The sequence below is a fragment of the Arachis stenosperma genome, chromosome 6 (genome assembly GCF_014773155.1).
Source record: "Arachis stenosperma cultivar V10309 chromosome 6, arast.V10309.gnm1.PFL2, whole genome shotgun sequence".
NCBI classification, from domain to species: domain Eukaryota; kingdom Viridiplantae; phylum Streptophyta; class Magnoliopsida; order Fabales; family Fabaceae; genus Arachis; species Arachis stenosperma.
In genome coordinates this window covers 26,542,851-26,614,939 of record NC_080382.1, presented here as the reverse complement: position 1 = coordinate 26,614,939, position 72,089 = coordinate 26,542,851, and the positions used below count along the sequence as shown (strand labels likewise).

At 36.1% G+C, this 72,089-nt stretch overlaps 3 protein-coding genes and 1 non-coding gene across 5 annotated transcripts; 1 reads left to right on the top strand and 3 right to left on the bottom strand.

Moving 5' to 3' along the window:
- Nucleotides 1–17,978: 17,978 nt before the first annotated feature.
- LOC130935744 (beta-1,4-xylosyltransferase IRX9) lies at nt 17,979–20,751 on the bottom strand. Its single transcript, XM_057865628.1, has 3 exons — nt 19,929–20,751; nt 19,158–19,389; nt 17,979–18,369 (listed from the first exon to the last, which is right to left on the bottom strand). Exons 1-3 carry the CDS (start codon nt 20,567–20,569, stop codon nt 18,238–18,240), a joined length of 1,005 nt encoding a protein of 334 aa, XP_057721611.1. The 5' UTR covers nt 20,570–20,751; the 3' UTR covers nt 17,979–18,237.
- Nucleotides 20,752–23,798: 3,047 nt separating this feature from the next.
- LOC130936455 (DEAD-box ATP-dependent RNA helicase 57) lies at nt 23,799–29,505 on the bottom strand. Of its 2 annotated transcripts, XM_057866520.1 has the most exons (13): nt 29,154–29,505; nt 28,718–28,789; nt 27,540–27,834; nt 27,281–27,411; nt 27,100–27,191; nt 26,860–26,956; nt 26,616–26,696; nt 26,299–26,531; nt 25,386–25,580; nt 25,197–25,287; nt 24,691–24,813; nt 24,350–24,500; nt 23,799–24,228 (listed from the first exon to the last, which is right to left on the bottom strand). In XM_057866520.1, the coding sequence occupies exons 3-13, from the start codon at nt 27,754–27,756 to the stop codon at nt 24,029–24,031; spliced, it is 1,611 nt and encodes a 536-aa protein (XP_057722503.1). In that variant the 5' UTR covers nt 27,757–27,834; nt 28,718–28,789; nt 29,154–29,505; the 3' UTR covers nt 23,799–24,028. The 2 variants fall into 2 exon arrangements, with proteins under 2 accessions (XP_057722503.1, XP_057722504.1); XM_057866521.1 differs by lacking the exon at nt 28,718–28,789.
- Nucleotides 29,506–33,599: 4,094 nt separating this feature from the next.
- Nucleotides 33,600–36,089, bottom strand: LOC130932957 (glutathione S-transferase L3-like). The gene is made up of 9 exons (XM_057862426.1): nt 35,971–36,089; nt 35,739–35,871; nt 35,199–35,285; nt 34,899–34,997; nt 34,708–34,810; nt 34,535–34,611; nt 34,114–34,221; nt 33,922–34,005; nt 33,600–33,778 (listed from the first exon to the last, which is right to left on the bottom strand). The coding sequence occupies exons 1-9, from the start codon at nt 35,982–35,984 to the stop codon at nt 33,770–33,772; spliced, it is 714 nt and encodes a 237-aa protein (XP_057718409.1). The 5' UTR covers nt 35,985–36,089; the 3' UTR covers nt 33,600–33,769.
- Nucleotides 36,090–71,313: 35,224 nt separating this feature from the next.
- Nucleotides 71,314–71,421, top strand: LOC130938363 (small nucleolar RNA R71). The gene has a single exon (XR_009069532.1). It is a non-coding gene; the product is annotated as a small nucleolar RNA R71 (small nucleolar RNA).
- The last annotated feature ends 668 nt before the right edge of the window (nt 71,422–72,089 follow it).

Genomic DNA, 72,089 nt, shown 5'->3' with positions numbered 1-72,089 from the left:
CCAGAGAAACCTCAAAGGGAAGACAAAAAAAGCTTCCACCTCTGAGTCATGGGAGATGGAAAGACTAATATAAGCCGTCATAGCTCAGTGGTAGAACATGTGGCTGCAAATCAAGAGATTCCTGAGATACCTCAGGGAATAAGTTGTCCTCCACACAAATATTGGAAACAACTAAGGGGAGGAACACCAAAATTACTAGGAATCATTCAAAAGAAGCAAGGAAGAGACATAGAGGAGCTCAAAGAGCACCATTGGTTCTTCAAGAAGGCGCCACCCTCACTCAGGTGGATTCATTCCTCGTTCTTATTTCTTTCTGCTTTTCGGTTTTTAATGCTGTGTTTATCTATGTTTTGTGTCTTTATTTCATGATCATTAGTATGTAACCATGCCTTAAAGCTATGAATAAATTCCATTAATCCTTCACTTCTCTTAAAAGAAAATGTTTTAATTCAAAAGAACAAGAAGTACATAAATTTCGAAAATAGCTCTTGAATTTAGTTTAATTATATTGATGTGGTGACAATACTTTTTGTTTTCTGAATGAATGCTTGAACAGTGCATATGTCTTTTGATCTTGTTGTTTATGAATGTTAAAATTGTTGGTTCTTGAAAGAATGATGAACAAAGAGAAATGTTATTGAGGATCTGAAAAATCATGAAATTGATTCTTGAAGCAAGAAAAAGCAGTGAAAAAGAAGAAGCATTCGAAAAAAAAAAGAGTATATAGAAAAAGAAGGAGCAGTAGAAAAAGCCAATAGCCCTTAAAACCAAAAGGCAAGGGTAAAAAGGATCCAAGGCTTTGAGCATCAATGGATAGGAGGGCCCAAGGAAATAAAATCCAGGCCTAAGCGGCTAAATCAAGCTGTCCCTAACCATGTGCTTGTGTCATGAAGGTCCAAGTGAAAAGCTTGAGACTGAGTGGTTAAAGTTGTGATCCAAAGCAAAAAGAGTGTGCTTAAGAGCTCTGGACACCTCTAACTGGGGACTCTAGCAAAGCTAAGTCACAATCTGAAAAGGTTCACCCAGTTATGTGTCTGTGGCATTTATGTATCCGGTGGTAATACTGGAAAACAAAGTGCTTAGGGCCACGGCCAAGACTCATAAGTAGCTGTGTTCAAGAATCAACATACTTAACTAGGAGAATCAATAACACTATCCGAAATTCTAAGTTCCTAGAGAAGCCAATCATTCTAAACTTCAAAGGAAAAAGTGAGATGCCAAAACTGTTCAGAAGCAAAAAGCTACAAGTCCCGCTCATCTAATTATAATTAATATTCATGATATTCTGGAATTTATAGTATATTCTCTTTTTATCCTATTTGATTTTCAGTTGCTTGGGGACAAGCAACAATTTAAGTTTGGTGTTGTGATGAGCGGATAATTTATACGCTTTTTGGCATTGTTTTTAGGTAGTTTTTAGTAAGTTCAAGCTACTTTTAGGGATGTTTTCATTAGTTTTTATGCTAAATTCACATTTCTGGACTTTACTATGAGTTTGTGTGTTTTTCTGTGATTTCAGGTAAATTCTGACAGAAATTGAGGGATTTGAGCAAAACTCTGAAAAAGGCTGACAAAAGGACTGTTGATGCTGTTGGAATCTGACCTCCCTGCACTCGAAATGGATTTTCTGGAGCTACAGAACTCCAATTGGCGAGTTCTTAACGGCGTTGGAAAGTAGATATCCAGGGCTTTCCAGCAATATATAATAGTCTATACTTTATTCGGAAATTGACGACGTAACTTGGCGTTGAACGCCAAGTTCATGTTGCTGTCTGGAGTTAAACGCCAGAAAAACGTCATGATCCGGAGTTGAACGCCCAAAACACGTCATAACTCGGAGTTCAACTCCAAGAGAAGCCTCAGCTCGTGGATTGATCAAGCTCAGCCCAAGCATACACCAAGTGGGCCCCGGAAGTGGATTTATGCATCAATTACTTACTCATGTAAACCCTAGGAGCTAGTTTATTATAAATAGAACTTTTTACTATCACATTATCATCCTGGATTGTATTTTGAATCCTGTGATCACGTTTTGGGGGCTGGCCATTCGGCCATGCCTGAACCTTTCACTTATGTATTTTCAACGGTGGAGTTTCTGCACACCATAGATTAAGGGTGTGGAGCTCTGCTGTACCTCAAGTTTCAATACAATTACTATTACTTTCTATTCAATTCTCTTTTATTCTTATTCCAAGATATACGTTGCACTTCAACTTGATGAATGTGATGATCGATGACACTCATCATCATTCTCACCTATGAATGCGCGTGATTGACAACCACTTCCGTTCTACCTTAGACCGGGCGCATATCTCTTAGATTCTCCAACAGAATCTTCGTGGTATAAGTTAGATAGATGGCGGCATTCATGAGGATCCGGAAAGTCTAAACCTTATCTATGGTATTCCGAGTAGGATTCTGGGATTGAATGACTGTGACAAGCTTCAAACTCCTGAAGGCTGGGCGTGATGACAAGCGCAAAAGAATCAATGGATTCTATTCCAACCTGATTGAGAACCGACAGATGATTAGCCATGCGAGTGACAGCCGCAGAGGACCATTTTCACTGAGAGGATGGGATGTAGCCACTGACAACGGTGATGCCCTACATACAGCTTGCCATGGAAAGGAGTAAGAAGGATTGAGTTGAAGCAATAGGAGAGCAGGCGTCCTTGAGCCTTACAGTACCTCCATATGCTTATCTGAAATTCCCACCAATGAATCTGCATAAGTGTTCTATCCCTTTTATTATTTCTATTTCTTCTTTTTATTAATTTTCGAAACCATAAACAAATTTTAATCTGCCTAACTGAGATTTACAAGGTGACCATAGCTTGCTTCATACCAACAATCTCCGTGGGATCGACCCTTACTCACGTAAGGTATTACTTGGACGACCCAGTGCACTTGCTGGTTAGTTGAGCGAGACTGTGAAGTTAATTTTAGACCATGGTACTGTGCGCCAAGTTTTTGGAGCCATTACCTGGGATTGTTGAAGAGAAAAGAATGAATCACGATTTCGCCCACCAAGCTCCACTTAAAAAACTCTGAAATATTATTACTTCTTAATTTCTTTTCATCCTACTTTATTCATCTAGTTGCTTGGGGACAAGCAATAGTTTAAGTTTGGTGTTGTGATGAGCGGATATTTTATACGCTTTTTGGGGGTAATTTCATGTAGATTTTAGTATGTTTTAATTAGTTCTTAGTAGAATATTACTAGTTTTTAGGAAAAAATCATATTTCTGAACTTTACTATGAGTTTGTGTGTTTTTCTGTGATTTCAGGTATTTTCTGACTGAAATTGAGGGAGCTGAGCAAAAATCTGAGTTAGGCTGAAAAAGGACTGCTGATGTTGTTGGATTCTGACCTCCCTGCACTCGAAATGGATTTTCTGGAGCTAAAGGAGTCCAATTGGCGCGCTCTTAACGGCGTTGGAAAGTAGACATCTAGGGCTTTCCAGCAATATATAATAGTTCATACTTTGCGCGAAGATAGATGACGTAAACTGGCGTTCAACGCCAGTATCATGCTGCTGTCTGGCGTCCAGCGCCAGAAACAGGTTACAAGCTGGAGTTCAACGCCAGAAACAGGTTACAACCTGGCGTTGAACGCCCAAAACAGCCCCAGGCACGTGAGAAGCTTAAGTCTCAGCCCCAGCACACACCAAGTGGGCCCCAGAAGTGGATTTCTGCACTATCTATCATAGTTTACTCATTTTTTGTAAACCTAGGTTACTAGTTTACTATTTAAACAACTTTTAGAGATTTACTTTGCACCTCATGACATTTTAGATCTGAAATTTGTACCTTTTGGCAGCATGAGTCTCTAAACTCTATTGTTGGGGGTGAGGAGCTCTGCAGCGTCTCAATGAATTAATACAATTACTTTTGTTTTCCATTCAAACACGCTTGTTCCTATCTAAGATGTTCATTCGCGCTTAAACATGAAGAAGGTGATGATCTGTGACACTCATCACCTTCCTCAGATCCATGAACGTGTGCCTGACAACCACCTCCGTTCTACATCAGATTGAATGAGCTTCTCTTAGATTCCTTAATCAGAATCTTCGTGGTATAAGCTAGAATTGATGGCGGCCACTCTTGAGGATCCGAAAAGTCTAAACCTTGTCTGTGGTATTCCGAGTAGGATTCAAGGATTGAATGGCTGTGACGAGCTTCAAACTCGCAATTGCTGGGCGTGATGACAAACGCAAAAGGATCAATGGATCCTATTCCAACATGATCGAGAACCAACAGCTGATTAGCCGTGCTGTGACAGAGCATCTGGACCATTTTTACTGAGAGGATGGGAGGTAGCCACTGACAATGGTGACACCCTACATACAGCTTGCCATGAAAGGAGCCTTGCGTGTGGAAAAGGATTTCAAGGAAGAGTTGAAGTTCAGAGGACAAAGCATCTCCAAAACCCCAACATGTTCTTCATTAATAAAGTAACTATTATTTATTCCAAACACTTTTACTTCTTACAATTAAATCCAAATAACCTTATTGACATCCTGACTAAGATTAATAAAATAAGCATAGATTGCTTCAAACCAATAATCTCTGTGGGATCGACCCTTACTCACGTAAGATATTACTTGGACGACCCAGTGCACTTGCTGGTTAGTTATACGGATTGTAAATTCGTGCACCAGTACACAATAGAATGTGATTCTCACACTCAAATGTTATTCCATTATCACTATTTCTCATATGGCAATTCGAATACACACTTACAACCAAGAAACTACTACTACTAGATATTTTGGCTTATTTTCAGAAGGAATAGATAGCAAAGAAGTACTGAAATGTTTGTGGAGGATATAAAGGGTTGCAAATCCTTTTATATCTGTTGGAAGTTTGTTTTAACATATCTTGTTTACACTGTAAACGTTATAATTACCCACTTTTCTTGTTTACAATTTAAACGAAATAAGTTAACATGTATCTCATTTACAATGTAAATGAAATATACGCTGCATTTATTCTCAGGTATATTTCATTTACACTATAAACGAGATAAGTGATGTGATGCTTTTCGGTAAAAACGCGCGTAAATACATATTTCGATAATTAATATATTTATTTAAAAAATCCTTTTTTCTATCTTATAATTTTACAGATATGTTACATATACAAGTCTTTTTACCTTACAAGTCTTACAAGTTGGGCCAAACCTAACAGAAACTACGCTCACCCACAGAAGCGTGTTAACAGGCGCATCACATTTTCAAAGCGCTCATTCACCATTATGAACAACTCTTCTTCTTCTTCCTTGATGAAAACCACAACTATCATTTTTCTTCACGTTTCTCCTCCTCCTCCTCTTCTTCATTCTTTTTCTCCTTCTTCTTTGTATTTCTCCTCCTTTTTCTTCGTGTGTTTCATCTTCATCGTCATGTTTCTCCTCCTTCTTCTTTTGATTTTGCAACAATATATATTTTTTCCTTCTTTGTTTGATTTTTTCCTTCCAAAAATAATTATGAGAATATGAAATAAGAAGATGAAGAAAAAGAAGCAATAGAAGATGAGGAAGAGGAAGAGGATCGGAAGAGGAAGAGGATCAGAAGAGTTCTAAATTATACGGAACTTGTCAGAATAAAAATACACCCACAATTCCCTAAAATACACCCAAATATGTTCGTGTTACACCCAAATATCTTCGTTTTATACCCAAAATTATTGCAAATACAGAAATGAGTTATGCTACGTGTACACTAAAATCAGCCACCAAAGTCAGCCACTAGTGTAAAATACATACTGAAATACAAATATACATTGAAAATATATTAAACCACATATGTATTTATATACAAATACATTGGTGGATGATTTTAGTGGCTAATTTTAGTGTACAAATAGCATTTTTGTACAGAAAAATATTTTCTCTAATGCTGTATTTTTTTTCTTCTTCTTTTTCTTATTTCTTTCTTTCTTTTAGTTAAATGAATGTAAGTTCATCCTCTTCCAAGTAATTTTGTAGCATTATGTGTTTCTTCTTCTCCTTCGTTTGATTTTTTTGTTTTTATTCTTGTTAAGAGAGTAAAACAAGAAAAAACTTAGGAAGGTAAAACCAAAAAAAAAAATGAATAAGAAAAAAAGAAGAAGAAAATGGTGATGATGATGAAAAAAAGAAGTAGCAGAAGATGGGGAGGAGGAAGAGGAAGAGGAAGAGTTCTGAATTATGCATAATTTATCAGAACAAAAATACACCCAAAATTCCTTAAAATACAACCAAATATGTTCGTGTTACACCTAAATATCTTCATTTTACACCTGAAATTACTACAAATACAGAAATGAGTTATGCTACGTGTACACTAAAATCAGCCACCAAATTCAGCCACCAGTATAAAATACATACTGGAATACAAATATACATTGAAAATAAGTTAAACCACACATGTATTTATACACAAATACATTGGTAGATGATTTTAGAGGCTGATTTTAATGTACAAACAGCATTTTTGTACCGAAAAATGTTTCCTATAATGCTGCATTTTTTTCTTCTTCTTTTCCTTATTTCTTTTCCTTATTTCTTTCTTTCTTTTAGTTAAATGAATGTAAGTTCATCATCTTCTAAGTAATTTTGCAGCATTATGTGTTTCTTCTTCTTCTTTGTTTGATTTTTTTGTTTTTATTATTGTTAAGAGAGTAAAACAAGAAAAAACTTGAGAAGGTAAAACAAAAAGAAAAAGATGAATAAGAAAAAAAAGAAGAAGAAGATGGTGATGATGATGATGATGAAAAAAAGAAGTAGCAGAAGATGAGGAGGACGAGGAGGAATAGGAAGAGTTCTGAATTATGTAGAACTTATCAGAATAAAAATACACCCAAAATTCCTTAAAATACACCCAAATATCTTCGTGTTACACCCAAATATCTTCATTTTATACCCAAAATTGCTGCAAATACAGAAATGAGTTATGCTACGTATACAATAAAATTAACCACCAAAGTCAGCCATAGTATAAAATACATACTGGAGTACAAATATACATTGAAAATAAATTAAACCACACATGTATTTATATACAAATACATTGGTGGCTGATTTTAGTGGTTGATTTTAGTGTACAAATAACATTTTTGTACAGAAAAATATTTTCTCTAATGCTGCATTTTTTTCTTCTTCTTCTTTTCCTTATTTCTTTCTTTCTTTTAGTTAATTAAATGTAAGTTCATCATCTTCCAAGTAATTTTGGAGCATTATGTGTTTCTTCTTCATTTTTGTTTGTTTTTTTTTATTCTTGTTAAGAGAGTAAAACAAGAAGAAACTTGAGAAGATAAAATAAAAAGAAAAAGATGAATAAGACGAAAAAGAAGAAGATGGTGATGATGATGAAAAAAAAGAAGTAGCAGCAGAAGATGAGGAGGAGGAGGAGGAAGAGTTTTGAATTATGCAGAACTTATCATTAGAATAAAAATACACCCAAATATCTTCGTTTTATACCCAAATATCTTCGTATTACACCCAAATTTGTTGTAAATATAGAAAAATATTTCCTCTAATGCTACATTTTTTCTTCTGAATTGAAACACACCCCAGCCACTTGATTGGATTCAAAAATAATAATCAATTTTGTTCTGGTTCAATTGACAATCTGAACTTGAATTATTCATTATATGTAACAAAGATAACTGATGTTGGAGGAGAAAGAAAAAAGAAAGGAAGAGAAGAAAATCCAATGAAAAAAGGAGGAAGAGAATTAGGAGGAAGAGGTGGTGTTGATGACGACGATAACGAAGAAGAAGAAGAAGAAGAAGAAGAAGAAGAAGAAGAAGAAGAAGAAGAAGAAGAAGAAGAAGAAGAAGAAGAAGAAGAAGAAGAAGAAGAAGAACGTGTGCGCGTTAATTGAAAAATCTATTAAATTAGGAGGCGCGTGAAATCGACGTGATAGAAGAGGGGCATTTGGTGTGAAATAAAATATATGGACTTATATGACTTATATAAATAAAAAACTTGTATGTGGAGAATAATTCATAATTTTATATGTTCAATCTAAAATAATTATAGAAATAATTTAATGATTCTATATGTTCGATCTAAAATAATTATGGAAGTAATTTTATAAATATTCAAAGAACTTAACAGTATATCTAAATTTTAATAAAATGATTCTATATATCCAATCTAAAATAGTTATGAAAGTGATTTTATAAATATTTAAAGAACTTAATAATATATCTAAATTTTAATAAAATGACTAGTACTAAAATTAAGTATATTTTTGTCAAACAAAAGAACACCCTATTTCAACTTTGGCTTTACACGTGTATAAAAATTAGTTGTTTCATTTTATAATTGCAAAAGTAAACTCAAAATGGTGGCATAAGACAGAAGAAAACAAAATACACACACAAAGAAAATGTACATGCCATTGGATCTACCGATATGGTTTCATATTTCTATTTTTTTAGAGGTTTATAATGGCGGTTAGTTTTCACATAAATTCCTATCATTTCTAAAAATTTATGATAGTAGTCATATAAATCTTTATAATTTCTAGCGATTTATGTATAAATTTAAAAATTTTGAACTTTATAACAATTTATATAGAATAAGTATAGGAGCAAAATGTAACCATTTTTCAGCTATTGTAATTAGATAATTTTAAATTCTACTTTACTTAGATATGTAATTTACTCTAAAATAAGTGTTTCAAAGGTTACGTAAAACGGTGATATAGATCTGAACATGAAGTCCAGATTCTTTCTAGGATAATATTCAATTTGTGTTGGAGTCGAGGTGCCGTCATCTGAGTTTCTCATGAGAAGGTAGGGGTGATACCTGCAAAAGACTCGAATGCTTAAGTTAACAAGAATTTAAGCATGTTTTCAGTAGACTGAATTCTGAATATACTTGAGATTTTACTAGTGTATTTATAATAGAAAAGATAACCATTTTTAGAGTAGTTTCACCTTTAATGGTGGATGATCGTTTCTTTTATCTTAAAAATTTATTGAGATCTCTCTTCTAAATAAAATCACAAGATAAAAAGAGATATTTCCAAAAGTAATTACTTATACAAATAAGTACGGTAACCACCCTTATTGTACCCACCTTTTTAGATGGACTTTTATTTTTGTTGGACTAGACTTTATATTTTTGGACCAAGATATGAACAGTAAACTTGCTTGAATTTATATATACAAACTATATTTTATTTATTTATTTATTTTAATATATTACTAGTACCTTTTATGAAATTAGCTTTTGACACCGGCTAAAAACTATGAATCCCATTAGGGAGTCAATGAAAAATGTTGACAATGTGTACAATGGGTTGGTTATTTAGCCCAATAGAGATAAATAATAAATTCAAAAACTCTCATTCAATTATTTCACATCAAATTTTAAATTTCACATCCCCAATTTCAAATTTCAAATTTTAAAAAAATCCAGTTAGTTATTAAAAAAAATAACCATCTGAAATCCTAATTTACTAATGTATTTTACTCCAATACTCTCTTCTTTTTCAATTGACGGCTACCCCACCTCCATCAATAATTATCTCATTTCACCGTCGCTACTTGGCTTACCGCACGCCACTCACCCTTAGTAAAAATAACCATCTATTTAAGGATAACAATAATCATCTGCATACCTAATGAATTGAACATCTAACATATTTTAATTATATATAACTAAACTCAATCCAATCAAAATAATCATCTACATACAAATTAAAATAACCATCCGCATACTTACTAAAATGACCGTCCTAAATTGACCATTAAAATAGAAGTAAAACATGAATAAACAGAAGAATCAACTATGATCATCCAATAATTTAATTTTTATTAAAAAATACATAATTTGACACATGAATCTTATGATTTGATGTAACCATAAAACTAGAGAAACAAAAAATTAAAAAAAAAAGCTTGAACAGATGAGGAGACATAAATGAAAATAAAAAATAAACAATTGAGCGTTTGATTTGATATTGTCTTCGAGCATGCGTGGTGCTGTCGAAGCATGCGACGTTCCCCACACTGTTAGTAGGTACTCAGTGAAGCGTTTTCAGGAAGGCACAATGTCCGATCGTTGAGAGGCTCACTAACTCCCTCATGATGCATGGAAGAAACAACAGTAAGAAGTTTATGGCTGTTAGAATCATCAAACACACTATGGAAATCATTCACTTGTTTACTGACTAGAACCCTATCCAATTCATCGTTCATGCCATTATCAACAGGCAGTGATTGTTTGTCTGTAGATCTATGAATTTTTATTGCTATGAACAGCGGCGTCGTTGAGCTTTTGACGGCATATGCGAAAACCCGTGGCGGCATCGGCTGGAGTCTGCGGCAGCATCGGCGACACAGTTACGTGAGAGAAAAGAAAGGATTGTATTCGCGGTGGGCTCCGATGGCGAAAGAGGCGGCACGGTGCTGCTCCGGGAGGCAGGACATCGCTGACCAAGAAAGAGGGATGGTGCTGCTTCGGGAGGGGACGGCGGTGCTGAAGTTTGGGTTACCTGGTCGCCGAATGGTTGCTACCGACTATGAAGAGAGAGGGGACTATGAGGCACAAAATGGGTGTAAGTAGTAGATGAAGGGTGATGGCTCTGTTAGGTTTTGGGCGTAGAGACTATATGTAGTGTGAATGAATTTAACTACTAATCCTAATTTTTTAAATTTCAAAATCTGAATTTAAATAATTATTAATTAATTAATTAAAAATTTAATTTTTAATTTTTAAAATACCTTCTTTTTTAAGTCCATTATACACTTTATACACTAAAATCATTGTCTTCCAATATTTTCTCAAAAACTATAAACTATCATGCATTAACAATTTAACATTCGTTATACCTCTAACCCATTAATTATTGGAATTATCATTAATCACTAATCATGATATACTTTACTAGTTTGGATTCTTTAAATTTTGAATTTTTATTTAAGGATAAAGTGTGATCTTCTATCTTTGAATATATTTTTTATATTTTTTCTTAGTCTTACTTATAAAATAAATAATTAAAAGTTATACTTTACCCTCTAAAATAAAATCTAGAATTTAGAGAATCCAAATTTATATTTTACATGATTATTTTTATTTATTTATTTATTTATTTAAAATTATGTAAACAAATATGGCAAAGTGATATTAATAAGAAATAGATGATATTTACTGTATTTATCTGGATAAAATACTAAAATGTTACCCAAAATTTATGTCACAGACAAAATAATTTCAAAAAATATGAATGACAAATAAATTTTAAAAAATAAAAATAAAAAAATATTCTTTTTTCTATAAAATTAGTATTTTGAAAAATATTTATGTATTTAATTTAAAAATTTTTTGTGAAATATTTAGATAACAATCTAAAAAGTATATATAAAAATGAAGCAAATTTGATTCAGAAATCTTTTCTCATTTTTCAAAAATATTTTAGATCAATCACCAAAAATTCATTTGATATAAAATCACCAAATTTTAAAGATTAATATCTCTTATTTTTTATTATACTCATAAAAAATTACATTACAATTCGATCTCTATATTTTTTGGAGAATATATTTAATATTTGGATTTTTTCTTTTTTTTAATTTTTAAGAGTTTATTTATCATTGATATTTTTAAGATTATTTTTATCAAAAATATAGATTTTTAGATATATTTTGATAGTTTATTTTTTTCAAATGAACGACATAATTTGGACACATAAATAAGAAATATTATAGATATGGATGTAACTTAACATTTTAGACAAATAATATATATTTTATCTAAAAATAATATATATTATTTTGTCATTTTTGAGTATGCTTTTACAGTTTTTTTTTTTTTAAGTTATACTCTTTAGTTAAATTAGTATCTAAAATATTAATATATTATTATTTTTAAAAAATGACTTTAGATGAACATGAATAATTATACCTTTATAAAATGGAAGTTACCCTATATTTAAAGTGCTTATCACTTTAATGGTGATAACAAAATAATGAGAGAGCATCTGACTTGCTTCCTAATTTAGCTCGAACATAGATTACAGAGACCTATATTTTAGTTCGTCCGAACTATGTGAATCGTTATTGTTGAGTCGAGTTGTAGGGTAGGACCAAATATGAAGAATATGTATTGAATTCATATTTACTTTTAAGATTTCGTTGTTTTTCTATATATAATATTCAAAATTATATACGTTAATTAAATATATTGTATCAATTCAAATTAACACTATATATATATATATATATATATATATACACCCCCGTTGGGTCTATATATTATAGAATGACCCAATTTTATTTATTTATTTATTTTAAAAAATTAGATTTAAGTTTAACTAAATTCGTTTAAATTCACGCACATCTTTTAAAGTAACATTTTTTATTATTAGATAAATTTTTTAATTTAAAAATAAAAAAATAAAACAAAGAATATACTTGTTTCAGAGATGAAATTAGGATTACCTGATATAGTTTTAGTTATAGTTGTAGGAGTTGAATTTGTAGGATTAAGACATGACACTCAACAAACATCTTTCTTTTAAGTTGTCAGATTCACTATGGTAAAGATGTAATAGTATGAGACTTTGACATTCAAGCAAGCCGATAACAATACGAGAAATATAACTATTAAAGGTAAATAATAGGGCAATTTACATATTTAAATAAAACTATTGAATCGTTTATCGAAATATACAAAATACAAAATTGTTACGTGTATGTGCAATCTATAATATTAGGTAAATTGTGGGAGTCAACCACAGTTTTTAAAATATACATAAACCGTGGCTGGTAGGGACGGATTACATGTGGAAAGAGAATTACCATAAACCGTGGCAGGCTACCACGGTTTATTGAGGAAAGAATATATTCATAAAACCTTGCTACCAGCAACGGTTTATGAAGGAGTTAGAATGGCCATAAATCTTTGTAGCCTCCAACGGTTTATGAGGAGTGAAGTTCTATATATATGTGGGTGAGATTCAAACTGCATGAGAGAGATCATTGTCACAATGGCAAGTGAGGAAGAGAGTGTTCTTGTCCTAGTGCATTGCTCTAGAAAAATTCAAAAAAACAAAAGATATGGTGTGAAGTTCACTGACAGAGAACCAGTGAGTGTTTTCATCAGTTCATCAAGCAGTTTGTCAGATCTAAAGAACAGCATCTTGCAGAAGCTTGGGATTTTTGGTAGCAAGTGGGTGAAGAAGCTATTCTACAAGATTCCCATCGCAGTTGTCTCGACCGGGGTTAAGTATGATACCTTTGTGCTAGCGGCTGATGAAGACATTAGGGTTCTGTTCCATTGTGTCAAAAGTTTTCCGGAGGTCAGAATACACGAGTTATTCGTAAAGTTGGATGTTGGGGTGGATAGTTCTGGTGCATCAACTCTATTTCATAGCTCGACTGGCGTGGGAGGTGCTTCTTGTACGATGCCTGTGATAGCACCATCCGTTCCACTGGTTGCATCCTCATCATTCGCGGCTGATTTAGATCGAACGGAGGTTGTTTGTTCTGCACTTTTGGAGAATCCAGGGGTCCGTGAGCAGGCATATGAGGTGGGCACCGGTGGTGGCTTGATACCTGATGTGCAAGGGTTTGGGGAACTTGATCGAGTAGAGAATGCAATGTATGACGATGAGTCTGACCAGGAGCCTGTAGATATCATTGGGGACAGCGATGATGACACAGGTGCCAATCTACATACACAGCATGGGCCTTCAAGTTCTGGCACTCAACAGTACCCTCCACACTTCTCGACTTTAAACTTGGAGGCTCTGGGTCAACAGACGGACGGTGGTCCCACAGTTGGGGCTCTTCTACAGAATTTCAGATTAGGCAGTTATTCCAGAATAAAGATGAGGCTGTGCTGAGTGTGAAGGACTACAGCATCTGTCGAGGTGTTGAGTACAGAGTCATCGAATCAGATCATCTGAAGTATCATGAAAAATGCAAGGAGTTTGGCAAGGGTTGCACTTGGTTGATTCGCGTAGCGCTGCGTGCACGCAAAGGCACTTGGTAAACCTGCACCCTGGAGGGGGCCTGGGACGACCCTCTGTGAAGAGCCTCCTTAGTCAACACAATCGGCCTCGAATCCTGAAATGCAACATTTGGGGATAGGGATCTGTGGGCCACACGGCACCACCAGTCCAAGTACTCAGCTGATGGATCGGGGTCAACGACTCGATCGACCGGTATGACTGAATGAAGCCGGTTCTCCCAATGCTCATGCCACTCCTGAAAATATCTGGGGAACCATCAGTCCCCACCCCTGCCATCCTTGGCACGTAGCCAATCTATGTTCAGAGCTAGCTGAGGAAGATGCTGAACACCGCCAAACTGAGGAATCACCCTATCCACCTGATGCCACTCAATCGCAGCAAAATATATAAGGCTAGTGATGGCCGTCCATAGCCTACGGTGCTCGTCAACTAATATCTCTAGATGAATAATAGCAGCAACCTCGGCAGAGGAATAAGGCTCCCACAAAAACTGTATCGAAAAAACGACAGTTATGTCAGAACATAAAATATAATCTAAACTATTCCATGTAAGAGCAAAGACTAAATGACTCACATCGTGGACACGCAATCGATCCAACATAAGGCGTGCAGACACGACTCTTTGACCCACTGCATCGTTTCTAGGTAGATATGTAGCCCACCTACAATTTTAATTGAAATGATGTCCTAACAAAGAAGAACACATGTTGTTGAACAAGTTATGAAACCAAAAATATTAAACGGTACCTGGATGCTAGTGGAAAACCGAATCCATGAAACCCAGCAGGCCTCAAAGTGGGAAACCTCCAAAAAATTCAAGACTGTAGAAGCTGTAGTGGCCCGGCCAAGTTAACAACATTTCTGTTTGTCCCACGACAGAGACATCTATACAACCAGGCCAGTGCCGCCGAGCCCCAGCTATATCTCCCCAACTCGTCCAACGATGCCAAATAAGGCAACCAGCGAAGGTGGACCCGGTTCGCGTTCTTGTCCGCGAACAGCTGAGAGGACAATAGCATCAGAATATAAGCACGCGCGTATATACGCACAGTCTCCTCACTAGCATCTGCTGGGAGAACCCGGAACCTCTCATGGAACCATGTGTAGCACACTGTCATCTGTTTTACCTTATTATGCGGAGGTAACTCCCCAAACAACTCGCGAAACCAGACCCGGTCTACCGTGTTCCATCAGATTCTCAAAGTCAGTCAGGCACCCACTAACAGGCTGCCCATCGATTGGCAAACCAAGCTTATATGCCACATCTTGCAAAGTGATAGTGCACACCAAAGGGCATGTGGAAGGTGTGGGTCTCAGGACGCTACCGCTCAATAATTGCGCTAAGTAGAGGCTCGTCAACCCAAAACCAGTGACTGTTCAGCCTAGCCAAATGATACAACTCCGCGGTCTCCAGATACGGTATGATCCGCTCGTGTAAAGGCATATTCTGTTGTCTCCTCACGCCACTAATAACCCTAGTAGGCTGCAAAATGTTGGTAAAGAAACCCGTCAACATACGACCAATTCTAATAAAATCAAACAAAATTTACAAAAAAATAATTACATACATACATTGGTGTGCTATTTTCTTTTAAATGATAGTAAAAACTATCACGAAGGAAAAATAATAACAACAATACCAACAACAATAACTCTACTAAGAATAACAATATTTATAATACTAACACCTCCCGGTACTAATAAAAATAAAGGTAATACTGATAACTACGATTATCATAATGCTAACAAAAATAATAATATAAATAATAAAAATAAAAATAATAATAAAAATAATGCTAATAAAATAAACTGACTACATTAATAATTATAAAATACTAATAATTATATAAATAATAATAATTATATAAATAATGATAATAATATTAATAATAATAACTAACCTCATTATCGATAGATCCAGCCACATGAGCAACGCCATTTAGTCGGTACAAGCGAGCTTCATCCTCCATGACTCCACCACCCAAATCTCACCAACTCCTTCAACCCTCTCTCTCAAACTCTCTCAACTAAGAAGCTTGCAAAATTTTTGTTTCCTTCCAAATGATCCGTGATGAGCATTAACGGATTATGTATATATACTAATATAGACGTAAACCGTGGGAGGCAAAGGGGGTTTACGTTGACTCCTCTTCATAAACCGTGGTAAGCACCCACGGTTTATGCCTACCACTTTTTCTTCCTAATCCGTGGTAGGTGGCTACAGTTTAAAGCCATCGTTTTTCATGCATAAACCGTCTCTGCCAGTCACGGTTTATGTACATTTTAGAAACCGTGGTTGGCTCCCACAGTTTACCTAATAATATAATTTGCACATGCACGTAACAACTTTGTTTGTGTATTTGGGTAAAGAATTCAACAGATTTATTTATTTACGTAAATTGCCCTAAATAATATATTTAGACATATGTTAAAAATTTTTAGAGTAGTGTTAGGGATCAGTAAATTTTGTGATTTGTAATTATCAATTTGTTATTATTGATGTTTTTAATGTATGAAATTTCATCCAATAATATAAAATTATTCACTTTTTTTAAATAAAATACTGACTAAATTTTAATAGAAATGCTGGTACTTAGACTTTCTCAATTTGTTATTCATAGTGTTTGAAAAAAAAAATTTGCCTAGACCCAAATTACAACAAATATGTTCTAAGAGAGATGTTCTTACGCGGACCACTTCTTTTGACCCAAACTGGGAAATAGAGTCTAACAATGTTCACATTAAAAAAATAATAAAATATAATCTTAATTTAAGTTATATATTTTAAGTATTGCGAAATTTTATAATTACTATGTTCATTGTAATAGAGAGAGTATATCATATATTTGCTTTCTGTTCTTTAGTGCACTTTTGATAGATTAATAATATAGACATTGTAACCATATCCTTCCCTTTATATGATGAGCGTTTATTTAATGAGTGTCAGAACTAATAATATTTACTTAAGTCACAAGATACAATTTGATGACAATCTCAACTCATCAAAATTATACGTTTTTTTTTTTTTCTCTTTTTAGTTGCGTATTGGCAGGGCATCTCACGGGCTAGCTAGGTACCAATTGATTAACCTCTTGGGCCTTAATATCATTGACTACTAACTTCCCTTTGGGTCCAAGAGATGGCCCAATATTGATCCAGACATTTCCTTAACATATCACGGGCCAAGTTCCCAAAAAAAAAATGTTATGGGTAAACCACAACAAGACTTTGTTTGAATAGCTAAATATATTGTTTTTTAATATGCTACATTCAGATTTAATTTTGATGGTAATTAATTAATAGATAAAACCTTTAAATATATGTGCGAGTATGTGGTGTATGTGAGTGTGTGCTTCTTAGGACTGGAAGCTATTGAATCTATCGGACTAAAAACAAATTACGTGTAAACCAAGTAATTACTAGTTAGTTTATTTATCTTAGTTAGTTTATTTATTCGCTTAAATAAGTGTTGAGAATTTAAATTTTATTTTTGTATATAATAATTTATTGATTAACAACAAATTTTTAATTAAAATTTGAATTCACGTCAAATTAATCATTAAAGATACTGTGAAAGAGGGTTCATTATATGGTCCCTTAAAATAAAAGACCAGAAATTGAAAGTCCAATTTAGCCATGTAAACCATCCCATGATCATAGTTTGTCGTCAAGTGAATGACAAGTAAAAAGAATTATTAGTCATTGACGTTTTAGGAAAAAAAATCCCGATCAACAAAAAATTACTGGCAATGACAAAATAATGATTTTTTTAATAAATAAAAAATTTGTTATATATCATTTTTTGTGTAAAAATTCAAATTTTTGATGATCCTAAAAAAAGTTTTAAGTATTTATGTTTCCGTATAGTATTAAATAAAAGAGCTTATTTCACAGGCACACAAATCGAAATTAAATTTATTTCTTTAATTTTACGCACACAATATATATATCTCAGGAAATTAACAAAATACATAAATAAATAAATACAAGTACCAAGCATTTTGCTATAACCTTGGGAACTTTTTGAACTAATCATATATGCATAAATGGTTTTTGCTTCTTAGAAGATGACATTCTCACTTTTATAAGCTAACAAGAATTTGAAAAATAATAAGAATCAATAAAATTATAAACAATTTAACATGCCAAAAAAAATTTGTAAAAGTAAAGATAAAAAAATGAATGATTTCATTACTGGACAAATTTTGTTTTGCTTTAACGTTCATTATTATATATCTTGAGCTATCTGATATAATCGACAGAAATTAGTGATTTGAAATGGTGCGAGCACGAAAATTGAAACGCCATAGCATAATTTTGGAGCAGTCCTCTGGTGGAATTCCCTTTAGTTTTGTCTCATCTTCTAGAACCACTTGCTTCACAAACTTGATTGAATTCTAAATAAACCAAAAAGACAAGCTAATAAGTACAAACATGATATTCAGAAGTAAAAAAGAGACAAGAATTAAAAGCAACAAAATTCCATTGTAGAGATTCTTTTGCAAAAGTGATGATAATGTCTTGCTATTTTGGATTTAAAATATATTATTTTAATTTTCTTGTTGAGATAATATTGTTAGTATGTTGGGCTGTGTTTTCTAATTAAGATAATATTGACAATGGATTGTACCTGTATCTTGTAGCAAAAGGAAGAAGGATTGCCTTATAAGTAGAAAACACTACATACTAATAGTATTCTGATTAGTTGAACTAATAGTCAATTAAATTGTAATTACCTAATATCTTACTCTTCTTTTTCACCTTGATTTTTTCTTTCTAAAGTAGTTGGAGGTTGGTCAAACGTTAACTAAACCTAAGTAACAAATTTCAAGTTGTTAAGGCATAATCATGAAGATACCAAATTTTGTAAGTCCAACAAAATTATTAAATAGTTAAAACAACTTTTTGTTTTATGTTTTAGGGATAGCATTTGTATATTGGCGAGAAAAATCTACTCTTATGCATATTGAATATGACATCGACTCATATATTATTTATTATTAAATTAAATGTGTATCGGCTTAAATAAATTTATATTTAACTAATCAATTAATCTAATATTCTTATGTTATTTTTTATGTGCGTATGTTCTCTCATAATGATATTCAAAAATATTATATACACACAAAAATCAATCATCAAATCAATTATCAATACATATATAGTATGATTGGATAATATTTACCTGCGAGGTGTCTTGAACAGATGAGGTGCGGCCCCATCTTTCAGGATCCCAGAGAATGGAGCTGTTGAATGCAAAGCTTGAAATATGAATTGGAGGAGTGACTGTCTCGCTTTCATTGTTCATATTCCTAAGATGCCAACCAATGACTTGTCTTGAATCACACACAGGTCCTTCTATTATCACTCTCTTTCTGTTTGCAGCTAACAATGCCGTTGGCCATGTTCCAAACACCCTACAATATTAGCCATTAACACATAATAATTAACAATGGAAATCTTAACTTGATTGATATCACACCTAAGAGATGTGAAATATAATGCTTAATAATTGTTGTTACTATCCCCCAACTAGTTTGGTATACCTAAAGGACCAAAGAACTTCCAGTTGCTTCTTATTTTTCTAATGCTTCTACCCACTACATGGAAATATAGAATATAATAATTAATCTATATTCTATACACACTAATCCAAGTTCACGAGCTTCCCATAAATATATATATATGATTATATTAATTAAAAATTTAAAGTGTTTTATATTATGTGAATTAAAAATATTATGTATATAAAAAATCAATTATTAAATTAGTCACCATATATTTGTATATAAATATATATATATATATATTATTTTATATATTTTTAATATTTATTTTATATTTTAAGATATATCTAATACGGGTGACTGATTTAATACTAATTTTTTGTGTAAACAAAATATGATGGTACATGAATAAAAGAAGATTAGCAAATAGGAGGGAAAGAATGACATACTCAATGTCTCTAAGTTGTTGGAAGAATTGGAGATCATAAACATTGGAAAGCTCAGCAAAATGAACAATACCACTTAGCCTATGGTGTTCAATGTGCTTAAGAGCAAGGTTCCTCTGGTGATTCAATTCAGCTTCCAAGTCAGTGAAGTTCTCTTTGAAAACCACATGCCTATACATGATCCCAGTCTTCCTCAACATCCCTGGAAGTTCCATGGATTCGGTTTTTGCTTCAACGACGATCCAAAGCAATGGTTGTGGAACAAGCCTAATGGTATTTGCCAACCGCCGCAAAAACACTGCTTGGTAAGGAAGCTTTGAGCTTGTTGGTGTTACAATGATGATGAGCCTTCTAGGCTTCAATTGTGAATGTGACCTCACATTCAACATTGTTGTTTTTGAGATTCTTGGCTTCATAGGAACATTAACTGAAGAAATTGGAGAAATACTCCAACTTGTATTGACATTTATCGAAGAACCTGTTCTATTTGAAGAAGTAACAACTTTGGTTGAAGAGAACATAAAAGATTTACCGGTTGGAGCTAGGCCTGTGAAGAACCCCATAACAAAACAGAGAGAAAAATGGAGCATGGCCTTCTTCCATAGCTGGGTTTTCTTCTTTGATCTCTCAACTACTGAACCCATTATTATTTCAAAACTTTTAGAGTGGAACAATGGAATGAAAGAGTTGTTGTGAATGAAGAGGAATAATTAGGCCATGTAATGGAATATAAACATTGGTGCTTGAAGGGCACAACAACATGGTATTTTTGATTAAGGAAAACGTTGGTGCTAACTATTGAGGTTATGATTGGTACCGCCAAACTGAATGCTTAGCTTTTGTTTGGAGGTATTTCATTGCTTCACTTGGTTGTCACTTGAAGTAAAAGTAATAATATTATAAAAATAATTAATTAAAAAGGGATTTTTTTTTTTAAGAGCATGAGTTGCTATCTGCACCAAATAGCAGTTGGGGTGGTACCCATCTAACAATAGAATATGTACCATGTGAATTAACTAATATTAGTGATTAAGCCCTATATGGTTTGGGGTTTAATTTTTAATTTAGGGTTGACCAGGCCAATCCACCAAAATGATGCTAAATTTTACAAAAAAAAAATCAATTTAACAATGACATTGGAATCTTATGTCAAAATAATTATGATTTTTCCTTATGAATAAGACGGAATTATAGAACTAATTATTATCAGCATGATGAATATTTTTTCTTTCGCAGTTAGTTAGGTAGTGTTTATATATTTTTAGAGACTAGAATTGAGATTGAGAGACTAGAGAATTTAGGTAGCGTTTGTTTTGAGTGACTGAGATAAAGACTGAGAAACTGAGGCTCAGTATCGTGTTTGTTAGTTCAAAGACTGGTATTAAAATTTCTGTCTCTGTCTCTAAAATTTCAGTATTTCAGTACCTCCAAAAAGTAGGGACACAGGAGACTGCAATTTTTAGAGACGGAGACTGAAACTTTAATAACATTTTATACTTAAAATACTTTCACTTCAATTAATTAATTTCAATTTTACCTTTTGTACAAATTAAATTAGAGTTTCATTCTTGTTTTAATTTCTGTCTCCCACTTTGTACCAAATAGAATACTGAGATTTATTTCAATCCCTGTCTCTTAGTCTCTGTTTCTAGTCTCAGTCTTTTCGTCTCTTTCTCTCCACCAAACGCTACCTTAATATTGTATTTAGTGGGTAAAGACTAGAACTAAATCTCAAGACACAAGATTTTAGTCTTTTTATTAATTATAAAAAGTGAAAACGGAGGAGATTGATATTTTTGAAATTTGAGACTTAAACTTTAATAATATTTCTTCTAAAAATACTCTCATTTAATCTTTTAACTTCTAAATTTACCACTCAATATTCATATTTATCTTAAATCTTTAGACGTAACTCAATTTAGTACATTTTATACTAAATATAACACAAATACTTAATTTAGTTTCACTATCTCTATCTCTATCCCTCAATTTTTGTATCTCAGTCTTAGTCTTCCTTCCAAGTGCAGTTTGACAGAATTATAATAACAAAGTAAGTGAGAACTGAGAAGCCACCATTATGCTTTTTGTCCGTGGGTTTGGATTGTTTCAAGTTTTGGAATGATGATTAGGCTCAATAGAGCCTTTTAAACAATAATCAAAATTTCAAACAAAACTATCTACATTCACATGTTCCACCCTTTGTTTTGCTACATCCAGAATCAGGTTTCTTTTCACGACACAAAAAAAATAGTTATTTATTATTAATAAACTCTAAACCATGAAGGGTTTTAGAGACAAGAACATCTATTTGTGGTGGTATAGAAATAGCGGTTGAATAGAATTTTCAGTGATGATCACTGGAACCTTTTTAATGTGAGACTGATGATACTAAAATTACGCTTTGAATAGAGTTTGATGTTATTTTATTATGATTGCAATTACACTGAAAGAAAGAATTTAGATCCATTGTTGTTAAAACTGACTTAGTTTAGGTATCTCAAATAGTTAGTAATTACTTTTTCAAGAATACACAGGTAAATGAAATTGTTTCCTGAAAGTTTGGTTCTATTATTGCATTGTCCATGGGTGATTTCTTTGTCATATGTGCTTTCAATAACAAATATGGTGACCGACAAGTTAGAAAAACAAGTGCTTTATCGTGGTATATTTTTGGTGATCAAGAGCAGCTCCAATGGTCACAAAAGTAGAGTTTTCTTTTACTATTTATCAAAGAAATCAGCGTTCCAATCATTGGAGAAAAAAAAATATAAGTACTTTTTCTTGAATCGAAGAAAGGCAGTCTCTTCTCAGAGAAACTTTGAACATCCAATGAGACTTTGCCATGTAATAAGTTAACAACAAAAAAATATTAACAAAATTATATATTAGATACATGATTTGAGCACTTTATAATTTTGACATAGAAGAGAGAATGGTGTAAGACGGCGTTATAGAGTGCATAGATGCTTTACGTAAATATGACGTCAGAATTAAAGAACTCAGACTGTCTGATTTAAGGTTAAGTAATTAGACGGTTCGATTTAAGGAGTACAAATTGAATCGTCCAATTTGCATCCTCCCAGCCACGTGTCGCGCATGCCTCGTCGGTGCTTCTTATACTAACATACCCCCTTTCCTAAACCCACTCTCTTCCTCCGAAGTCGCTTTCTTTCTTACCCACCCAGTCACCAGTTACAATTGATCGTCCTAAATTTCATATTATCAATTATCTCTGATTTTGTAATGCTCCAAACCTACAATATGAAGGGTCCGATTTGTGTACCCTAATTTTTTTAATTTTTTAAATACAAATCAAACTCTTCAATTTGTGTACCAAAAAATCAGACAGTCCAATTTTTATATCTCTTATAAATTAAACAGTTTGATTTTAGCTTTTGACACCACAGATGCATAAAGCACCCATAAACTTTATAACTGCATTCTACACCATTCTCCCTTCCATTAAAAAGTGACAAAACGCAGGTTAAGTTGTATTTTGTTCTTCAAAGAAAAAAGTGGTCAAAACTGCAGATTTTACTGGACACGTTTCAACCGACTAGTGGCTTTTATTTCTGTTCACCTGACAAACCCAGGTTGCGTTTTGCAGGTGCGAATTTCTTTTTTTTTTTTAATTTCTTCTTCTACTGACAAACGCAGGTTGCGTTTTGTGGGTCTCAAGTACGGAGATCCACATTTCTGTATAACACACTAAGATACAGTATAAGTGGATTACACCATTTTTCAACCTAGTTTTAAATTAATTTCTTTTCAAAATTTTATGACAAAAAGAAGAGAAAAAATAGAAAAACATATCCAAGGGACCCAAAAAATATATCCAAGATCACAAGGCAAGGGACAGAAATCCAAATCCCCTTTCAGAAACATAACACATGGCTCCACTTGGATATGCAGGCAAAAATAGTAATGTTTACAAAGATCATGGTTTGAACTTCCATTAACAAAAATGTTTACGCCCCACCCTCTCACTTGTCTCGTTTTTAAATTTCTCTATTTTTTGAGGCGAGGAATGACTCCTAAGATTCCTGTAAATTCCTCTACTGTTAAATATCCGTCATTTTTTTGTTTAAAAAAAGGTAATCTGATTATATATCTGGTTTGGTTGAGATTGAATCTCTTTTTGGCCGGTGCTTTCTCCACTTCTTTTTTTGTAAGTCCATGAGCCATGATGGAACCTCACAACCTGATGCTGCCATTAAATTAGCTACGTTCCGCAAGAATGGAATGTCTTCCTCCGTGTACAAAGTAATTGCTTCTCCTGCCCTCCCTGCTCTGCCAGATCGACCTATTGAAAAATTAACAATTTCTATTTAACAAGGCCCCAGGAGAAAATGAATGAATAATCCAAACTATAGTTACCCTAAATGTTTCTTCAAGATTTAAACAGGTATAGTAACTACACGTACCAATCCTGTGGATATATGCGGCAGCAGAATCTGGGAAATCATAATTGATCACACAGTTCACACCTTTGAAATCCATGCCTCGAGCAACTACATCAGTGGCAATCAAAACCCATGTTTTGCCAGCTCTGAAGTTATCAACAGCATTTTCCCTCTGAATACATTTCAAAAAATTAAAACAATGAAAAACTACTAAATTACCATGTATTCTGTAGTAGTGTAGTACATACTAAAATCAGAATTGAACATCAAAAACAGATTTCGCTGGAACTATGCTAATGATGAGTAGAAGAGCTATCAGAAGAATACAAGAACAACATAATTTGACTATATTCATGTGAAACCTGTTCTTGAGACAGATCAGAATGGATGACATCCACTCTAATATTGTCAAATGCAAGTTCACCATACAGCTCCTTGGCTCGCTCCTTGCTTTGCACAAAGAGCAATACTGGAGGATTTAGACTCTACAAGACATTGCAGTGGGAAAAAAGTTCGTTATGAAAGTCAAATAAAAGGGAAATACTGCAAGGAATGAGCTAATAGGCAATGCTGCAATATTACACCTTGGATGAATTCCAAAGGTAACTGTTACAGCACTGCGATAAACATTTTAGTCAAAAGGAATGTTCAATTAAATATATGAAAGCACATGGTGAGAAAAAAAAAACATCAAATGATCAAAAAGATAGGTTAACAATTGGAAAATACAGATCAATTATAAACTGCATTAGCCAGTGCTTTCTGATTTCTTTTTAAATTAACATATTACAATAACTAACTGTAATCGTGAGACACAAATCTCTTTATGCATTGGAAAATCAAAATGAAACGTAAAGCATTCCTGTACCTCTGCAAAGCTTTGACGAATTGCTAGAAGTTTTCCTTCTTCACTTCCAGTAAAAATCAACTTTTGCTTAATTGTTTCAGAAGCCATATTCCTGATTTACATAAAGGCATTAGGTATCAACTATAAACAAGAATGTCAAGGCAAGTTAGAATAATATAATGCCCTGTAAAACTTTTGCAACGAACTTACTTTCTGCCAATAATTACCCGAACAGCATCATGCATGAGTTCTCGAGCTCGATCCTCAACAAAATCAGGTAAAGTGGCACTGAATAGTGAGCGTATTATTGAGGGATTTGAACATGCTTTAATAATAGAATCAATCTGCTTAAACAGTTCAGGCTCAAACAGCTTATCGGACTCATCCAATACAAGAAACTCAACTCTGCAACATCCAGAATAGTTGGAAACAAAACCAACACATTATAAGCAATTCAGTAGATGACATTGAAACATTGAATGTCTACCAGTTCATTGAAACAGAAAAACCCTTAAATATTTATATAAACAACTAGTCAGGTTTAGAATTCAATTCTTGATATCTGTTTTGCCAGTTAACTGAGTAATTGACTGATCAACTGGTCATGTGTCTAATTCACTGGTGTAAAGGGAAAAAAGAAATCAGATAAACAATGGTAAAAGTCCACCTAACTACCAGTTGTGCCCACTAGTTTAGGATTTGAAACCAGTAGTAATAAAATGTTGGACTACAAATAATCTCCACAAACAAAAACAAGGTATGTAGCTTATTGATATCAGAAACTCTATTATAACTGTGACTGCATCCTAGTTAATTTCACCACCAAGCTAGCGCTTTAATTTTTGAGTTACCACACTTCCATTAAAAGCAACAAAGTGCTCCTCAAGGTTAACATACATACCATCCCAGGAAAATATTTCCAAATCGATTTTGACAGGAATGTTCCTCCTAAAATGCTCAAAACAAGGTTCTAACAGATTTAAAACTCACTACATAAACAATTCAGTTAAAACGACAGGACAAGCGTCTAGGCTATATCTATCAACCAAAAATGCATGTCATCATTAGCAATCCTAGGACTTCAAATTTTAGTCAACAAGAATAGAATACTCTCATCACACACCTGCTGAGATCAACCTTCTTCCTCCGGATAGCCAAGCGTAACCGAAGTGGCGTGGATATAAGTATATCACATGGAAATTTTGAAAAATCAGCATTTCTAGAAAGATGTTTAGTCATTAACTTGATACGAAACTTTTTTCCCTTGGCAAGCTTTTTGCACTCTCGGTATGTTTGAGCAGATAATTCACGCGTATGACAAAGTATAACAGCGCGAATGGCACCTGTTTCTGGCCCCTGTAAAAATACAGTTAGTTTATAGGAACCATGGACATGAGGAAGTTGGAAAATACAAATACAGTTGAACAATAAAAGGAACACCTTGAGTTTCATAAGCATAGGACACACAAATGCGAAGGTTTTTCCAGAGCCAGTTGGAGCACAAGCAAAGCATTCCCGATCCTAACCCAAATCATTGAAGGAATATTCAATTCAACATAGCAGTAAAAGAACATCACTAACACCTAAGTTGGGCAGTAGCAAGACGAAACAAATCTTGATCGAACCACAGTAATAATCTCTAAGGAACAAAAGACTTGAAAGCAACTCAATGCAGAATCCAGACCTGCAAAAGTACTGGAATAGCCTGCCTCTGGATTGGAGTTGGTTCTTTGAATCCAAGTTCTGTGATATTGCGCAATAAATATCTTGGACATTTGTATCTGCAACCAATTTTATTTCAGATTCTGAATCATGTTGATCGTGTAAACATGATAAGCAGAACAAACATCAAATGAAATATAGACAGTTCTAGAAGATGAAATATTTGTTATAACACGGAACATTAAAAGGCTAAATAACAAACCTAGTTTTCAATTCATCAAAACTTTGAAGCGGGGATGGCACGTTATACCCAGCCACATGGATGTTATTCTTCTTCCTGAATATAGCATCTCGCTGAAACAAACATGGCGAATATATATAAGCTAAAATCAAATTATAAGTTCAATCAAAATTATTAAGTTGCAGAAGAGACATAAAAGAACCTCAAGTTGCCTATTGTGTTCCTTCTTCAGCTGAATGGCCTCATCATCAGCTCTCACTGCATCATTCGATTTATCCACAGGATCCGCCGCAGAAGCAGAATTTCTAAATACACTGAATCCTTCAACCGCATCTTTTATTTATCAAGTAATTGATTAATCAAGAACAGAAACGAAGTTAAAGTGTAAGATACAGAGTTCAATAGAATAAATCGCGTGCTAAAGAGGCAGAATAAGCAAAAGAAGAAAAGTGAGAGAGTACCGGAAGAGGTTCCCTTGCGCTTCCGCTTCTTCGAAGAAGGTGGTCTCTGTTGGAATTGTTCCCCCATTGTTTTCTCGGTTTTGAGTTCAACAGGGTCTGTAATCTTGAGGGCGGTATCGTCATCAGTGGGTTTGTTCTTCCCGAACCTGGCAATGTCGTTTCCGAACTTCTTTCTGTCGAAACGAATGCCGGAAAACAAAAACGAGTCGTTGGCCATAGCGATTGAAAATCTCTTTCCCCCACTAGCTACTCCCCTCTACACCTTCTTAAAGATAACTATTTCCTGCTGAACAATCTACATGACCAACAAAATTTATCATTTTTAGCAACACTTGCCAACAAAGGTATCTTTATACTAAATTCCAAGATTTTGAAAACCAAACCGGTCATCGAACCGCTCTAGCTACTGGTTCATTGGTTCACTAGTTTCACCGGCTCAACTGAAATAACCGTTTTATAATAAAATATAAATAAGCATACGAAAACATAATTACAGTGAACTCAATATTTGTATGGAAATCTTAATTTTGCTGTTTGACTTGATAAATCTGAAAGAAAGCTTATGTAAAAAGATGGATTCAATGAAAATAAGTAATCCCCACTTAAAGTGAGAACAATGTCAAATATTTTTTAACCAAATGTTTATATTATTCAGCTTTCAGCACCAAAAAATTCTGTGCTAATTCTGCACATAGTTAGGGTTATTTTAAATGGACCTCTCACTCAGGTAAAGTGGCCGTCTTGAGATATTTACATCATAGAGTTTGATCATAGCTTCAGCAGAATTGAAGCTAAAGCATGCCAGTTAATAGCTCATTACTCATTCAGCCCTCACTCTCATGAATCAGTAAACATCCCTTTTCTTAATCGTTAAAATTTGTGACACAAGAAAATTGATCTAGCTTAGTGTGGTGAAATAATAAATTTAATGAAGAAACTTTTTGACAACAAGACAAATGATAAATCATACTCTTAACTACTTCATTCAAAATAAGGGCAACAAAGTTCACCAGATGCACATATTCTTTGCTGCTACCAAACTTCATCGTAAGATGCAACAATGCGGAAGTTACATTACAAAAGTCATTAGCATGATAAGAAAGACAAAGCTTCAGAAATACATACATGATAAATCATTAAATTCATAAATAAAGAAACAGGATCCACCTATTAGTTACCTATTAGAAACTCTACAACTTCATCTAGGACAAGGTTAAGCAACTGATCATAACCCTTTAGAGTTCCTGTCACTGTAATTCAACAAAGTAAAATGTAATGAAAGTATGTACAAGAGTCTGCAGCCATTTTAATTCAAGAAAGATGCACAAAATCTCAACTTAGTATTGATTAGCAAATGTTCATAACTTGCAGTTGAACACTATTCATTTGAACTCAAAACGAACAGCAGTGATTTAAAACCCGAAAAAAATGCCAAACTGACGATTTCATGTTCAGAAAAACAGGAACTACATTAACGTTCAAGAGTAAGCATAACAGAATCAATAACATCATTAACAATCCTAAACCAAATTAATAATAACAATAATTGAAGAAGAAAAAAATCACAGATTAACAATCCTATACCAATTAAAACAACAATAACAGTAAAAATACCTTCTAGAGCACAGAGGTAAGGGAGCAGACGGAAGACTGGACGCGGTAGAACTGGAGAAGAGGTCGTCCGGACCGCTACGGAACTGGAGCCGAGGAGGGTGGTGCACGGCGGAACTGGAGCAGAGGAGGGTGGTGCGCGGCGGAACTGGAGCAGAGGAGGGTGGGGCGTGGGGGAACTGGTGCAGAGAAGGGCTGGAATGAGGTGGAACAGAGCCGGCGCGGCGGAACAGCGGCTGCGCGACGGAGGAACGACGCGAGACGACTTGCAGTGGGGACGGCGGCTTCGAGCACTGTCGGAGACGATCGTACTGGGAATAGCAGCCTCGAGCAGTTGCGACTTGCGACGTCGGCGGTGACACCGGGGGGGGGGGGGGGGGGGGGGGGGCTGCTAGACGGAGCAAGTGATGGGAGTGATGGGACGACTTCTGAGGGAGATGCTGAGTAGTGAGTCTCACTGCTGACCGCTGAATTAGGGTTATCCTTTTTTTCATGAACGAAACGGCGTCGTTTTCCTCAGAATGTGAAAACCGGCCGGTTCGACAGTCGGAAAACAGTTTTTTAAAACCGGCAGTTATGTCTATTAGTCAAATCACTTTCTTTGTCCGTTCTCAGTTCGACCGGTCCGATCCACCGGTTCAAACTGATTTTTAAAACTTTGTAAATAAATAAATAAATACAAAAAATATAAGAGGCTTGCTACACATACAAGTCTTTTTGACTTACAAGTTTTACAAGTTGCTACACATTAGAGTCTTTTAATGCGTTATTTAATTTCCAAAGCGTACACTCACCGTGAATTATGAAGATCCTCTCCTCTCCTCTTCCTCTTCTCTTCTTCTTCTTCACTCACCGTGAATTATGAACAACTCATCTTCATCTTCCTTTTCCTCTTCTCTCTTCTTCTTCTTCTTCTTCTTTACTCACGTGGATTATGAACAACTCATCTTCCTCTTCCTCTTCCTCTTCCTCTTCTTCTCCTCTTCTTCTCCTCCTCCATGTATTTCTTCGTTATTCTCTTTGCCTTTTCATTAGTTGTTTTATTTGCGTTATTACTGGTATTCTTGCTTCTTTTTTTTTCGATTTTCATGGTTTCTGAAATCAAGCTTTGAAATCGTTTTGAAGATAATGAAACTTCAGAAATACACCCAAACGATTATAGAAAATACACCCAAACGATTATAGAAAATACACCCAAACGATATTTCTTCGTTATTCTCTTTGCCTTTTCATTAGTTGTTTTACTTGCATTTATTACTGGTATTCTTGCTTCTTTTTTTCGATTTTCATGGTTTCTGAAATCAAACTTTGAAATCGTTTTGAAAATAATAGAACTTCAGAAATACACCCAAACGATTATAGAAAATACACCCAAACGATTATAGAAAATACACCCAAACGATATTTCTTCGTTATTCTCTTTGCCTTTTCATTAGTTGTTTTACTCGTTTATTACTGGTATTCTTACTTCTTTTTTTTCGATTTTCATGGTTTCTGAAATCAAGCTTTGAAATCGTTTTGAAAATAATGAAACTTCAGAAATACACCCAAACGATTACAGAAAATACACCCAAACGATTATAGAAAATACACCCAAAGGACACTTTATGCATAATTCAGAACTCTTTCTCTTTCTCCTCCTCATATTCTGCTGCTTCTTCTTCAAAAATGATTTCAGAGCTTGATATCAAAAAATAATGGAAATCAAGAATAACGAAAAAAGAAAACAAAGAGAAAAGCACGTAAATGAAGAAGGAGAAAGAGAAGGCAAAAAACGAAAGAAAAGAAGAAGAAGAAGAGGAGGAAGAGGAAGAAGAATGTGCAGCAAGAAGAAGAAGACGATGCAGTGAAATTGTGCAGTAACGGTTGAAGAAGGAGAAAGAGAAAGTAAGAAACGAAAGAAAAAAAGAAGAAGAGGAAGAGGAAGAAGAACGTGCAGTAACGTTCAAGAGCGTTAATATAATAACTTGTAAAGACTTGTATAAAAAAATGCTTGTATATGGAGAATTTCTCAAAATATAATTATATTCTACATCATAAGAAATTTTAAATTATTTTTTAATCTTTTCACCTTTTTTGTCAAGTATTTTTCTATTATATTAATTCCTCTTCCTCCAAAATTATGAACAAACATTAATTTTCTAATTTTCTATTTATTATTTTGTAAAACAACATATCTCTAAGTCAAATATGTTTTTCACGGAATATTAGATTCAATTTGGGTAAATAATTTAAATAAGTTCTTTTGGAAAAGGAGCTTAAAACATAAGAACTTTCATTAAAAGCAGCTTATAAATAAGTTATTTTGTATTTGAATTTTTAGTTATAAAAGTACTTATTTTAAAGTTGTTACGTTTGGATAAATAACTCAAAAAATAAATTTTTTTTATAAAAGAGAATGAATATTAAAATAACCATGATAACAAATACTTTCCAATATTGAATGTTGATTTTACATAACCTAATCACTAATATTGTGTATGATATGATAGGTGAAAATAAAAAATAAATATAAAATACGTGTCAATGTATATTTTATTGTTGTTTTTTATTTTTTATTTTTACTCCTATTAGAACTCTCTTCTCCTTTATTGAGGTCAAAAACTTGTTATAATTAACAATGAAAATAATAATAAGCTATAAAATTACATATGAAAAAAATAAAATTAAAACCGAAAACTTCATACACACTTGAATACAAATTTAATAATAAAAAATAGTGATAAAATGATAAAAAAAAAATTAGAAGGAATATATGCAGTAAGTTGTTCAGATGTAATATTGTCTGAGAATGTGGAGTATCAATATTTCCATCAGATGTTACGTAAAAATGGTGAGACTTGAAACATTGCGTGAGAATGATGGTGGAAGGCCAGTGCTTCTAGCAGACCTGTGTGAAAATGATGATAAAGGGTCAGTATTTTTCATAGAGTCAAGAAGGAAAGTAGATTTTTTTTGTTTTAAAATTAATTTTTTTTAAGTAAGTGGTAGAATAACTTTTTCGAGAAGCAAGAAGTCATATATTTCTACTTATTCAAAAAGCTGCAAATTAACTTTTCAAAAAGTTAAAAGCTTTTTTTAAAATAGTACCAAACACATAGATTATGACTTTTCATAATCCAAAAGTTAAAAAAAAGTAGCTTCGGTTACTTTCTAAACGAACTCTAAAAAAGATTTGCAATTGACTATCAGTAAACAAGAAGATTATCAGCCAAATTAATTATCCCCAAACGCATTTGTTATGCATTGTTATCGCTAAATGCTTCGTGAATCGTGATTAATATTTGATACAATCTTTCCTATTTAAAATATATATATATATATATATATATATATATATATATAAGCTAATTCTAGCAAGCAGCAACAAAAAATATAGTAAGAACTATTGAATTAATTAAGTCATTAACACAGTAATAAGTTAATAACATTACAACAAAAAATAAAAATAAAAATAAAACCCAGCAAGTCAGCAACCACAAAAGGAAGCCAAGACCTCAAGAACACAAGTCAGCAATAGAGTAACAAACCAGTAGCAAGAACAACATAACAACCCTCAACAGAAAAACAGAACAAGGATCAAAGAGCTATATTAGAGAAAGTGGTTTTTTTAGACAAGTGGCATGGTTTATGATTTTATCTTTGACATATGTGAGAACGTCACCTTCAAATTTGAACATATTTAAAAGTAGGTGCTTTCATTGAATGTAAATATAAACTCCATAATTAATTGGTTCCAAGATCACTATCTTACATAAATAACGCTTATCCTATTTATCATGTCTCAAGCTTATAGAGATTTTTGGAGTAGCTTTCACGGCAAGAAACAAATGCTGCAGAATTTGTATGAAGAATAAAAAGTTAGAACAAAAAATTATAAAAAGAACTAGTATTACATTCATTCAGAAAAAAAGAGATAATAACCAATTTGAGTTGGTCGAGTAGCCAACTTATTCATTCGCTTAAGCAAGTGTGATATTTGAATCGTGCCTTGTGTATTCAACAATTTATTAGTCAGTACTAAACCTTTAAATATAATTCAGATTTAAACGGATTAATTTTTTATATACTGAAAAATACCATGAAAACTAAAACAAATAAATAAATAACTACTACACTGTGTATGATCCCTCCCACTTCGTCAATCATTTTTCATTTTCCCCTCTCATTTCCATCATTCCCACCAACATATTACTTGGGTAGAAAAAGAAAGAGATTAATTATCAAAATATTTCTGACAAATACAAGCTCAATCTTATCTTATAAAAATACGGTAATAGTTAAAACAAAAAACTCGCCCCAAAAATTTCTGATAAAAGAAGCTCCTTGCTGTTGGAATATTCGTTCTTGAATTGCTGATTATCAATATCAATGTATATAATTAATAATGCATTTTTGTTTTTTATAATATGAATATGAAACTAGAAACCATGCATGAAACATTGAAACTGAGGAGAAACATTAAATTCTTATATAGCATATGATTCGATCGATATATTGTTTAGTGTTTGATACACTGTTACAGAAACATTATTACACATTCAGATAGTGCACAAACATTATTACTCATATTGCATGCCCCTCTCAGTTCTCAAACACCTGTTGCCATCTCATGTTTTCTACTGCCCCTGCATTACAGCAATATTTACAGTTAACTTAGAAGAAAACAAGGAAACCAAACCATCAAAACTTAAAAGAAATTTGATTATATATAAACATATCCATGTATAACTATTTTTTAGTTTATATTATATATATACATATACAGTACCAAGAAACGCTTCTTGACAAAGTCAACGAACTCTTGTGGATTTTCAGGTTTTGTCTGCTTATATGCATTTTTCTTGTTTACCTCCTGCAAAAAGAAAAAGAGGAAAAAAAAGTTTGACCTGTTAGCTAAAAAAAAAAAAAAATAAATAATAATAATAATTTCTAACCGGATTAAAATGGCAGTTGGATTTACCTCAATCCATGTAGCTAGTTTAGGCCTTCCAGCAGTGATGTCATGCTTGTAAATCTCTGATGACACAAGTTGGAACCTCTCAACAAATGTGATATAGGCAATGTCCACCTGATGATTCATTATTAACATCATTCATCAAATATTTCAAAGCTTATCAAATTAATTTGTACATAAAAATAATAATAAATTTTGGTGAAGTATAGAATTAGATAAAGAGTGGAGTTTTACCAAATTTATAAAAAATGTGTACATAATAAATTTTTTTATGGCTTTTTTTTTTATTAAAAAAAACTTTACTTTTCACTAAGACTTCACTCTTTAGTGTAGCATTACCCAAAAATAATGCTGCTAGATAAAAAGGAACAATAATTGTAGTATTTGATTTGATTTGATTTTTTTTTTCAAGTTTGATTCAATTTACCAAGCTAAATTCACCAAGGAAAAATGGGCCATCTTCATATTTACCAAGAGCATTCTCCAGGTAGTCATATGTAGCACCTAATTCAAATGAAAAATAATATAAAAATGTGTATCATAATGTTTGTCATCATTCTTATTCTAGTAATTCAGAAACACATATTGTTCTTATATTACTTGTTTGCGTTACAGGGTCGCCTTTGAATGATCCAAACATCTCTTTGGTAAAAATATCGACATACTTAATTAGCTCCTCACCGAATTCCCTCTTGGTAGGATCCTGAAATAATATATAATGTCTTATATTATTAGTATATTTTCCAACTTAAGAAAAAAGGTCATAGAATAGAAGGGATTTGATTTCTTACATTAGGATATAGAGATGGTCCTTCGAAATTGACATCTATGTATTTGATCAAGTCAATACTCTCTACCAAAATCTTGCCGTCATGTTCAAGAGATGGCACCTATACAATATAATTAGGAGCATCAACCAGATTAATCAGATAGTTTGGTCAATTTTACGTTATTGTTAGAATATATTTTTATGTAAAGTAGATCTTAATGTTGATACGTATTAAAATGATCTTTTGGTTTTTCGTTTTCATATTTACAGAGAGACGTTTTAATATGAGTAGTTATCGTATTGTAAATTGTTTCCCACGTACCTTGCCTTCTGGGTGGACCTTCTCTTTATACCAAGCAGGCTTGTTCTGAAGGTCAATAGGAACTAATTTGATCTTTTCTTGTAATCCCTGACGAAGTTTAAATAAGAAAGAGTAAAATAAATACTCAAATTTCAAATTACATATTTAAATTTTGTTTAAGGATCTACTACTGAACAATGAGTTATAAGTAGAATTTTAACTTTTTGACATTTATTTAAAAAGATAAGTAAACTGACTACATAACCAACTCAATTTTTTTTTTTTACTAAAAATAAGAAATTTAAATTTGCAACCTTTTAATTGAATATGAAAAACTATAATATTTGAACTACTCATTGGCCATGACCAACTCAAGTTGACTTAAATTACTTTTAGAATTTAATTTTAGTGTCATACAAATATATTTAATTAGGTATTGCCTCCTTCAAAAATGGACCAAATTTTCTTTTAAAATATTTTACGCTATCAAGGAATACATCAAAATGATAGTCATAAAAAGAGGTTAGCATGAAGAAATCATGAACAGAAAGCAAAGTAAACCTTGTAGTTCCTAGTGATCCATACGCGCTGCGCAAAAGGGCATGAATAACTGATGTACAACCTGGTAGTTCCATCAAAGATAGGTGGTGGGTCTGAGGTTGCAGACAGAGTGGGAGGTCGAATTTCTTGCACACTTGTACAGAAAAAAGAACAATTCAATCTATCAGGATGAACAGGCACAGAAGTAACAAATTAAAGAGTACATGAAAAGGATTAAAGAGAATGAAATTACGCTACTGTTGCCATTGGATCTACTGATTTTATGAGATGGTTATGATGATGGAGTGGGTGGAACGGAATAGGTTCTTATATCACTTTTTTTAGAGTCGTCTTGTATGCGCCAGCAATGACGACGACTTGTTAAAAATATTAATTAATGGCTTAATGCTATCTATTATTATTATTATTATTATTATTATTATTATTATTATTATTATTATTATTATTAGGGAAATTTATACTTTAACCTGCTGAATGAAATAAATATCTAACACCTGTGATATAGAGTCCAAATCGCAATTGTTCATAAAAATATAAGCTTAGTTTTACAGTGATTTTTGAATACGGATTTAATTTGTACAGAACGAAAAAAATTATATACAAACACTTCTAGATGATTATACTTTTTATTCCACTTATACATAAAATAAGTATTATCTGTTATGAGTTATGACAGCTAGTCAGTCAGCCATATACCTTGGCAGGACTGCCTTGTTTCCACTTTAACAGGCATTTGGCACCCGAGGAAATGTTATGCTTTTAAATATACTCTTTGTTATTAAGTAATGAATGAAGGTTTAATTATTCTACAAATTTTTATAGTTTTATTAAATTTTTAATTAAATTTTTATATATTTTTTTTAGTTGGGTCTTTGTACGTAATTTTTTTAGTTGAATCCCTACTATAAGAATAACATTTAAATTAAGAGAATATTTTTGGTAAAAAACAAATATTTTTGTTATTTGGTTAGAATAGCTAGTTGAAGAAACATTAATTTTTTCAAAATACCAAAACCACCCCTTGCATTTTATCCCAAAAAGAGAAAAAAAAATCTAAGTTGCTCTCTAAGAATCGTGTTTATTGCCGTCTCCTGCATCGGCCTGTCGTCATCATCTGTCTCTGGCGTCATCTGCCTCCTTCTCTACGCTAGTCTGCTCTTCTTTGTTTTGTTCGGAGGTCTTCTGTGCCGTTTGTCCGTCCAAGCCGTCGCTGTCCCTTGCGGTGCTTCGCCTCGCCTGACATTGCTGCGCCGCATGGAGCCGAGCCTCGTAGCGCTTGGCCTCCCATCCTTGCGTTGTGCTTCTGCTCGATCTCCCTATACTCAAACTGTCTGTAAACAGATGATAAAAAAAACCTCTTTTTTCAGTTTTAAAACTTGATGTTTATGCTAATTTTATTTTTTAAAAAAATATGGCATTGGTTGCGTATCTATTTGTTGAATTGATTTTTGGATTGTTTTGATATAATGCTTTATTTAGAGTTTACAATATGGATATTTATGTACAGAAATTTTGTTAATTGGTGAATTGATATATAAATTTGTTCATACCCTGACCCAACACTAAGGCCCAGGACCAAATAAGACAAAGAGGCCCAATCCATAGATTGGCCTCCCCTCGCAAACCGACTTCCACCAAGAGATTGGACTCAACGCAAACCCCACTTAAAGGAAGTCGGGAGTCGGATTAGCTGGCAGATAACATTTATTCAAATAAGTAACCGCCCCTAAAATCTCTCAACCCACTTCCAGGAGTCAAAACTCAACCTCCCTAAGATAAGGGGATGGTTATCCTCCTTAAAAGGAGGAACCACTCCAACGGTGGTTATGGGTTCACCACTATAAGTACACTGACAACTCTCAGGTATTTCGAAGCCCATACTCTAAAAACTTGCTTAGACCCTTGCTGACTTAAGCATCGGAGTGTCTTTGCAGGTACCACCTCCCATTCTCTCTCATACGTAAGTCGGAAGGAGGCTCCCAGGAACGAACCCGCTTGAAGGCTTCTTCCACTAGACGATTGGGCCAACTTAACAAGTCCAGCCCATAAATCTCCGGTTACCCATCGTAACATTGGCGCCGTTGCCGGGGACCCAAGAAATTAACCCTCGATGGCGGACAATTCACCTGATGGCCACGCCACGACTGATTCAGAACAGAAAAATCTGAACACTGGAAATAATGACGCGGACATGACCCTCCACCAAGAGGCAGATGGCCAGCACAGAGAAGGTACCTCTGGGTTAAAAAACCCAAAGGTAAATTCTTCGGAGGGATGCGAATCAGGAAAAGAAGGACCACCCCATGCAGCCGAGTTGATGGGATTGGTCCACGGCCACCAAGGACGTCTAAAGCAACTGGAACAGGAGTTAGAGCGACAGCGAGAGGCGAAGAGGAACTTGAGGAATGAAATAGAACGACGAAAAGAGTTAGAAGAAAAGCTCTTAAAGTTAGAATCTTCCGTCAAAAGTCGGAGCTCTTGCAATGACTGAGAAGATTCGCCCCTGGGAGGAGAGGATCCATTCAGTGAGGATATAATGAGAGCGAAGGTTCCGAAGAATTTTAAAAGTCCTGACATGGACCTCTACGACGGGACTACAGATCCGAAACACCATTTGAGCAACTTTAAAAGTCAGATGTATTTGGCTGACGCTTCTGACGCTACTCGCTGCAAAGCTTTCCCGACTACTTTGACGAAAGCAGCGAGGAAATGGTTCGACGATCTTCCCCCAAGGTCCTTGACTAGTGATGAGCGGATAATTTATACGCTTTTTGGCATTGTTTTTAGGTAGTTTTTAGTAAGTTTAAGCTACTTTTAGGGATGTTTTCATTAGTTTTTATGTTAAATTTACATTTCTAGACTTTACTATGAGTTTGTGTGTTTTTCTGTGATTTCAGATAATTTCTGGCTGAAATTGAGGGACTTGAGCAAAACTCTGAAAAAGGCTGACAAAAAGGACTGCTGATGCTGTTGGAATCTGACCTCCCTGCACTCAAAATGGATTTTCTGGAGCTACAGAACTTCAAATGGCGCGCTCTTAACGGCGTTGGAAAGTAGACATTCAGAGCTTTCCAGCAATATATAATAGTCCATACTTTATTCGGAATTTGACGACGTAACTTGGCGTTGAACGCCAAGTACATGCTGCTATCTGGAGTTAAACGCCAGAAAAACGTCATGATCCGGAATTGAACGCCCAAAACATGTCATAACTTGGAGTTCAACTCCAATAAAAGCCTCAGCTCGTGGATAGATCAAGCTCAGCCCAAACATACACCAAGTGGGCCCCGGAAGTGGATTTATGCATCAATTACTTACTCATGTAAACCCTAGGAGCTAGTTTATTATAAATAGAACTTTTTACTATCATAATCGCATCCTGGATTGTATTTTGAATCCTGTGATCACATTTTGGGGGCTGGCCATTCGGCCATGCCTGAACCTTTCACTTATGTATTTTCAACGGTGGAGTTTCTGCACACCATAGATTAAGGGTGTGGAGCTCTGCTGTACCTCAAGTTTCAATACAATTACTATTACTTTCTATTCAATTCTCTTTTATTCTTATTCCAAGATATACGTTGCACTTCAACTTGATGAATGTGATGATCCGTGACACTCATCATCATTCTTACCTATGAACGCGCGTGATTGACAACCACTTCCGTTCTACCTTAGGCCGGGCGCATATCTCTTAGATTCCCCAACAGAATCTTCGTGGTATAAGCTAGATAGATGGCGACATTCATGAGGATCCGGAAAGTCTAAACCTTGTCTGTGGTATTCCGAGTAGGATTCTGGGATTGAATGACTTTGACGAGCTTCAAACTCGCGATTGCTAGGCGTGATGACAAGCGCAAAAGGATCAATGGATCCTATTCCAACATGATCGAGAACCAACAGCTGATTAGCCGTGCTGTGACAGAGCATAGGAACGTTTTCACTGAGAGGATGGGATGTAGCCACTGACAACGGTGATGCCCTACATACAGCTTGCCATGGAAAGGAGTAAGAAGGATTGGATGAATGTAATAGGAAAGTAGAGATTCAAGAGGAGCACAGCATCTCCATACACTTATCTGAAATTCCCACTATTAATTTACATAAGTATCTCTATCCTATTTTATTTTCTGTTTATTTTATTAATCATATTTGATTTTCTAAATTCCATAATTTTATCCTCCTGACTGGGACTTACAAGATGACCATAGCTTGCTTCATACCAACAATCTCTGTGGGATCGACCCTTACTCACGTAAGGTATTACTTGGACGACCCAGTACACTTGCTGGTTAGTTGAACGGAGTTGTGTCCACACATAAGTGCCATAATAATGATTCCATACAACAACAAAGAATACTACATTGATGTGATCACAATTTCGTCCACCAAGTTTTTGGCGCCGTTGCCGGGGATTGTTCGAGTATGGACAACTGACGGTTCATCTTGTTGCTCAGATTAGGTAATTTTCTTTTCAAAAAGTTTTCTAAAATCTTTCAAAAATATTTTTTTATTATTTTCGTTTTTTTTAATATAATTTTCGAAAAAAATAATAAAAATACAAAAAAATCATAAAATCATAAAAAATAAAAAAATTATTTTGTGTTTCTTGTTTGAGTCTTGAGTCAATTTTTAAGTTTGGTGTCAATTGCATGCTTTAAAAATTTTTCTTGCATTTTTTCGAAAATCCCATGCATTCATGGTGTTCTTCATGATCTTCAAGTTGTTCTTGACAAGTCTTCTTGTTTGATCTTGATGTTTTCTTGCTTTGTGTTGTTTGTTGTTTTTCATATGCATTTTTCGTTTGTTAGAGTCCATGCATTAAAGATTTCTAAGTTTGGTGTCTTGCATGTTTTCTTTGCATTAAAAATTTTTCAAAAATATGTTCTTGATGTTCATCATGATCTTCAAAGTGTTCTTGGTGTTCATCTTGACATTCATAGTGTTCTTGCATGCATCATGTGTTTTGATCCAAAATTTTCATGTTTTGGGTCATTTTTATGTTTTTCTCTCTCATCATTAAAAATTCAAAAAAATTCAAAAAAATATCTTTTCCTTAATTTTCTCCAAATTTTCGAAATTTTGGGTTGACTTGGTCAAAAAATTTTAAAAATTAGTTGTTTCTTACAAGTCAAGTCAAATTTTCAATTTTAAAAATCTTATCTTTTCAAAATCTTTTTTCAAAAATCACATCTTTTTCATTTTTTTTTATAATTTTCGAAATTTTTTTTTTAAAAATATTTTTCAAAATCTTTTTCTTATCTTTTACATCATATTTTCGAAAATATAATCAATAATTAATGTTTTGATTCAAAAATTTGAAGTTTGTTACTTTCTTGCTAAGAAAGGTTCAATCTTTAAGTTCTAGAATCTTATCTTGTAGTTTCTTGTTAGTGAAGTAAATAATTTCAAATTTTTAAATTAAATCTTTTTTATCTCTTATCTTATCTTTTTCAAAAAAAAAATATATAACTTTATCTTTTTATCTTATCTTTTTTTGATTTCAAAATATCTTATCTAAACTTCTTATCTTCTTATCTTTTCAAATTTGATTTCAAATCTTTTTCAATCAACTAACTAACTTGTTGTTTGTTTCTTATCTTTTTCAAAACCACCTAACTACTTTTCCCTCTCTAATTTTCGAAAATATCTCACCTCTTTTTCAAAAATTCTTTTTGTTTTAAATTTTAATTTTAATCTTATCTTATCTTTAATTTTCAAAAATTACTAACCCCTTTTTCAAAATTATTTTCGAAAATTCTCCCTCTCTTTTCTTATTTTATTTAATTAATTATTTACTAACACTTCTCTTCACTTCTCTTCATCTAAAAATCCGAACCATTCTCCTTTCCTTATCCCCTTTCTTTTTCTACTAAAATAAAGGAATCTCTATACTGTAACATAGAAGATTCCTCTTTCTTTTTTTCTTTTTCTCTTCTCTGTCACATGAGCAGGAATAAGGATAGGAACACCAAAATTACTAGGAATCATTCAACAGAAGCAAGGAAGAGACATAAAGGAGCTCAAAAAGCACCATTGGACCTTCAAGAAGGCGCCACCTTCACTCAGGTGGATTCATTCCTTGTTCTTATTTCTTTCTGCTTTTCAGTTTTTATGTTGTGTTTATCTATGTTTTGAGTCTCTACTTCATGATCATTAGTATGTAGTAACTATGTCTTAAAGCTATGAATAAATTCCATTAACCCTTCACCTCTCTTAAAAGAAAAATGTTTTAATTCAAAAGAACAAGAAGTACATAAATTTCGAATTTATCCTTGAATTTAATTTAATTATATTGATGTGGTGACAATACTTTTTGTTTTCTGAATGAATGCTTGAACAGTGCATATTTTTGATCTTGTTGTTTATGAATGTTAAAATTGTTGGCTCTTGAAAGAATGATGAACAAAGAGAAATGTTATTGATGATCTGAAAAATCATAAAATTGATTCTTGAAGCAAGAAAAAGCAGTGAAAAACAAAAGCTTGCAAAAAAAAATATAATGGCGAAAAAAAATAGAAAGAAAAAGAAAAAGCAAGCAGAAAAAGCCAATAGCCCTTAAAACCAAAAGGCAAGGGTAAAAAGGATCCAAGGCTTTGAGCATCAATGGATAGGAGGGCCCAAGAAAATTAAATCCAGGCCTAAGCGGCTAAATCAAGCTGTCCCTAACCATGTGCTTGTGTCATGAAGGTCCAAAGTGAAAAGCTTGAGACTGAGTGGTTAAAGTCGTGATCCAAAGCAAAAGAGTGTGCTTAAGAGCTCTGGACACCACTAACTGGGGACTTTAGCAAAGCTAAGTCACAATCTGAAAAGGTTCACCCAGTTATGTGTCTGTGGCATTTATGTATCCGGTGGTAATACTGGAAAACAAAGTGCTTAGGGCCACGGCCAAGACTCATAAGTAGCTGTGTTCAAGAATCAACATACTTAACTAGGAGAATCAATAACACTATTCGAAATTCTAAGTTCCTAGAGAAGCCAATCATTCTAAACTTCAAAGGAAAAAGTGAGATGCCAAAACTGTTCAGAAGCAAAAAGCTACAAGTCCCGCTCATCTAATTATAATTAATATTCATTGATATTCTGGAATTTATATATTCTCTTCTTTTTATCCTATTTGATTTTCAGTTGCTTGGGGACAAGCAACAATTTAAGTTTGGTGTTGTGATGAGCGGATAATTTATACGCTTTTTGGCATTGTTTTTAGGTAGTTTTTAGTAAGTTTAAGCTACTTTTAGGGATGTTTTCATTAGTTTTTATGTTAAATTCACATTTCTAGACTTTACTATGAGTTTGTGTGTTTTTCTGTGATTTCAGGTAATTTCTGGCTGAAATTGAGGGACTTGAGCAAAACTCTGAAAAAGGCTGACAAAAAGGACTGCTGATGCTGTTGGAATCTGACCTCCCTGCACTCAAAATGGATTTTCTGGAGCTACAGAACTCCAAATGGCGCGCTCTTAACGGCGTTGGAAAGTAGACATTCAGAGCTTTCCAGCAATATATAATAGTCCATACTTTATTCGGAATTTGACGACGTAACTTGGCGTTGAACGCCAAGTACATGCTGCTATCTGGAGTTAAACGCCAGAAAAACGTCATGATCCGGAGTTGAACGCCCAAAACACGTCATAACTTGGAGTTCAACTCCAATAAAAGCCTCAGCTCGTGGATAGATCAAGCTCAGCCCAAACATACACCAAGTGGGCCCCGGAAGTGGATTTATGCATCAATTACTTACTCATGTAAACCCTAGGAGCTAGTTTATTATAAATAGAACTTTTTACTATCATAATCGCATCCTGGATTGTATTTTGAATCCTGTGATCACATTTTGGGGGCTGGCCATTCGGCCATGCCTGAACCTTTCACTTATGTATTTTCAACGGTGGAGTTTCTGCACACCATAGATTAAGGGTGTGGAGCTCTGCTGTACCTCAAGTTTCAATACAATTACTATTACTTTCTATTCAATTCTCTTTTATTCTTATTCCAAGATATACGTTGCACTTCAACTTGATGAATGTGATGATCCGTGACACTCATCATCATTCTTACCTATGAACGCGCGTGATTGACAACCACTTCCGTTCTACCTTAGGCCGGGCGCATATCTCTTAGATTCCCCAACAGAATCTTCGTGGTATAAGCTAGATAGATGGCGACATTCATGAGGATCCGGAAAGTCTAAACCTTGTCTGTGGTATTCCGAGTAGGATTCTGGGATTGAATGACTTTGACGAGCTTCAAACTCGCGATTGCTAGGCGTGATGACAAGCGCAAAAGGATCAATGGATCCTATTCCAACATGATCGAGAACCAACAGCTGATTAGCCGTGCTGTGACAGAGCATAGGAACGTTTTCACTGAGAGGATGGGATGTAGCCACTGACAACGGTGATGCCCTACATACAGCTTGCCATGGAAAGGAGTAAGAAGGATTGGATGAATGTAATAGGAAAGTAGAGATTCAAGAGGAGCACAGCATCTCCATACACTTATCTGAAATTCCCACTATTAATTTACATAAGTATCTCTATCCTATTTTATTTTCTGTTTATTTTTATTAATCATATTTGATTTTCTAAATTCCATAATTTTATCCTCCTGACTGGGACTTACAAGATGACCATAGCTTGCTTCATACCAACAATCTCTGTGGGATCGACCCTTACTCACGTAAGGTATTACTTGGACGACCCAGTACACTTGCTGGTTAGTTGAACGGAGTTGTGTCCACACATAAGTGCCATAATAATGATTCCATACAACAACAAAGAATACTACATTGATGTGATCACAATTTCGTCCACCAACTAGCTTCGACGACCTCTCGCACAAATTTCTGATGCAGTTCTCCATCCAGAAGGATAAAGTAAAGCACGCACCAAGCCTCCTGGGCGTAAAGCAGGAAGTAGGAGAACCTTTAAGAGACTACATGGAAATGTTCAATAAAGCATGCCTAGAGATCCAGGACCTACCCACAGAAGTAGTAATAATGGGCCTAGTAAATGGACTCAGAGAAGGCTCTTTCTTCCAGTCCATCTCAAAAAGGCACCCGACCTCCTTGAGGGACGTACAAGAAAGAGCTGAGAAGTACATCAACATGGAGGAAAATGCTAAACTGCGAGAGCCGCACTGGCGACCTGGGCATTCTAACTCGTCGAAAGAGAAAGAAAAAGAGCCCAAGAAAAAAGAGGAGGTCGGCCTTGAAAGGCCGAGGAGATATCACTCTTACACTCTTCTAAGAGCTTCCCTCGTTGATGTATACCGGGAAATCTGCCATACTGAAAGACTACCACCCCCCAGGCCCATCAAAAAAATAAAAGAGGGGGATCACGGCGATTACTGCGAGTACCATAAGATGTATGGTCATTCAACAAATGATTGTTACAGCCTTAAAAATGTGATAGAAAAGCTGGCCAGAAAAGGTCGGCTTGACAGATATCTCATGGAAAGGTCGGACAATCTTGGAAAGGGAAAGCGAGGTGACAGTGACCGAAGAGACCCACCACCACAGACCCCGGAGAGACATTTACATATGATCTCGGGGGGATTCGGGGGAGGGGAACTCACCAAATCATCTCGCAAAAGACACCTGAAGCGAATTTACCAGGTCGGGAGTGAGTCTCCCGACCTTCCAACTATCTCATTCACCAAAGAGGATGCACAAGGGATCATCCCGGGACATGATGATCCCGTAGTAATAACTATGATCCTAGTCAACGCCCATCTTCATAGAACTCTGGTAGATCAGGGAAGCTCGGCCGACATCCTCTTCAAACCAGCATTCGATAAGCTAGGCTTGGAGGAGAAGGAGTTGAGAGCATACCCTGACACTCTATATAGGCTAGGCAACACGCCAATAAAACCACTAGGATACATTTCCCTCTACACGACTTTTGGAAAAGGGGAAAAATCCAAGACTCTGAGCATCGACTTCATCGTCGTCGACGTAGGGTCAACATATAATGCCTTAATAGGTAGAGCAACCCTAAATCGGCTCGGAACAGTAGTGTCTACCCCTCATCTTTGCATGAAATTCCCGACACCCGAGGGAATAGCAACCATCAGGGGAGACCAGAAATTGGCAAGAAAATGCTACAATGAAAGCCTGAACCTGAGAGGGAAGGGCAAGAAAGTACAAACCATCGAGCTCGGTGGGGTCAGAGCTAAAGAAGAACTGCAGCCACAACCAGGGGGAAAAACTAAGGAAGTACAGGTCGAAGAAGAGGAAGGAAAAAATATCAACATAGGGGCTAGCCTAGAAGGAGACCTGAAGCAGAGGCTGATAAAGCTCCTACAAGAAAATTCCGACCTCTTTGCCTGGAAAGCTTCTGACATGCTAGGGATAGACCCTGAGCTCATGTCCCACAAGCTTTCAGAACACCCCGGAGCACAACCTGTACAACATCACAGAAGAAAGCTCAGATCGAAACGAGCTCAAGCGGTGGAAGAACAAGTACAAGCCCTCTTGGAAGCCGGGTTCATCAGAGAGGTCAAGTATCCGGCATGGCTGGCCAATGTAGTGCTGGTCAAAAAACAAAACGGCAAGTGGAGGATGTGCGTTGACTACACCGATCTGAATAAGGCATGTCCTAAAGACCCATACCCACTTCCCAGTATTGATACCCTAGTAGATTCTAGCTCAGGGTACCAATACTTGTCGTTTGTGGATGCCTACTCGGGATACAATCAAATCCCAATGCACAAGCCGGATGAAGAAAAAATATCCTTCATCACGCCTAGGGCAAACTACTGCTACGTGGTCATGCCTTTTGGACTAAAAAATGCTGGAGCCACATACCAAAGGCTGATGAATAAGGTGTTCGCTCCTTATCTTGGGAATTTAATGGAAGTCTACGTAGATGACATGTTGGTAAAGACCAAGGAGGAGACCGACCTCTTGAGGGATCTCTCCCAAGTCTTTAATACCATAAGGTTGCATGGGATGAGGCTTAACCCCGCAAAATGCACCTTCGAGGTAGAGGCTGGAAAATTTCTGGGATTCATGTTGACACAAAGAGGGATCGAAGCAAACCCCGACAAGTGCAAAGCCATTCTAGAAATGAAAAGCCCAACTTGCCTAAGAGAGGTCTAACAATTAAACAGCCGACTTGCCGCCCTCTCTTGATTCTTGGCGGGATTAGTATTGAGATCTCTTCCACTGTTCTCTCTACTAAGGAAAGGATGCCAGTTCGAATAGACTTCAGAGTGCGAAGAAGCATTCCAGGAGTTCAAAAAGTTCTTAAGCCAACCTCCAATTCTGACCCAACCAATAGTTGGGGAAGAGCTCGTCCTGTATTTGTCCGTAGCGAACAAAGCCGTAGCATCAATTCTAATACGGAAAGATGAGGTCGGGCAGCATCCTATATATTTCACCAGCAAAGTCCTACAAGGTCCTGAGCTAAGGTACCAAAAACTGGAGAAATTTGCGTAATCCTTAGTAGTAGCCTCACGCAGGCTATGACCTTACTTTCAAGCTCACACCATAAAGGTTCGAACGAACCAACCCATGAAGCAAATCATTCAAAAGACAGATATTGCGGGTAGAATGGTTCAATGGGCAATAGAGCTCTCTAAGTTCGACCTAAAGTACGAAACTCGGATGGCTATAAAGGCCCAATGCCTCACTGAATTCATAGCAGAATATGCAGGAGACCCAAAGAATATGCCACTACATGGGAGCTATATGTAGATGGATCCTCAAACAAGATAGGAAGCGGTGCAGGCATAATACTGGTCAACAAAGGAGGAACTCAAATAGAAGTCTCCCTCAAATTTGAATTTCCAGCCTCCGACAATCAGGCAGAATATAAAGCCTTGATTGTAGGACTAAAGCTGGCAGAAGAAGTCGGTGCGACAAAAGCAGTGATATTCAGTAACTCTCAAGTGGTGACCTCCCAAATAAATGGGGAGTATCAGGCCAAAGACCCCAATATGAAAATGTACTTAGACAAAACCTTGGAGCATTTTAGGCACTTTGAAGAAACCGAGATTAAGCATATAACTCGAGACCTCAACAGCAGGGCAGACGCCCTCTCCAAGCTTGCAAGTACCAAACCAGGAGGGAACAACAGAAGCCTGATTCAAGAAACTGTTCCAGAACCTTCTGTGGCCAAAACAGAGGTCGCTCAAGATGCCCTTGAAGTCACCGGACCAGACCTCGGATTGATGAAGCCCCTAGTCGAATATCTAAATTTCGACGTCCTCCCTAAAGAGGAAAAAGAGGCCAAGAAGATCCGGAAGGAAGCACAAAACTATACTTTGGTGAAAAATATCCTCTATAAAAGGGGAATATCAACACCACTGCTAAAGTGCGTTCCGACCTCAAGGACAACCGAAGTATTAGAGGAGGTTCACAATGGAATCTGCGGAAACCATCTTGGAGCCAGATCGTTAGCCAGAAAGGTAATCCGAGCTGGGTGCTACTGGCCGACCTTGCAAAAGTACGCCACATAATTTGTGAAGAGGTGCCAGCCATGCCAAATACATGCAAACTTTCACGTAGCTCTTCTCGAGGAGCTCATTAGTATAACTTCTCTGTGGCCTTCCGCAAAATGGGGATTAGACTTGCTGGGACCATTCCCCCAAGCGCCGGGACAAGTAAAATACCTAATAATGGGAGTGGATTACTTCACAAAGTGGATAGAGGCAGAACCATTAGCCACCATCACCGCTCAAAAAAGTCGGAAGTTTCTCTACAAAAATATTATCACCAGGTATGGAGTACCTCACTCCATCACCACTGATAATGGCACTCAGTTCACCGACTCAACCTTCAAAAATCTAGTGGCCAGTATGAAAATAAAACATCAGTTTACATCGGTGGAACATCCACAAGCGAATGGACAAGTCGAGGCAGCAAATAAGGTCATACTGGCAGGGCTGAAAAAAAGGTTGCAGGATGCAAAGGGAGCCTGGGCCGAGGAGCTCCCACAAGTGCTTTGGGCTTATCGGACTACACATCAATCTGCCACAGGGGAAACACCCTTCCGACTTGCTTACGGCGTGGAAGCCATGATACCAGTAGAAATCAACAAGAAAAGTCCAAGGGTGAGCTTCTACGATGAGGTCAGGAATGTACAAGGGCACAAAGAAGAACTTGAGTTACTCCCTGAAGTCCGAGAACAAGCCCAGATAAGAGAGGCAGCGTTGAAACAAAAGATGACAAACAGATATAACAAAAAGGTCATTCAAAAAAGCTTCACCCCAGAGGACCTGATCTTGATCAGAAACGACATAGGAGTCAACAAATCTGGGGATGGCAAGCTCGCTGCTAATTGAAAAGGACCATACAAAATTAGAGAGGTCTTAGGAAAAGGCTACTATAAAGTGGCTGATAAACCCCATTTTTAGGGTTTATCTTGTATTGAATTTAGAGTATTTTGATGACCTTTTCTCGCATTTAGCCTATGAATTAGCATGGTTTTGTAATCTCTCCTATATTTGTGCTTAAGTGTAAAAACATGCTTTTTAAGCCTTATTTTGATAAATTCTAATTCCTCTTTGATTCCACAAGATGCCTTGATGTGTTTGCTAGTAATTCCAGGATTGAAATAGACTAGGCATGGATCAAAGGGAGCAAGGAAGGAAGCATACAAGTGGAGAGAAGCATAAAAAGTCAAAAAAGTGAAATCAGCCAAGCACGCACACGCGCACAAGGCGCTCACGCGCACATTGCAGAATCGGCCAGGGAGACCGTGCGCGCACGCGTCGAAGTCCGCACATTAATTCATTAAAGCAGCACGTGCCTGGCGATTTGGAAGGGTTTCTTAACCCATTTTGGCGCCAATTGCTGATAGAAAGGAATAAAAGGATCAAGGATTGAGAGGGGATCCATCAATCAATCATATAGCATCATTAGTTTTAGTTTAGAAGTAGTTTTAGAGAGAGAAGCTCTCACTTCTCTCTAGAATTAGGATTAGGTTTAGGTTAATCTCTCTTCTTAGATCTAAGTTTAATTCATGCTTTAATTCACTTCTCTTTTATCAAGACTTAATCTTCTCCTCTTCCTCTTTCTAGTTATGTGCTTTAATAATTGTAATTCTTCATTTTGTTTTGGATAGATTGTTGTTCCTTTGTTTTCTTTCAATAATGCAATTTGAGGTAATTCATGATAATTGTGATTTAATTGATTGTTGTTGTTAATTCATTTCAATAATTGTTGTTAGATTCTATTCTTGTTATCAATTTACTATGCTTTCCTTTTATGTCTTCCAAGTGTTTGATGAAATGCTTGGTTAGATTTTAGTGTAGGTTTTGTTCCTCTTGGCCTAGGTAGAGTAATTAGTGACTCTTGAGTTATCTAATTCCCTTGTTGATTGACGATTAGAAGTTGCTAATTGATTTGAATGCCTCTAAAGCTAGTCTTTCCTTTAGGAGTTGATTAGGACTTGAGGAATCAAATTGATTCATCCACTTGACTTTCCTCCATGGTTAGAGGTTAACTAAGTGGGAGTAATGGACAATTTGTTATCACAATTGAGGAGGATAACTAGGATAGGACTTCTAGTTCTCATATCTTGCTAAGAGCTTTGTTAGTTGTTAGTTTATTTTCTTTGCCATTTATATTTCTTGTCCAAAATCTTAAAAACCCCAAATATAACTCACAACCAATGATAAGACACTTCATTACAATTCATAGGGAGAACGACCCGAGGTCCAATACTTCGGTTTATAAATTTTAGGGGTTTGTACTAGTGACAAACAACTTTTTGTATGAAAGGATTATTGTTTGGTTTAGAAACTATACTTTACAACGAGATTTCATTAGTGAAATTCTAAACCGTCAAAAATTCATTCATCAAAATGGCGCCGTTGCCGGGGAATTGCAATGGTGTTGTGTTATTGGTTATTGTATATATGTGAATATTGTGAATATGTTTACTTTTTTGCCTCTTTGTTAGTTTTTAGTTTGTTCTCTTTATTTGTTACTATTTTTTTTTGCCCTGTCTTTTCACCATGAATTCTCATTTTGGCTATGAGTGTGATTACAACTATGTTGTAGGTGATGAGAGCTACAATGAAGAGATGCATCAAGGATGGGACAACCAAAGGTGGGAGGAGCTATATGTATATGATCAATCCTCATGGCAACAACCTCCACCAATGCACTATGAAGAAGAGCCATTCTATGATGCATATCAATCCAATGGCTATGGTGAATCTCCTTGTGATTTTCAAGAACCACCACCATATGCCTATGAGTCATATCCTCAACATGACCCTCAACCACACTCACAAGCCTATTTTCAACAAACACCTCCATATGACCATGATCCTTACCCACCATACCAACCTCCTTTTGAACCATATGAGCCATACATAGAACCACAAGTCCAAGATTACTACTCCCAAGAACCACCTCAATACACACCACCACCTTACCAAGAAGAACCACCTTCCTATAATGAACCCTTTCTCCAAGATAATGAACCCTTTTATCCACTCCAATCCTCAATGGATGAAATCCTTAGCCTTATACTTCAAGGGCAAGGAGAAATGCAAAGGGAGACACTAGAATTTATGGCTACCTTGACCAAGGTAGTAAGCATTTTAGCCTCTGGTGCACGAAATTGTGATTCATATGTAGGGCATCACCGTTGTCAATGGCTACTTCCCATCCTCTCAGTGAAAAAGGTCCAAATGCTCTATCACAGCACGGCTAATCATCTGTCGGTTCTCAAACAGGTTGGAGTAGAATCCCTTGATTCTTTTGCGTCTGTCACTAACGCCCAACCTTCAGGAGTTTGAAGCTCGTCATAGTCATTCAATCCCAGAATCCTACTCGGAATACCACAGACAAGGTTTAGACTTTCTGGATTCTCATGAATGCCGCCATCAATTCTAGCTTATACCACGAAGATTCTGATTAAGGAATCCAAGAGATATGTGCCCGGTCTAAAGTAGAACGGAAGTGGTTGTCAGTCACAAGCGTTCATAGGTGTGAATGATGATGAGTGTCATGGATCATCACATTCATCATGTTGAAGTGCAACGAATATCTTAAAATAGGAATAAAGAGAATTGAATAGAAAATAATAGTAATTGCATTGAAACTTGAGGTACAGCAGAGCTCCACACCCTTAATCTATGGTGTGTAAAAACTCCACCGTTGAAAATACATAAGTGAGAGGTCCAGGCATGGCCGAATGGCCAGCCCCCATGATCTGAGAACTAATCGTCCCCAGATGTATAATACACCAATAAAGAGTTCTATTTATAATAAACTAGCTACTAGGGTTTACAAAAGTAAGTAATTGATGCATAAATCCACTTCTAGGGCCCACTTGGTGTATGTTTGGGCTGAGCTTGATCTATCCACGAGCTGAGGCTTCTTTTGGAGTTGAACGCCAAGTTGTAACGTGTTTTGGGCGTTCAACTCTGGTTCGTGACGTGTTTCTGGCGTTTGACTCTAGACAGCAACATGGAACTGGCGTTGAGCGCCAGTTTACGTCGCCAATTCCCAAATAAAGTATGAACTATTATATATTTCTGGAAAGCTCTGGATGTCTACTTTTCAACGCCGTTGAGAGCGCGCCATTTGGAGTTCTGTAGCTCCATAAAATCTATTTCGAGTGCAGGGAGGTCAGAATCCAACAGCATCAGCAGTCCTTTGTCAGCCTTGCTTTCAGAGTTTTGCTCAGGTCCCTCAATTTCAGCCAGAAATTACCTGAAATCACAGAAAAACACAAAAACTCCTAGTAAAGTCCAGAAATGTGAATTTAACATAAAAACTAATGAAAACATCCCTAAAAGTAACTAAATCATATTAAAAACTACGTAAAAATAATGCCAAAAAGCGTATAAATTATCCGCTCATCACAACACCAAACTTAAATTGTTGCTTGTCCCCAAGCAACTGAAAATCAAATAGGATAAAAAGAAGAGAATATACTATAAATTCCAAAATATCAATGAATATTAATTCTAATTAGATGAGCGGGACTTGTAGCTTTTTGCTTCTGAACAGTTTTGGCATCTCACTTTTTCCCTTGAAGTTTAGAATGATTGGCTTTTCTAGGAACTTAGAATTTCGGATAGTGTTATTGATTTTCCTAGTTAAGTATGTTGATTCTTGAACACAGCTACTTTTATGAGTCTTGGCCGTGGCTCTAAGCACTTTGTTTTCCAGTATGACCATCGGATACATAAATGCCACAGACACATAACTGGGTGAACCTTTTCAGATTGTGACTCAGCTTTGCTAAAGTCCCCAGTTAGAGGTGTCCAGAGCTCTTAAGCACACTCTTTTTGCTTTGGATCACGACTTTAACCACTCAGTCTCAAGCTTTTCACTTGGACCTGCATGCCACAAGCACATGGTTAGGGACAGCTTGATTTAGCCGCTTTGGCCTGGATTTTATTTCCTTGGGCCCTCCTATCCATTGATGCTCAAAACCTTGGATCCTTTTTACCCTTGCCTTTTGGTTTTAAGGGCTATTGGCTTTTTCTGCTTGCTTTTTCTTTCTTTCTTTCTATTTTTTTTGCCAATTATTTTTTTTTATTTTTTTCGCCATTCACTGCTTTTTCTTGCTTCAAGAATCAAATTTATGATTTTTCAGATTGTCAATAACATTTCTCTTTGTTCATCATTCTTTCAAGAGCCAACAATTTTAACATTCATAAACAACAAGATCAAAATTTATGCACTGTTCAAGCATTCATTCAGAAAACAAAAAGTATTGTCACCACATCAATATAATTAAACTAAACTCAAGGATAAATTTGAAATTCATGTACTTCTTGTTCTTTTGAATTAAAAACATTTTTCATTTAAGAGAGGTGAAGGATTCATAGAATTATTCATAGCCTTAAGACATAGTTACTAAATAATAATAATCATGTAATAAAGACATAAACATAGATAAACATATAACATAAAAAAATGAAAAGCAGAAAAAAAATTTAAGAACAAGGAATGAGTCCACCTTAGTGAGGGTGGTGCCTTCTTGAAGGACCATTGATGCTTTTTGGGCTCCTTTATGTCTCTTCCTTGCCTCTGTTGCTTGATCCCTAGTGATTTTAGTGCTCTTATCTTTATTTGCTCCCAATAGTTGTGTGGAGGATAATTTATCCCCTTAGGTATCTCAGGGATCTCTTGATTTGCAGTCAAATATTCTACCACTGAGCTATAAACCCTTTAGATGAGTCTTTCCATCTCCCATGACTCGGAGGTGGAAGCTTATTGTCTTCCCTTTTCTCTTTTTTTTTCTCTTTTTTTTTGAGGTTTCTCTGAATTGTTGATTTTTAGTTTCTCTTGACTTCCTCTTCAGAGTCCTTTCAGGTTCAGGATCTGCTTCAATAAGAATGTTCTTGTCCTTGCTCCTGCTCATATGAAAAAGAAGGGAACATAAAATAATAATAGGGATCCTCTTTGTCCAGATATAGAGGTTCCTTTATGTGAGTAGAAAAGAAGAAGAATAAGAAGGAGAAGAAGAAAATTCGAACTCAGAGAGAGGGGGTTCGAATTTTAGGATGAAGAGAAGTGTTAGTAAATAAATAAAATAAATAGAAAGAGGTGAGGAGGAGAGAAATTCGAAAATAATTTTGAAAAATGGGTTAGTAATTTCGAAAATTAAAGGAAAAAATAAAGTTAAAATTAAAATTTGAAACAATTAGTTAATTAAAAAGAATTTTGAAAAAGAGGTGAGATATTTTCGAAAATTGAAGAGGAAAAAGTAGTTAGGTGGTTTTGAAAAGGATAAAAGATAAAACAAACAAATAAATCAATTAGTTAGTTGAAAAAGTTTTGAAAATTAATTTTGAAAAGATAAGAGTTTAGAAAAGATTTTTGAAATTAAAGTTTGAAAAAGATATGATATGAAAAGATATGATTAAAAAAGATATGATTTTGGAAAGATAAGATTTGAAAAGATATTTTTGAAAAGATATGATTTTAAAAGATATGGTTTTAAAAAGATATGATTGAAATTAGTTTTGAAAAGATTTGAATTTTAAAATCACAACTAATGACTTGACTCACAAGAAATCACAAGATATGATTCTAGAACTTAAAATTTGAATCTTTCTTAACAAGAAAGTAACAAATTTGAAATTTTTGAATCAAAACATTAATTTTTGATGAAATTTTCAAAAATATGATATAAAGATAAGAAAAAGATTTTGAAAATATTTTTTTTAAAAAGATTTTTGAAATTTTTGAATATAAAAAAAATGGAAAAGATATGATTTTTGAAAAAGATTTTAAAAAGATAAGATTTAAAAAGATAAGATATTTTTTTGATTTTTTGATTTTTTTTTGAATTTTTTTATGATGAGAGAGAAAAACACTGAAAATACTCAATGCATGAAAATTTTGGATCAAAACACATGATGCATGCAAGAACACTATGAATATCAAGATGAACACCAAGAATACTTTGAAGATCATGATGAACATCAAGAACATATTTTTGAAAAAATTTCAATGTAAAGAAAACATGCAAGACACCAAACTTAGAAATTTTTCATGTTTAGACTCTATGAATGCAAGAATGCATATGAAAAATACCATACAACACAAAACAAGAAAATATGAAGATCAAACAAGAGGATTCATCAAGAACAACTTGAAGATCATGAAGAACACCATGAATGCATTAATTTTTCGAAAATTTTATGCAAGAAAAAGATGAACATGCAATTGACACCAAACTTATGACTTGACACAAGACTCAAACAAGAAACACAAAATATTTTTGATTTTTATGATTTTCTAATTTTTTTGTATTTTATTTGATTTTTTTCGAAAAACATATAAGAAAAAGAAAATAAGAAATTCAAAATTTTTATTAAGGATTCCAGGAATCTTCGCAATGTTAGTCTAAAGCTCCGGTCCAGGAATTAGACATGGCTTAATAGCCAGCCAAGCTTTCAATGAAAGCTCCAGTCCAAAACACTAGACATGGCCAATGGCCAGCCAAGCTTTAGCATACAGCTAATATTCAAATTAGTTTGCCTCTATGAAGATGGTTTTGAAGCCTCAGTCCAAAAGAATTTAGACATGGCTTTACAGCCAGCCAAGCTTCAACATGCTTCATGAAACTCTAGAATCCATTCTTAAAAGTTCTGAAGAACAGGATAAGTAATATAATTTTTTTTCAATTTTTTTTGTTTTAAATTTTTTTTTCAAAATTTAAGAACAATAAAACAAAATAAAAAAATAAAATTACCCAATCTGGGCAACAAGATGAGCCGTCAGTTGTCCATACTCGAACAATCCCCGGCAACGGCGCCAAAAACTTGGTGCACGAAATTGTGATTCATATGTTATTGCATTTTGTAAAATTCATTGCTTTTTCTTTCCCTGGAAATGGCGCCAAAAACTTGGTGTCAATGCCATGGTTCACAACTTCGCACAACTAACCAGCAAGTGCACTGGGTCATCCAAGTAATACCTTACGTGAGTAAGGGTCGATCCCACGAAGATTGTTGGTATGAAGCAAGCTATGGTCATCTTGTAAATCCCAGTCAGGCGGATTTAACTATGATTGGATTAGATATTTAGATGAGAAATAAAATAAACAGAAAATAAAGATAAAGTTACTCATATAATTCCATGGTGGGAATTTCAGATAGGCGCATGGAGATGCTGTGTTCCTTCCGGATCTCTACTTTCTTATTACATTCATCCAATCCTTCTTACTCCTTTCCATGGCAAGCTGTATGTAGGGCATCACCGTTGTCAATGGCTACTTCCCATCCTCTCAGTGAAAAAGGTCCAAATACTCAGTCACAGCACGGCTAATCATCTGTCGGTTCTCAATCAGGTTGGAGTAGAATCCCTTGATTCTTTTGCGTCTATCACTAACGCCCAACCTTCAGGAGTTTGAAGCTCGTCACAGTCATTCAATCCCAGAATCCTACTCGGAATACCACAGACAAGGTTTAGACTTTCTGGATTCTCATGAATGCCGCCATCAATTCTAGTTTATACCACGAAGATTCTGATTAAGGAATTCAAGATATATGCGCCCGGTCTAAAGTAGAACGGAAGTGGTTGTCAGTCACACGTGTTCATAGGTGTGAATGATGATGAGTGTCACGGATCATCACATTCATCATGTTGAAGTGCAACGAATATCTTAAAATAGGAATAAAGAGAATTGAATAGAAAATAATAGTAATTGCATTGAAACTTGAGGTACAGCAGAGCTCCACACCCTTAATCTATGGTGTGTAAAAACTCCACCGTTGAAAATACATAAGTGAGAGGTCCAGGCATGGCCGAATGGCCAGCCCCCATGATCTGAGAACTAATCGTCCCCAGATGTATAATACACCAGTAAAGAGTTCTATTTATAATAAACTAGCTACTAGGGTTTGCAGAAGTAAGTAATTGATGCATAAATCCACTTCCAGGGCCCACTTGGTGTATGTTTGGGCTGAGCTTGATCTATCCACGAGCTGAGGCTTCTTTTGGAGTTGAACGCTAAGTTGTAACGTGTTTTGGGCGTTCAACTCTGGTTCGTGACGTGTTTCTGGCGTTTGACTCCAGACAGCAACATGGAACTGGCGTTGAGCGCCAGTTTACGTCGTCAATTCCCAAATAAAGTATGGACTATTATATATTTCTGAAAAGCTCTGGATGTCTACTTTCCAACGCCGTTGAGAGCGCGCCATTTGGAGTTCTGTAGCGCCAGAAAATCCATTTCGAGTGCAGGGAGGTCAGAATCCAATAGCATCAGCAGTCCTTTGTCAGCCTTGCTTTCAGAGTTTTGCTCAGGTCCCTCAATTTCAGCCAGAAATTACCTGAAATCACAGAAAAACACACAAACTCCTAGTAAAGTCCAGAAATGTGAATTTAACATAAAAACTAATGAAAACATCCCTCAAAGTAACTAGATCATACTAAAAACAACCTAAAAACAGTGCCAAAAAGCGTATAAATTATCCGCTCATCAGCCTCCCAATGCTTGAGCACTCAAAGCACTCCCATGGTCACATGTGGAGAACTAATTGGAGAACCAATTAAAGAGTATAGCATGAAGGAGAGATTGGAAACTCGGTGGAAAATGAGGAATGCCACTTTGTATTAGAACAATTGGAGAAGCCTATGATTTTTGAAGAAAAGGAAGAAGTGGTTGAAGACTTAGGAGATGAGGAACCTCCATGGGAAGCTAAAATCAAAGAAAATCCCTCCAAGAAGAGTAAATTTGATGTTGAGGAGGAATGTGCACAACCTCCGAGGCATATTCTATATGAAGACTTGGAGAGAATGAAGCAAGAATTGAGTTCCCTTGGAGATGAAAATCAAGCATCAAACCTTCTTGGTGGTGAATCCTTTGAATTTGAAGAACCTTTCCCCAATGAATTTGAAAGTGATGTGGAGGTAGATTTTTCTCGTCCTCCAATTTATGACTTGAGTGATGGAGAAGAAGTAGACGAAATTGATGAACAAAGGATTGAAATTGAAGAAAGTTGTCAAGAGGTGGAGATTGAAAAGGAAGAAAACAAGGGAGTAAATCTTGCTAGCACATTGGGAATACCTCTCCCCAAGCCACCACCATCCATCCTTTCATTCAAGTGGATAAATTCTTTATACTTAAGCTTTATTATTCCCCTTGAATATGGTTTGATTGAAACGGATGGTTGGTGCACGAAATTGTGATCAATACTTTTCACAACTCAAATAATCCCCGGTAATGAATCCAAAAACTTAGTGCTCAATACCATGGTATAAACACAACTTCGCACAACTAACCAGTAAGTGCACTGGGTCGTCCAAGTAATAAACCTTACGCGAGTAAGGGTCGATCCCACGGAGATTGTTGGTATGAAGCAAGCTATGGTCACCTTGTAAATCTCAGTCAGGCAGATTCAAATGGTTATGGATGATATATGAATAAAACATAAAGATAAAGATAGAGATACTTATGTATTTCATTGGTGAAAATTTCAGATAAGCGTATGGAGATGCTTTGTCCCTTCCGTCTCTCTGCTTTCCTACTGTCTTCATCCAATCCTTCTTACTCCTTTCCATGGCAAGCTGTATGTTGGGCATCACCATTGTCAGTGGCTACAGTCCCGTCCTCTCAGTGAAAATGTTCAACGCACCCTGTCACGGCACGGCTATTCATCTGTCGGTTCTCAATCAGGTTGGAGTAGAATCCATTGATTCTTTTGCGTCTGTCACTAACGCCCAGCCTTCAGGAGTTTGAAGCTCGTCACAGTCATTCAATCATTGAATCCTACTCAGAATACCACAGACAAGGTTTAGACCTTCCGGATTCTCTTGAATGCCGCCATCAATTCTAGCTTATACCACGAAGATTCCGGTTAAAGAATCCAAGAGATAAACATTCAAGCCTTGTTTGCTTGTAGAACGGGAGTGGTTGTCAGGCACGTGTTCATAAGTGAGAATGATGATGAGCATCATATAATCATCACATTCATCAAGTTCTTGAGTGCGAATGAATATCTTGGAATAAGAACAAGCTGAATTGAATAGAAGAACAATAGTAATTGCATTAATACTCGAGGTACAGCAGAGCTCCACACCTTAATCTATGGTGTGTAGAAACTCCACCGTTGAAAATACATAAGAACAAGGTTTAGGCATGGCCGTGAGGCCAGCCCCATGATCTAAGATAGCATAAAACTACTCAAAGATAGCTACCAAGATAAAAATACAATAGCAAAAGGTCTTATTTATAAAGAACTAGTAGCCTAAGGTTTACAGAAATGAGTAAATGACAGAAAAATCCACTTCCGGGCCCACTTGGTGTGTGCTTGGGCTGAGCATTGAAGCATTTTCGTGTAGAGACTCTTCTTGGAGTTAAACGCCAGCTTTTGTGCCAGTTTGGGCGTTTAACTCCCATTCTTGTGCCAGTTCCGGCGTTTAACGCCGGGCATTCTTGAGCTGATTTAGAACGCCGATTTGGGCCATCAAATCTTGGATAAAGTATGGATTATTATACATTGCTGGAAAGCCCAGGATGTCTACTTTCCAACTCCGTTGAGAGCGCGCCAATTGGGCTTCTGTAGCTCCAGAAAATCCACTTCGAGTGCAGGGAGGTCAGAATCCAACAGCATCTGCAGTCCTTTTCAGTCTCTGAATCAGATTTTTGCTCAGGTCCCTCAATTTCAGCCAGAAAATACATGAAATCACAGAAAAACACACAAACTCATAGTAAAGTCCAGAAAAGTGAATTTTAACTAAAAACTAATAAAAATATACTAAAAACTAACTAAAACATACTAAAAACATACTAAAAACAATACCAAAAAGCGTACAAATTATCCGCTCATCAATGGTCAACTTAGACATGTTTGTGGCTTTAAGAGTAAAAAGGATATGGTTAGTGGTTGGAAACATCATTCTAGGTTCATTATGGTTGCATGTTCAAAGCTCAATTGCAAGGTTTGGTATAGAGCTAGATTGCTTGGGTCTAGGATGATGTTTGGTTGCTTAAATGAAAATTCCAAGATTATGCCACCCAAGTGAAATAATGATAATCAACTCAAAGATGGGTGTAGAAACAAGATATGGGATCCGGGAACACATGAGGATCAACATTGGGAGCCCATGGTTTGTGAAGAACTCCATCAAAGCTTAGAGATATTAATCTTGAATAATGGAGCTTATTGGAAGTCCAAGTATTGGTGGAAGTTCCAAGATGAATACAAGCACAAGCCACCTTGAGAGGAGCTCTCCATAAGTCCAACTTAAGGACAATAAATAAAAGTGCTAGGTGGGAGACACCCCACCATGGTAAAATCCTTTCATTTTCTCTTTTGTACATATTGGTAGAACTAGTTTAATTTCATGTTTAGATTAGTTGGTTGAGTTTAATTAGTATTTTATCATGTTAAATAAGGTTTTAGGGTGTTTTGGTAGATGCTTGGAGGTTTAGAATGCTTGGATTGGTGCAAAAACATAGCAAAAATTTTTGAAAAACAGAGCATCATCCACGCGTACGCGCACTTCACGTGTACGCGTGCATCAAGCGTTTTGGACCATCCACGCGAGCGCGCCATGCGTGCGTACGCGTGGATTGAGAAGTTCCACCCTCCATGCATTTTTCCAGAGAGTTGTGCCTGCGTCATGCCAATGTTGTGCCTTTGGCACAAACCTATTTGCGCGCTCGCGCACATGACGCGTACGCGCTGCTCTCGGAATAAGCCATCGACGCGGACGCACTTTGTACGCGTACACGTCGCGTCCATTACACCACCATCCGCGCTCACGCGCCATGCGTGCGTACATGCGGATTTCCTTCCTTCACCACATTTCGTTTCTTCCCCTCTTTCCATTTTTTTTCCTTCTTCTTTCTTCCTTCCCTCCTCCTACCCCTCATCCAACACTCCCAAACACCATGGATAACCATTTATTTTAGTTAGTTAATTAGTTAGTTGGTTAGTTGATTAGTTAGTTTTAGTTTAATTTTCATTTTATTTTCTCTCTTTTCATCATAAGTGTTGGATTATTGACTTTGTTTACTATACATTGCTGCCCCTTATTGCCTAAATGCTATTTTAGCATGAATATTTTTAGATAATTTTTGTTGGATTCTATAATTGAGGTTATATTTTGCTACTTGGTTTTGAGTTTTTCATGCTTACCTTTTGAAAAATACCAAGTGATGAGAATTGTCTTCGAGCTTGTAAATCTTTTGAATTGCATGTTGTAGCTAGCCATCATGTGATTTGAATCCTTTTCCTCGATTAGACAACCTCTTGATAGATGATGTTGAGCATTTACCTTAATGCATAGTGTTTCATGATTATATGCATCCATATGTTTTAGCTTGAATGCTTCCATGCTTCTCTAATGCTTGTTTTACCTTACAAGTTTACTTAAAGCATCTCAAGCACACTAGGATAAGTGATGTACATGCTTCTTTTGTGACATAACTTTTATGCTAATGTGTGTTCTAAACCGCGCAATTTAGAATTCACACACATACTTTTCATTAATGTCACACTAATTCACTCACTCAATTCTAGTGATTAGTACCTCATTCCAACAATGTATGCTTCCTTATCTTTATATCTTCTCATCTTATGGTGTTATATTTTTGTTTTTCATGAACAATGCACCACAAGCAATAACGGAAGCAAGACTAAGAACACGCAGCAATCCGGAGAGTCGCCGTACCCCCTTGCTCATCTTTAAGTACACCGAGGACGGTGCAAACTTTTAAGTGTGGGGAGGTCGTCTGACCGATCGGCGATTTTGGGTGACAAATTTCTAATCCCAACACTTTGGCATTTCATTTTAGGTTTTTAGGATTCTTATTGCATATATATACACAATAAGCTTAGTCAAGATAATGAAAATTTTTCAGGATTTCTATCTATAGGGCATCTCAATTGATTTAAGTAAAAACTTTTCATAGAACTTGCTTGAATTATATATATTGTGGATCATGTTTTTGAGCTAAGAACACAAGCAAGTGAGACTTGAGCCTAATGGTGTGGTTACATCTTATAACCACTTATTTTCCTTCTTGTGTGCATTATTCTCTCTCTATGATTGTGATCTTTGATTTGTTTGATTCTTTATGTCCATTGTTCCATGTATACATACATTTATATGATTGAGGCCATCATTTCATTAGCTCACTTACCCAAATGGCCTTACCTTTTACCTTCCATTGTTAGCCAACTTTGAGCCTACGATTAACCCACTTTGTTCTTAATTTTAGCACATTACAAGCCTAAAGCGGAAAACAATAAATGTCCTTATTTGGATCTTGATTAGCTTAGGCTAGTGTGTGTGAGTATCATTCAAGTGTGGGAACCTTGGGACCTTGGGTGAATAAAAGTGTATTTTGTATTGTTATTGAAAATATTGGGAATTGGGTACATACTCATGTATTGATCAAATGTAAAACCTTATGCATTGATGCTCTTGTATATAGAAAGAAAAAAAATGATGAGAAAAACAAAAGAAAAAGAAAAACAATATGGAAAAGAAAAGAAAAAAAATAGAAAAAGAAAGAAAAGAAAAAAAATGAAGAAAAATAATAAAAAGGGGACAAAATGCCCCAAAGCGAAGCTCAATAAGATTAATGCATAAGTGTTGTGAAATGAAAAGAAAATGCATGAGTATGTGAAAAAGTGAGGAATGGGTAGTTAGATTAGTACTTAATTGTATAGGTCATTATATAGGTTAGGTGGGAAAGATTAAGTTAATCAAAGATTCAAATCCTAAGTCCACTAGCCATATATGATCCTACCTTGACCCTAGCCCCATTACAACCTAAGAAAAAGACCTCATGATAGATGTATGCATGCATGAAATATATGTTGATTGTTAGAAGAAAAACAAATCTTGGAAAGCATGATTAGGGGAGAATTGAGAGAATCGACCCTAAACACTTGAGCGAATAGAGTGCAAACACATCCGGTGAGGGTTCGATGCTCAATTACATGTTTTCACCTATGATCATAACTTTCATGCAAGTTTGCAAAAATATTTAATAACTCAATTCAATTGTGGATTAGACTTGTTAGTCCTTAGCCCGTATGCATATATGCTTCTTGGGAATTGATTTATTGTGACCAAGCAATTGCATTCATGTAGATAGTTGCATATAGATAGATTGTATTTAATTAGTTTCCATTGAATAAATGCCATACCCTTACTTCATTCTTGGTTTAAGCATGAGGACATGCTTGGTTTAAGTGTGGGGAGGTTGATAAACCCCATTTGTAGGGGTTTATCTTATGCTTGATTTATGGGATTTTATCACCTTTTACCCACATTTATTCAATGAAATAGCATGGTTTTGTGATTGTCTCCTTATTTGTGCTTAGATGTAAAAACATGCTTTTAGACCCTTAATTTGATGGTTTTAATCTCCCTTTGATTCCACTAGATGCCTTGATATGTTTGTTAGTGATTTCAGATTGAAAAGGCTAGGAATGGATCAAAGGAGTGAAGAGGAAAGCATACAAAGTGGAGAAATCATGAAAAGTCAAAGAAGTTGAACACGCCCATGGACGCGCGCGCGCACCTGCGAATCACCCCATGGACGCGTACACGTGCTGTGCGCGTACGCGTCGGTGCTGGTTTATGATTTTTTAATGAAAACGTGACCAACGAATTCTCAAGGGTTGTGGGGCCCAATCCCAACCAACTTTGGCGCCTAAACTGCTATTTAAAGCCAAGGATTGAAGAGCAAAGGGGGATTATCTCACATTAGTTCATTTCCACTCATTAGGATTAGTTAGAGTTAGTTTCTAGAGAGAGAAGCTGTCACTTCTCTCACCTGGCGCTTGCGCGCACCTGCAAATCACCCCATGGACGCGTACACGTGCTGTGCGCGTACGCGTCGGTGCTGGTTTATGATTTTTTAATGAAAACGTGACCAACGAATTCTCAAGGGTTGTGGGGCCCAATCCCAACCAACTTTGGCGCCTAAATTGCTATTTGAAGCCAAGGATTGAAGAGCAAAGGGGGATTATCTCACATTAGTTCATTTCCACTCATTAGGATTAGTTAGAGTTAGTTTCTAGAGAGAGAAGCTCTCACTTCTCTCTAGAATTAGGATTAGGATTAGGTTTAGTTCTTAGATCTAGGTTTCAATTCATGTTCTCTTCTACTTCTACTTCTCAATTCTTTGTTGTTACATTCATCATTCTTCTACTCCTTTGTTGTAATTTCCTTTATGTTGTTCTTATACTTTGTTGTAGATCTACTATTGTTCCTTCCATTTTCTTTCAATTCAATAAGAGGTAATTCATAATAATTGTTCTTCTTTGCTTTTCTATTGTTGATCTCTTGCCTTTGTAGTTAGATCTCTCTTTAATTCTTGCAATTTATGTTGTTTACTTTTATTGCCTTTTATGTGTTTGTTGAAATGCCTCTTCTAGATATAGTATAGATTTTGTTCCTCTTGGCCTAGGTAGAGTAATTAGTGACACTTGAGTTATCCAATTCATTTGTTGATTGGTAATTGGAGAGATTGCTAATTGGTTTGGAGTGCACTAAAGCTAGTCTTTCCTTGGGAGTTGGCTAGGACTTGTGGCTCAAGTCAATTCATCCACTTTACTTTTCTTTATTTAGTAAGGGTTAACTAAGTGGTAGCAATGAACAATTCTCATCACAATTGAGAAGGATAACTAGGATAGGACTTCTAATTTTCATACCTTACCAAGAGCCTTTTACAGTTGTTAGTTTATTTTCATTGCCATTTACTTTTCATGCTTCTTATCCAAAACTCCAAAACACATTTCTAACCAATCCCGGGCAATAACACCAAGAACTTGATGTTGTTGCCGGATCTTGGCACTGATGTTACCAAAAGCTTGCTCAAAACTTGAACAATCCCCGGCAACGGCGCCAAAAACTTGGTGCGCGAAATTGTGAACAATACTTTTTCACAACTCAAATAATCCCCGGTAATGGCTCCAAGAACTTGGTGGCTCAATACCATGGCATTACACAACTTCGCACAACTAACCAGCAAGTGCACTGGGTCGTCCAAGTAATAAACCTTACGTGAGTAAGGGTCGATCCCACGGAGATTGTTAGTATTGAAGCAAGCTATGGTCATCTTGTAAATCTTAGTCAGGCAAACTCAAATATATATGATGATGAACGAAAATAACATAGAAGATAAGGATAGTGATACTTATGTATATCATTGGTGTAAGAGCTTCAGACAAGTGTATGAAGATGCCTTCCCTTCCGTCTCTCTGCTTTCCTAATGCCTTCATCCAATCCTTTCTTACTCCTTTCCATGGCAAGCTCGTGTAAGGTTTCACTGTTGTCAGCAGCTACCTCCCATCCGCGCAGTGAAAGCTAATGCACACACTCTGTCACAGTGCTGCCAATCACCGGTTTGGTTCCCTCCCCTACCGGAATAGAATAACTCTTTTGCGTCTGTCACTAACGCCCAGTAGGTTACAGGTTTGAAGCACGTCACAGTCATTCAATCATTGAATCCTACTCAGAATACCACAGACAAGGTTTAGACCTTCCGGATTCTCTTGAATGCCGCCATCAGGTCCTGCCTATACCACGAAGATTCCGAAGAATCCAAGAGATATTCACTAAGCCTCAGATGCTTGTAGAACAAGAATGGTTGTCAGTCACCTTGTTCATGGGTGAGAATGGTGATGGGCGTCAATCATCACCTTCATCATGTTGAAGAACAAGTGATATCTTGGATAAGAACAAGCGGAATTGAATGGAAGAACAATTAGTAATTGCATTAATACTCGAGGTACAGTAGAGCTCCACACCTTAATCTATGGTGTGTAGAAACTCCACCGTTGAAAATACATAAGCATAAGGTCTAGGCATGGCCGAATGGCCAGCCTCTCAATGATCTAAGATAGCATAAAACTCAAAGATAGCTACCAAGATGTCCGAAGATTCCTAGATATCAAATACAATAGTAAAAGGTCCTACTTATAGAAACTAGTAGCCTAAGGTGTACAAAGATGAGTAAATGACATAAAAATCCACTTCCGGGCCCACTTGGTGTGTGCTTAGGCTGAGCAATGAAGCATTTTTCGTGTAGAGACTCTTCCTGGCGTTTAACTCCAGCTTTTATGCCAGTTTGGGCGTTTAACTCCCGATTAGGTGCCAGTTCCGGCGTTTAACGCTGGGAATTCTGAGGGTGACTTTGAACGCCGGTTTGGGCCATCAAATCTTGGGCAAAGTATGGACTATTATATATTGCTGGAAAGCCCAGGATGTCTACTTTCCAATGCCGTTGAGAGCGCGTCAATTGGGCTTCTGTAGCTCCAGAAAATCCACTTCGAGTGCAGGGAGGTCAGAATCCAACAGCATCTGCAGTCCTTTTCAGTCTCTGAATCAGATTTTTGCTCAGGTCCCTCAATTTCAGCCAGAAAATACCTGAAATCACAGAAAAACACACAAACTCATAGTAAAGTCCAGAAAAGTGAATTTTAATTAAAAACTAATAAAAATATAATAAAAACTAAACTAAAACTACTAAAAACATACTAAAAACAATGCCAAAAAGCATACAAATTATCCGCTCATCACAACACCAAACTTAAATTGTTGCTTGTCCCCAAGCAACTGAAAATCAAATAAGATAAAAAGAAGAGAATATACTATAGACTCCAAATTATCAATGAAACATAACTCCAAATTAGATGAGCGGGACTAGTAGCTTTTTGCCTCCAAACAGTTTTGGCATCTCACTTTATCCTCTGAAATTCAGAATGATTGGCTTCTTTAGGAACTCAGAATCCAGATAGTGTTATTGATTCTCCTAGTTAAGTATGATGATTCTTGAACACAGTTACTTATTGAGTCTTGGCTGTGGCCCAAAGCACTTTGTCTTCCAGTATTACCACCGGATACATACATGCCACAGACACATAATTGGGTGAACCTTTTCAGATTGTGACTCAGCTTTGCTAAAGTCCCCAATTAGAGGTGTCCAGGGTTCTTAAGCACACTCTTTTTGCCTTGGATCACAACTTTATTTCTTTCTTTTTCTTTCTTTTTCTTTTTCTCCCTTTTTTTTCGTTTTTCTCCTTCTTTTTCTCCTTTTTTTTGTATTCACTGCTTTTTCTTGCTTCAAGAATCATTTTTATGATTTTTCAGATCCTCAGTAACATGTCTCCTTTTCCATCATTTTTTCAAGAGCCAACAATTTTAACATTCATGAACAACAAATTCAAAAGACATATGCACTGTTTAAGCATACATTCAGAAAACAACAAGTATTGTCACCACATCAAACTAATTAAGCTAGTTTTAAAGATGAATTTGAAATCCTGTACTTCTTGTTCTTTTGTGATAAAAACAGTTTTCATTTAAGAAAGGTGATGGATTCATATTCACAGCTTTAAGGCATGGACACTAAGACACTAATGATCATAAGACACAAACATGGATAAACAGAAAGCACTAAAATTCGAAAAACAGAAAAATAAAGAACAAGGAGATTAAAGAACGGGTCCACCTTAGTGATGGCGGCTCTTTCTTTCTCTTGAAGATCCTATGGAGTGCTTGAGCTCCTCAATGTCTCTTCCTTGTCTTTGTTGCTCCTCTCTCATGATTCTTTGTTCTTCTCTAATTTCATGGAGGAGAATGGAGTGTTCTTGGTGCTCCACCCTTAGTTGTCCCATATTGGAACTCAACTCTCCTAGGGAGGTGTTTAGTTGCCCCCAATAGTCTTGTGGAGGAAAATTCATCCCTTGAGGAATCTTAGGGATCTCATGATGAGTGGGTTCTCTTGTGTACTCCATCCTTTTCTTAGTGATGGGCTTGTCCTCATCAATGGTGATGTCTCCCTCTATGTCAACTCCCACTGAATAACAGAGGTGACAAATGAGGTGAGGAAAGGCTAACCTTGCCAAGGTAGAGGTCTTGTCCGCCACCCTATAGAGTTCTTGGGCTATAACCTCATGAACCTCTATTTCTTCTCCAATCATGATGCTATGGATCATGATAGCCCGGTCTATGGTAACTTCGGACCGGTTGCTAGTGGGGATGATTGAGCGTTGTATGAACTCTAACCATCCTCTAGCCACGGGTTTGAGGTCATGCCTTCTCAATTGGACCGGCTTTCCTCTTGAATCTTGCTTCCATTGTGCGCCCTCTTCACATATGACTGTGAGGACTTGGTCCAACCTTTGATCAAAGTTGACCCTTCTAGTGTAAGGATGCTCATCTCCTTGCATCATAGGCAAGTTGAACGCCACCCTCACACTTTCCAGACTAAAATCCAAGTATTTCCCCCGAACCATAGTAAGATAATTCTTTGGATCCGGGTTCACACTTTGGTCATGGTTCTTGGTGATCCATGCATTGGCATAGAACTCTTGAACCATCAAGATTCCGACTTGTTGAATGGGGTTGGTAAGTACTTCCCAACCTCTTCTTCGGATCTCATGGCGGATCTCCGGATATTCACCCTTTTTGAGTGAAAAGGGGACTTCGGGGATCACCTTCTTCAAGGCCACAACTTCATAGAAGTGGTCTTGATGCACCCTTGAGAGGAATCTATCCATCTCCCATGACTCGGAGGTGGAAGCCTTTGCCTTCCCTTTCCTCTTTCTAGAGGTTTCTCCGGCCTTGGATGCCATAAATGGTTATGAAAAAGCAACGCTTTTACCACACCAAACTTAAAATGTTTGCTCGTCCTCGAGCAAAAGAAGAAAGAAGAGAGTAGAAGAAGAAGAAATGAGGAAGAGGGAGATGGTAGTGTGTTCGGCCAAGAAGGGAAGAAAGGGTGTTTAGGTTGTGGAAAATGAAGGGGTAAAGAGGGGTTTATATAGGAAAGAGGGGGATGAGGGTTCGGCCATTTGAGGGTGGGTTTGGGAGGGAAAGTGGTTTGAATTTGAAGGGTGAGGTTGGTGGGGATTTTATGAAGGATGGATGTGAGTGGTGAAGAGAAAGATGGGATTTGATAGGTGAAGGGTTTTTGGGGAAGAGGTGTTGAGGTGATTGGTGAATGGGGGAAGAAGAGAGAGAGTGATGGTAGGGTCCTGTGGGGTCCACAGATCCTGTAGTGTCAAGGGAAAGGCATCCTTGCACCAAATGGCATCAAAATCCACGTTTTGAGCCTTTTCTGGCGTTAAACGCCGGGCTGGTGCCCATTCCTGGCGTTTAACGCCAGGTTTTTACCCTTTACTGGCGTTTAACGCCAGTCTGGTGCCCCTTTCTGGCGTTAAACGCCCAGAATGGTGCCAGACTGGGCGTTAAACGCCCAACAGCTAGCATTACTGGCGTTTGAACGCCAGCTTCTTCTTCTCCAGGGTGTGCTGTTTTTCTTCCTGTTTTTCATTTTGTTTTTGCTTTTTTCATTGTTTTTGTGACTTCTTATGATCATCAACCTACAAAAAAGATAAAATAACAAAAGAAAATAATTAATTATAAAACATTGGGTTGCCTCCCAACAAGCGCTTCTTTAATGTCATTAGCTTGACAGAGGACTCTCATGGAGCCTCACAAATGATCAGAGCAATGTTGAAACCTCCCAACACCAAATTTAGAGTTTGAATGTGGGGGTTCAACACCAAACTTAGAGTTTGGTTGTGGCCTCCCAACACCAAACTTAGAGTTTGACTGTGGGGGCTCTGTTTGGCTCTGTTTTGAGAGAAGCTCTTCATGCTTCTTCTCCATGATGACAGAGGGATATCCTTGGGCCTTAAACACCAAGGATTCTTCATTCACTTGAATGATCAACTCTCCTCTATCAACATCAATCACAGCCTTTGCTGTGGCTAGAAAGGGTCTGCCAAGGATGATGGATTCATCCATGCACTTCCCAGTCTCTAGGACTATGAAGTCAGTAGGAATGTAATGGTCTTCAACCTTAACCAGAACATCCTCTACAAGTCCATAGGCTTGTTTTCTTGAGTTGTCTGCCATCTCTAGTGAGATTTTTGCAGCTTGCACCTCAAAGATCCCTAATTTCTCCATTACAGAGAGGGGCATGAGGTTTACACTTGACCCCAAGTCACACAAGGCCTTCTTGAAGGTCATGGTGCCTATGGTACAAGGTATAGAAAACTTCCCAGGATCTTGCCTCTTTTGAGGCAGTTTCTGCCTAGACAAGTCATTCAGTTCTTTGGTGAGCAAGGGTGGTTCATCCTCCCAAGTCTCATTTCCAAATAACTTGTCATTCAGTTTCATGATTGCTCCAAGGTATTTAGCAACTTGCTCTTCAGTGACATACTCATCCTCTTCAGAGGAAGAATACTCATCAGAGCTCATGAATGGCAGAAGTAAGTCCAATGGAATCTCTATGGTCTCATTTTGAGCTTCAGATTCCCATTGTTCCTCATTGAGGAACTCAGAGGAGATTGGTACACGCCCACTGAGGTCTTCCTCAGTGGCGTCCTCCTCCTTTCTTTCCTCTCCATATTCGGCCATGTCTATGGCTTTGCACTCTCCTTTTGGATTTTCTTCTGTATTACTTGGGAGAGTGCTAGGAGGGAGTTCAGTAACTTTCTTGCTCAGCTGACCCACTTGTCCTTCCAAATTTCTGATGGAGGACCTTGTTTCATTCATGAAACTTTGAGTGGTCTTTATTAGATCAGAGACCATTGTTGCTAAGTCAGAAGTATTCTGCTTAGAACTCTCTGTCTGTTGCTGAGAAGATGATGGAAAAGGTTTACCATTGTTAAACCTGTTTCTTCCACCATTATTATTGAAACCTTGTTGAGGTCTCTCTTGATTCTTCCATGAGAGATTTGGGTGATTTCTCCATGAAGAATTATAGGTGTTTCCATAGGGTTCTCCTAGGTAATTCACCTCTTCCATGGAAGGGTTCTCAGGATCATAAGCTTCTTCTTCAGATGAAGCATCCTTAGTACTGTTTGGTGCATTTTGCATTCCAGACAGACTTTGAGAAATCAAATTGACTTGTTGAGTCAATATCTTGTTCTGAGCCAATATGGCATTCAGAGTATCAATCTCAAGAACTCCTTTCTTCTGACTAGTCCCATTGTTCACAGGATTCCTTTCAGAAGTGTACATGAATTGGTTATTTGCAACCATTTCAATCAATTCTTGAGCTTCTGCAGGCGTCTTCTTCAGATGAAGAGATCCTCCAGCAGAGCTATCCAAAGACATCTTGGATAGTTCAGAGAGACCATCATAGAAGATACCTATGATGCTCCATTCAGAAAGCATGTCTGAGGGACATCTTCTGATTAATTGTTTGTATCTTTCCCAAGCTTCATAGAGGGATTCTCCATCCTTCTGTCTGAAGGTTTGGACTTCCACTCTAAGCTTACTCCATCTTTGTGGTGGAAAGAACTTTGCCAAGAAGGCATTGACTAGCTTTTCCCAAGAGTCCAGGCTTTCTTTAGGTTGAGAATCCAACCATATTCTAGCTCTGTCTCTTACAGCAAAAGGGAATAGCATCAGTCTGTAGACCTCAGGGTTAACCCCATTAGTCTTGACTGTGTCACAGATTTGCAAGAACTCAGCTAAAAACTGATGAGGATCTTCCATTGGAAGTCCATGAAACTTGCAATTCTGTTGCATTAGAGAAACTAATTGAGGCTTAAGCTCAAAGTTGTTTGCTCCAATGGCAGGGATAGAGATGCTTCTCCCATAGAAATCAGGAGTAGGTGCAGTAAAGTCACCCAGCACCTTCCTTGCATTGTTGGCATTGTTGTTGTTTTCGGCTGCCATGTGTTCTTCTTCTTTGAAGAATTCGGTCAGGTCCTCTAAATAGAGTTGTGCCTTGGCTTCTCTTAGCTTTTGCTTCAAGGTTCTCTCAGGTTCAGGGTCAGCTTCAACAAGAATGCCTTTGTCTCTGCTCCTGCTCATATGAAAGAGAAGAGAAAAAGAAAATGTGGAATCCTCTATGTCACAGTATAGAGATTCCTTGAAATGTCAGAGAAAAAGAGAAATAGAAAGAAGAAGGAGAAGAAGAATTCGAACTTTAGTTAGAT

Bases quoted from the DNA above. Each gene is read 5' to 3' on its own strand.
- LOC130936455 (XM_057866520.1), bottom strand. From the start codon at position 27,756: ATGGCCAACGACTCGTTTTTGTTTTCCGGCATTCGTTTCGACAGAAAG. The intron at 27,412-27,539 runs GTACTCTCTCAC...GATAAATAAAAG, and splicing joins GCGCAAGGGAACCTCTTCCG to ATGCGGTTGAAGGATTCAGT. The intron at 26,957-27,099 runs GTTTGTTATTTA...AATTGGTTGCAG, and splicing joins TTTGATGAATTGAAAACTAG to ATACAAATGTCCAAGATATT.
- LOC130932957 (XM_057862426.1), bottom strand. The intron at 34,612-34,707 runs GTAATATAAGAA...CATTTGAATTAG, and splicing joins CGACCCTGTAACGCAAACAA to GTGCTACATATGACTACCTG. The intron at 34,006-34,113 runs GTAAATCCAACT...TTCTTTTTGCAG, and splicing joins AACTAGCTACATGGATTGAG to GAGGTAAACAAGAAAAATGC.
- LOC130935744 (XM_057865628.1), bottom strand. From the start codon at position 20,569: ATGGGTTCAGTAGTTGAGAGATCAAAGAAGAAAACCCAGCTATGGAAG. The intron at 19,390-19,928 runs GTATGTCATTCT...CTAATATTGTAG, and splicing joins CAACAACTTAGAGACATTGA to GGTGTTTGGAACATGGCCAA. The intron at 18,370-19,157 runs GTAAATATTATC...TGGTTTATTTAG, and splicing joins CTGTTCAAGACACCTCGCAG to AATTCAATCAAGTTTGTGAA.